Source organism: Gymnodraco acuticeps, unplaced genomic scaffold (genome assembly GCF_902827175.1).
Source record: "Gymnodraco acuticeps unplaced genomic scaffold, fGymAcu1.1, whole genome shotgun sequence".
Classification (NCBI taxonomy): Eukaryota; Metazoa; Chordata; class Actinopteri; order Perciformes; family Bathydraconidae; genus Gymnodraco; species Gymnodraco acuticeps.
In genome coordinates this window covers 68,269-138,857 of record NW_022991837.1, presented here as the reverse complement: position 1 = coordinate 138,857, position 70,589 = coordinate 68,269, and the positions used below count along the sequence as shown (strand labels likewise).

Below are 70,589 nucleotides of genomic sequence, written 5' to 3'. Positions count from 1 at the left end.
ACAGGAGGGTCTGTAATCTAAAGACACTTTAACAGAAGAGAGAATAATGGAGTCTGTAGCCTTTAGGTTATGCTAATGCGTGTTAGCTTAAAACAGGGATTCTGTGATTTGATGATATCTGTAAAACAATAGTCTGCTATCTTGTATTTGTACACCCTGCATCACCAGATGACTCCACGGTTATGGAGATCATGTTGTATTTGATTGGGTACCAAACAGTTCAACAGCTTTTACTTTGTGTGTGTCGTTGGCTCGAGGCACTTGTGTTTTGCCCACCAGAGACTACGTGGTTCCCCTGTGACGTTAGCTTGTTTACTCATAATACACTTACACCATTTAATACAGGCACACAATGAACATGTAACGGTGTAAAGAGTGTTTGTTACCATGGAGGTGTAGGAGTAGGAGGCGAACAGCTCCATGTTCAGCATCCGGTTAACGGCCGCCTCGCAGTCGCGGTGGTAGTTCTGTCTCACCTGGGAATCCATCTCAACTGGCGTTTCTTCGCTGTTTTTTCTTAACAAAACGGTACAAAAATAAAGCTTACGAAGACTCTTCGGTAGTGCAGATTGAAGCAGAGGTTTTTTCCTGTGTGTCCGGAATGGATTTAAGCGCGAATTCAGATCGAGATGAAGGAAAAGTCCCGTTCAAACACTGTTGAAGCAAGAACTGTTTCTTCCCGAGCGTGAAATGGCAGTTGAGTCGCTTCCTGTATTTATACCAGACGGGGGTCGTGGCGTCACTGCGCGTCTCCTCCAATCAGTGAGCTTTGGAGATCACGTGACGGTGAATGAATGAATGAAAACTTTATTACAGACTCAGGGTCCAGATAAAAGACAATACATTACATATAATAAATTACATACACAGCATAAAAAGAATTCATAGTTTAAGAATAATTTAAATCAGTGTCCTACAAAGAGACAACTATACCAATGTCTCCACAGCTGCGATTGGTAGCGTGTATATTAAACCTTATGTTCGATAAGGCCAAGAGGATTTCCATTATCACAGTCATTAAGCCGGCAAATACATTTATACATGAGATTTCTTAAAACAGCTTGTAGAGTATTGACTCCTGCAGCCACAAACATTTCACTTGCACTGACCATCGAGGTCTCTTAGTCTTCAGCAATATTCTCATGGCATCATTATGAGCTACTTGAAGTTTCCGTAAACTTGCTTTTCTGTAGTTTGACCACAAATGTGCCGTTTAGAGCGGTGTGCAATATGCTCTGAACAGAGACATCTTCACTCCATCTGTACATGCACCAAACTTACGTAAGAGAATGTTTGCTTGTGCACATCATGCGGCATTGCCTATAAATATCTTCATCATCTGTCATTTGTTCTGTAATAAAGTGTCCCAAGATATTTTAACTTATTACAGACACTAAGATTAATATCAGACAATTTAAAATCAGGACATTTCAGACATTTATCCTCTTTGGTTCTAAAGATCATGACAGCACTCTTTCTGGCATTGTATTTGATGTCATGTTCCACACCATACACAGAGCAAACAGCAAGAAGCTGCTGGAGACCAGCGCTAGATGGACTCAGCTCAACAAGATCATCTGCATACATAATATGGTTCACTAGACTGCTACCAATCATGCATCCAGTATTACGGGCTTTCAGCCGCTTGGACAGATCATCAATATAGAGGTTAAAAAGAACTGGGGACATAATTCCACCTTGTCTGACACCATTGCTAACCCCAAATGGGGCTGAGACCCTATTGCCCCCATTTGACTTGCATAGTCTGGTGGCCATACCAGTAGACCAGAACTCTCACAATGTATTGGGCACCGCTCTTTGACTCAGCTTAACAAATAACGTCCTATGATTAACACGATCAAAGGCTTTAGAAGCATCAATGAAACACATAAGAACTGATGAGTTATTACCTCTATATTTGTTGACAATTTCCTCTAAAGGCCCGGACACACGATTTCGGCTGTTCTCGTAAGTCGGGAGACGAAGCGTGTCCTGTCGCCCAAACTCAATTTGGTGTGTCCCGCACCGTCGACCGTGACACGCCTTATTTGGACTGCCTGTCCCGATGCATGGCCGATTCAACATGTTGAATCGGCCATGCATCGGGACAGGCAGTCGGACCAAACAATCACTCTGATTGGCTGTTCAGCTAGCGAATCAGTGCATGAGAAGCGAAACGGAAGTGAGGGACGTAAACAAACGATTTAAGAAGGCACACACAGACTGATATTCATTTTCATCTCATCATGGCGATCTGGAATGACGCAAACCAAGACCTGCTCATCACATTGATCCAGGAGAGGCCAGCTCTGTACGACATCACAGAGAAAAGGTACTCGAACCGAGTAGTGAAAACCGGACTCTGGCGAGAGATTGAAACGCAACTTGGTTTCTCGGGTAAGATTATCTTTTTCATCAATTGAGCTCTTTAGCAGATATTGTTGGCTTTTTATTGTTTGCCAGCGTACAGTGGCGTTAACGTGAAATGTAATTTGTTATTTCAACATTGTGTTTTGTTGTTATCTTGTTGCTAGCTGTTGCTAGCTGTGCAGTTTGGCACTGCATATAGATATGAATTGGACATGCTAACTAGCCACAATGGTTACATCATTTATTTGTGTGCTTCAGAGAAAGAGCTGAGGAAGAAGTGGATTCTCTGCGAACCCAGTGCACCCGGTACAGGAGACTTGCCCCTTCGGGTAGTTGTGGACCAAAGACGGGCAGACAGCAGTGAATCCTGACCAGGCTGCAGTTTGCACACGCTATTTGTTGTTGTTTATATCACGCAGTCTGTTCTTCTTCTCTGTCTTCCGGTTGTTGCCTATTTTTAATGACGAATACACACTACCGCCGCCTGCTGGTAAGGAGAGTTATTGCCACTCACGCACTGAAGTCTTTGCGGTGTGTTCCCGTGCGACACATGGCCAAGACGCAGGAGAACACCGCGACGCAACAGCCGACGTCGGCGTCGGCGAGTCCTCTGGTGACTGCTTGGTGAGTCCGGGCCTTTAGGCGTATACACACAAGTCAGTGCCATGTTTAGCCTTAAAGCCACACTGGTTATCTGTTGAGTTAATAAAGTCATCTAATCTGTCCAGCAGAATTCTTTCTAGGACTCTTGACAGTGTGCTGGCTAACGCTATGGGCCTATAGTTGTCTAGGCTTCCCACTTTACCGGCTTTGTCCTTAATAACTGGCACCAACAGAACAGACAACATTGAGTCTGGTCACAAGCCATGACTCATAAAGGCAGCAAAGCAGATAGAAAGAAGAGGAGCTATCTTCACACTGGCATATTTAAGATGTTCAGCAGAAAGATGATCTACACCACTGGCTTTGTTGTCCGACAGCTTGTTTATAGCTTGGCACACCTTGTGTGGCATTATCACCATTGACTCATTGTTATCATCTACCCTATACAGTTCACTTTGGACACAGTTGAATAAGGTGCTATAATGCTGTCGCCATAACTCCACAATGGTGTCTGTTCCGGATGTTCCGTCAACAGTGCATGGTAGAGGTATTTTGCATTGATTAATAGCCCTTACTTCTTTCCAAAAATCCATAACATTGTTACTGAGCAGCTTCTTAGCCATGGAATCGGCCCTCATGGCTTGCTCATTTTTACAGATGAAGCGAATAGCATACTTGTATCTTGCATTAGTAAGCTTCTTGTACTCAAGTACAGACCCTTGTCTGGTTCTGCCTGCCATAGCCCATGATTTAGTGGCTTCACAGGCTTCAGCAGGACACTCAGCTACATACCTATTCCAGCCAGGCCTGATGTTATGAGTCTCATTGTTACTTTTGTAGTAAGGCTTACTGCCTTCATACAGAGCACTTACTATATCACTGTATGCAGCAGATATCACTCCTATGCTTTGCATCCTTACAGTTAACATCACTACACATAATTGCATCTCTAGGTAGATGAATATTAGTTAAGGATGTATCTGTCTGAGCATAATAGGATGTAATGTCTTCCTTTGTGAGGGTTGACCAGTCTAGTTTTTCTGTTTGAGCACTATTTACATTTCTGGTTAGCCCAGGTAGATGTTCGACATGTATTGACATAGCAACAGGTATATGATCTGCCATCCTTTACTCCGAACAAATATTTGTTTCTCCGAATCGAAGGGGAAAAATAAAAAAGCATTGCACACAATTTAAACCAATCAATGTTGTGTAATTAACAAGGATAATCTGGTGTGTTTTAGTCGAGGAGTAGTGCAGATATCACTGTAAACTCAATCGACAGTAAGGGGAATACTTACTTCCGGGTGTAAAATTCTCCGTTATCCAATGAGAATGGACGCTCACATTGCCTTTAAGGGCAGCCGACACAAACGAATGCCGTGCTTCCATGAGCGTCCATAGAAGCATATGGACATCCCGGAAAGCTGAAAATGGACGCTAAGGGCCCCCCTCTTGCGTTGAAAATGGACGCTAAGGCCCCCCCCCTTGCGTTGGAAAAAGCCGACACAGGACTTGACATAACGTCAACATAGGCCGACCTGGGAGCGAGGATGTGTTGGTTGATTCGGACAGACAACTAAGCAGCGGCAGCATATATAAATCGCCAGGGAGGCATACGATCAGCGCAGCTGCTGAACACAGCCAGACGGCTGCTGTGTTGGGCACAAACACACGTACTCTCTATCAGAGCGGTGTATATCCCCGGCGTGTTGAACAGAGGGGCGGACCTAATGTCCAGAGGAGGTCCTTACCAAGGGGATTGGAGCCTCCACCCCGAACTGGTCACCCAGGTATGGAGCAGGTTCGGGAGAGCGGAGGTGGATCTGTTCGCTGCACGCGAGAACGCGCAGTGTGCCCTCTGGTTCTCCATGAGAACGCAGGACCACCCCCCCCCTGGGCGTGGACGCGTTCGCACACAGGCCGTGGCCCAAGGGGTTGTTATACGCTTTCCCACCAGTCCCTCTGATTCCTCGGTTCCTGGACCGAGTGCAGGAGGAGATACTGACAGCAATTTTAATAGCACCGGAACGCACGGGAGCGTCCTGGGTTCCATGCCTACGGCGGATGCTGTCAGGGAGACCGTGGGAAATACCGTGGCGCAGGGACGCTCTCTCCCAGGTGGAGGGAGCGATCAGCAGTCACCCAGTATTGGGCCAACGTTTGTGGGCATGGCCCCTGAACGGGAACATTTAGAGGGGCTGGGCCTCTCTAAAAATGTTATCAGTACCATTCAGGGTTCAAGGGCGGCGTCCACCAGGGCATCCTACACAGTCAAATGGACAGTGTTCCAGCGCTGGTGTGTAGGGAAAAGCCTGGACCCCGTTAGGTGCCCCCTGTCTCACATACTGTCGTTCCTCCAGACTTTACTGGACAGAAAATTGGCTTATAGCACGATAAAAACGTACGCGGCTGCCATATCATCTTGCCACGAAGGGTTTGGTGTCAGCACGGTGTTTAGTCAACCTCTGACAACACGGTTTCTACGGGGAGTACAGAGACTCAGACCGGTGTCACGCACTTTGGCGCCTCAATGGGATTTGGCGTTGGTGTTATGCGCACTAAGTAAAGCTCCATTCGAACCTTTAGATCAGGTTCCCCTAAAGTTTTTGTCAGCCAAAGTGGCTCTGCTCTTGGCGCTGACATCAGCAAAAAGGGTGAGTGAATTGTCTGCTCTATCTGTGGCTCCGTCATGTCTCCGGATCCAAGGAGATGGCAGCTCAGCTGTTTTGCGCCCTAACCCGGCTTTTATGCAAAAGGTGATCACAAGCTCTTTTAGATCGAGAGTGATCACTTTGGATGGTTTCTTCCCTCCTCCTCACACATCGGAGGAAGAAGCCACATCTCATCTCCTATGTCCCGTACGTGCGCTGTCATGCTATATTGCACGCACAGCCACGTTGCGCAGGTCCCAGCGCCTGTTTGTGCATTACAGAGAGCGCTCAATAGGGCAGCCTCTGTCGGCACAGCGCCTGTCACACTGGTTGTGTGAAGCTGTGTCACAGGCGTATGTTTCCTCTGGGTTGGATCCCCCAGAAAACATCAAAGCGCACAGCACCAGAGGGATTTCAACCTCTAGGGCGTTGCACGGAGGAATGACGGTAGAAGACATTTGCAATGCTGCATCGTGGTCTTCCCCCTGTTCTTTTATTCGTTTTTATTTGAGGGATGTCTCCCAATCATCTCTGACACATTCAGTACTGAGTGTTCTGTCAGATTGAGTAAATGTCAGGGAATAAACGGCGTGCCCTCTCTCCTGCCTATTGGCATTTAGAGAGCTGCCCCTTTTCCCCCTCTTTTATCGTTTTAACAAGTGGGATTGTTATCTCTACTTTTTAAACGACGGGTATTCACCTTCATTCCCTTTTAAGAGAATATTCATTTGGAATAATGCTATATTTCCAGGGACTGTGATGCTCCTTTTCTTTTCGCATGGGTTATTAATTGAGTAGAGGTGTTTCTGTGCTTCTGGTAACGGACGGACCAGTGGGGCGTGGACTACATCCTGCTTCGCCCCTAACCCAATAGCGATAGCCTTAGAGGGCGAAGCCTTATACGAAATAGAACCGGGGTTACGTATTGTAACCCAGCTTCTATGAGTATAGGCGCAGCCCTCTAAGGTTCGGGCCCCACTGGCTCCGCGAATAGCTGAGAAAAGCTGTTTGTGTGGGAGCAGTTGGACGGGCCTACTTCCTATTTATACGGAAGGGAGGCCGAAGGTGGGGCCCACGTCATAGGTGGGCGTGGATTAAGTCTGTCAGTGCTGCACACGTTGCAGTGGGATTACCCAATAGCGATAGCCTTAGAGGGCTGCGCCTATACTCATAGAAGCTGGGTTACAATACGTAACCCCAGTCTCTGCAGAGCATATAGGCTAATGGAGATGCAGTTATTTCCAGCATTCTTTATTTACCTTTCATTCAAGTATGTTATGCCTTTTATCTGCTAATGTACAGGAGGAAGAGTGATTCACTCTCTGTCTACTTGGCTTACATAACAGTTAAAGTTTACAGCCTAAAACACATGGAGCATTTTTTATTCATTTTTATGTCAATTTGCACATTTCATGGTGATGCTCAGCCTCTCCCTTTAACTCCTAACAGTCATCATCATGGTGACGCTCAGCCTCTCCCCTTAACTCCTAACAGTCATCATCATGGTGACGCTCAGCCTCTCCCTTTAACTCCTAACAGTCATCATCATGGTGACGCTCAGCCTCTCCCCTTAACTCCTAACAGTCATCATCATGGTGACGCTCAGCCTCTCCCTTTAACTCCTAACAGTCATCATCATGGTGACGCTCAGCCTCTCCCCTTAACTCCTAACAGTCATCATCATGGTGATGCTCAGCCTCTCCCCTTAACTCCTAACAGTCATCATCATGGTGATGCTCAGCCTCTCCCCTTAACTCCTAACAGTCATCATCATGGTGATGCTCAGCCTCCTCCCTTAACTCCTAACAGTCATCATCATGGTGATGCTCAGCCCTCTCCCCTTAACTCCCTAACGTCATCATCATGGTGATTGCTCAGCCTCTCCCCTATACTCCTAACAGTCATCATCATGGTGACGCTCAGCCTCTCCCCTTAACTCCTAACAGTCATCATCATGGTGACGCTCAGCCTCTCCCCTTAACTCCTAACAGTCATCATCATGGTGACGCTCAGCCTCTCTCCTTAACTCCTAACCAGTCATCATCATGGTGACGCTCAGCCTCTCCCCTTACCCTCCTAACAGTCATCATCATGGTGACGCTCAGCCTCTCCCCTTAACTCCTAACAGTCATCATCATGGTGATGCTCAGCCTCTCCCCTTAACTCCTAACAGTCATCATCATGGTGACGCTCAGCTCTCTCCCTTAACTCCTAAACAGTCATCATCATGGTGATGCTCAGCCTCTCCCTTTAACTCCTAACAGTCATCATATGGTGACGCTCAGCCTCTCCCTTTAACTCCTAACAGTCATCATCATGGTGATGCTCAGCCTCTCCCCTTAACTCCTAACAGTCATCATCATGGTGACGCTCAGCCTCTCCCCTTAACTCCTAACAGTCATCATCATGGTGACGCTCAGCCTCTCCCCTTAACTCCTAACAGTCATCGTCATGGTGACGCTCAGCCTCTCCCCTTAACTCCTGCAGTCATCATCATGGTGATGCTCAGCCTCTCCCCTTAACTCCTAACAGTCATCATCATGGTGACGCTCAGCCTCTCCCCTTAACTCCTAACAGTCATCATCATGGTGACGCCTCAGCCTCTCCCCTTAACTCCTGCAGTCATCATCATGGTGATGCTCAGCCTCTCCCCTTAACTCCTAACAGTCATCATCATGGTGACGCTCAGCCTCTCCCCTTAACTCCTGCAGTCATCATCATGGTGATGCTCAGCCTCTCCCCTTAACTCCTAACAGTCATCATCATGGTGACGCTCAGCCTCTCCCCTTAACTCCTAACAGTCATCATCATGGTGATGCTCAGCCTCTCCCCTTAACTCCTAACAGTCATCATCATGGTGATGCTCAGCCTCTCCCCTTAACTCCTAACAGTCATCATCATGGTGACGCTCAGCCTCTCCCCTTACTCCTAACAGTCATCATCATGGTGATGCTCAGCCTCTCCCCTTAACTCCTAACAGTCATCATCATGGTGATGCTCAGCCTCTCCCCTTAACTCCTAACAGTCATCATCATGGTGACGCTCAGCCTCTCCCCTTAACTCCTAACAGTCATCATCATGGTGACGCTCAGCCTCTGCCCTTAACTCCTAACAGTCATCATCATGGTGACGCTCAGCCTCTCCCTTTAACTCCTAACAGTCATCATCATGGTGACGCTCAGCCTCTCCCCTTAACTCCTAACAGTCATCATCATGGTGACGCTCAGCCTCTCTCCTTAACTCCTAACAGTCATCATCATGGTGACGCTCAGCCTCTCCCTTTAACTCCTAACAGTCATCATCATGGTTGACGCTCAGCCTCTCCCCTTAACTCCTAACAGTCATCATCATGGTGACGCTCAGCCTCTCCCCTTAACTCCTAACAGTCATCGTCATGGTGACGCTCAGCCTCTCCCCTTAACTCCTAACAGTCATCATCATGGTGACGCTCAGCCTCTCCCCTTAACTCCTAACAGTCATCATCATGGTGACGCTCAGCCTCTCCCCTTAACTCCTAACAGTCATCATCATGGTGACGCTCAGCCTCTCCCCTTAACTCCTAACAGTCATCATCATGGTGATGCTCAGCCTCTCCCCTTAACTCCTAACAGTCATCATCATGGTGACGCTCAGCCTCTCCCCTTAACTCCTAACCAGTCATCATCATGGTGACGCTCAGCCTCTGCCCTTAACTCCTAACAGTCATCATCATGGTGACGCTCAGCCTCTCCCCTTAACTCCTAACAGTCATCATCATGGTGACGCTCAGCCTCTCTCCTTAACTCCTAACAGTCATCATCATGGTGATGCTCAGCCTCTCCCCTTAACTCCTAACAGTCATCATGGTGACGCTCAGCCTCTCCCCTTAACTCCTAACAGTCATCATCATGGTGACGCTCAGCCTCTCCCCTTAACTCCTAACAGTCATTATCATGGTGACGCTCAGCCTCTCCCCTTAACTCCTAACAGTCATCATCATGGTGACGCTCAGCCTCTCCCTTAACTCCTAACAGTCATCATGGTGACGCTCAGCCTCTCCCCTTAACTCCTAACAGTCATCATCATGGTGACGCTCAGCCTCTCCCCTTAACTCCTAACAGTCATTATCATGGTGACGCTCAGCCTCTCTCCTTAACTCCTAACTGTCATCATCATGGTGACGCTCAGCCTCTCCCCTTAACTCCTAACAGTCATCATCATGGTGACGCTCAGCCTCTCCCCTTAACTCCTAATCAGTCATCATCATGGTGACGCTCAGCCTCTCCCCTTAACTCCTAACAGTCATCATCATGGTGACGCTCAGCCTCTCCCTTAACTCCTAACAGTCATCGTCATGGTGACGCTCAGCCTCTCCCCTTAACTCCTAACAGTCATCATCATGGTGACGCTCAGCCTCTCCCCTTAACTCCCTAACAGTCCTCATCATGGTGACGCTCAGGCCTCTCCCCTAACTACTAACAGTCATCATCATGGTGACGCTCAGCCTCTCCCCTTAACTCCTAACAGTCATCATCATGGTGACGCTCAGCCTCTCTCCCTTAACTCCTAAACAGTCATCATCATGGTGACGCTCAGCCTCTCCCCTAAACTCCTAACAGTCATCATCATGGTGACGCTCAGCCTCTCCCCTTACCCCTAACAGTCATCATCATGGTGACGCTCAGCCTCTCCCCTTAACTCCTAACAGTCATCATCATGGTGACGCTCAGCCTCTCCCCTTAACTCCTAACAGTCATCATCATGGTGATGCTCAGCCTCTCCCCTTAACTCCTAACAGTCATCATCATGGTGACGCTCAGCCTCTCTCCTTAACTCCTAACAGTCATCATCATGGTGACTGTTCAGCCTCTCCCCTTAACTCCTAACAGTCATCATCATGGTGACGCTCAGCCTCTCCCCTTAACTCCTAACAGTCATCATCATGGTGACGCTCAGCCTCTCCCCTTAACTCCTAACAGTCATCATCATGGTGACGCTCAGCCTCTCCCCTTAACTCCTAACAGTCATCATCATGGTGACGCTCAGCCTCTCCCCTTAACTCCTAACAGTCATCATCATGGTGACGCTCAGCCTCTCCCCTTAACTCCTAACAGTCATCATCATGGTGACGCTCAGCCTCTCCCCTTAACTCCTAACAGTCATCATCATGGTGACGCTCAGCCCTCTCTCCTTAACTCCTAACAGTCATCATCATGGTGACGCTCAGCCTCTCCCCTTAACTCCTAACAGTCATCATCATGTGACGCTCAGCCTCTCCCCTAACTCCTAACAGTCATCATCATGGTGACGCTCAGCCTCTCCCCTTAACTCCTAACAGTCATCATCATGGTGACGCTCAGCCTCTCCCCTTAACTCCTAACAGTCATCATCATGGTGACGCTCAGCCTCTCTCCTTAACTCCTAACAGTCATCATCATGGTGACGCTCAGCCTCTCCCCTTAACTCCTAACAGTCATCATCATGGTGACGCTCAGCCTCTCTCCTTAACTCCTAACAGTCATCATCATGGTGACGCTCAGCCTCTCCCCTTAACTCCTAACAGTCATCATCATGGTGACGCTCAGACCTCTCCCCTTAACTCCTAACAGTCATCATCCATGGTGATGCTCAGCCTCTCCCCTTAACTCCTAACAGTCATCCATCATGGTGACGCTCAGCCTCTCCCTTAACTCTAACAGTCATCATCATGGTGATGCTCAGCCTCTCCCCTTAACTCCTAACAGTCATCATCATGGTGACGCTCAGCCTCTCCCCCTTAACTCCTAACAGTCATCGTCATGGTGACGCGTCAGCCTCTGCCCTTAACTCCTAACAGTCATCATCATGGTGACGCTCAGCCTCTCCCTTTAACTCCTAACAGTCATCATCAGGTGACGCTTCAGCCTCTCACCCTTAACTCCTAGCAGTCATCATCATGGTGACGCTCAGCCTCTCCCCTAACTCCTAACATCATCATCATGGTGATGCTCAGCCTCTCCCCATTAACTCCTAACAGTCATCATCATGGTGATGCTCAGCCTCTCCCCTTAACTCCTAACAGTCATCATCATGGTGACGCTCAGCCTCTGCCCCTTAACTCCTAACAGTCATCATATGGTGACGCTCAGCCTCTCCCCTTAACTCCTAACAGTCATCATCATGGTGACGCTCAGCCTCTCCCCTTAACTCCTAACAGTCATCATCATGGTGACGCTCAGCCTCTGCCCATAACTCCTAACAGTCATCATCATGGTGACGCTCAGCCTCTCCCCATAACTCCTAACAGTCATCATCATGGTGACGCTCAGCCTCTCTCTTTAACTCCTAACAGTCATCATCATGGTGACGCTCAGCCTCTCCCCTTAACTCCTAACAGTCATCATCATGGTGACGCTCAGCCTCTCTCCTTAACTCCTAACAGTCATCATCATGGTGACGCTCAGCCTCTCCCCTTAACTCCTAACAGTCATCATCATGGTGACGCTCAGCCTCTCCCCTTAACTCCTAACAGTCATCATCATGGTTACGCTCAGCCTCTCTCCTTAACTCCTAACAGTCATCATCATGGCTGACGCTCAGCCTCTCCCCTTAACTCCTAAACAGTCATCATCATGGTGACGGCTCAGCCTCTCCCCCTTAACTCCTAACAGTCATCATCATGGTGACGCTCAGCCTCTCCCCTTTAACTCCTAACAGTCATCATCATGGTGACGCTCAGCCTCTCCCCTTAACTCCTAACAGTCATCATCATGGTGACGCTCAGCCTCTCCCCCTTAACTCCTAACAGTCATATCATGGTTGACGCTCAGCCTCTCCCCCTTAACCTCCTAACAGTCATCATCATGGTGACCCTCAGCCTCTCCCCTTAACTCCTAACAGTCATCATCATGGTGACGCTCAGCCTCTCCCCTTAACTCCTAACAGTCATCATCATGGTGACGCTCAGCCTCTCCCCTTAACTCCTAACAGTCATCATCATGGTGACGCTCAGCCTCTCCCCTTAACTCCTAACAGTCATCATCATGGTGACGCTCAGCCTCTCCCTCCTTAACTCCTAACAGTCATCATCATGGTGACGCTCAGCCTCTCCCCTTAACTCCTAACAGTCATCATCATGTCAACCACAACACAGAGAAGTACTGATAGCAATGTGTGTGTAGTTGTTGATGCATTGCTGACAGAGGGAACTAGAATACAGATTTAAGAAATATCAGTTTTTGAGCATGTCATAAGCATGTTTTGTCTTGACTATATTACAACTATATTATGATAAAATAATATAGTATTTATATAATTGAATTGATTATTATTAGTAGAAGTAGTTTATTTGCATTAATCATATTGTAATCTTTTTGAGGCTAGTATTTGGCAGGAAATGCAGACGTACCTGTAAACGCATACTGAACGACATACATGCACATTTACCATTTACCTCACTGTATAAAAAAGTAACTGTTGATAATAATAATAATAATAAACAGGAATTATATTTGCAAAGTAGCCTACTTTGTTTCCAAAAAATGTGTTTCACTCCTGTCGGTTGGGGGGGGGGGCCTCATCTCACAATGTCGCTTGGGGCCCCAAGTTGGCCAGGGGCGGCCCTGACCATATATGGAAATGTGCACCATGTCCAGTAACCTGGTTCATGTTCCTCAGAGTTGCAGAAGATGCTGACGCTCTGTTCAGTAATGAAATAGACCTTATTTCAGGCGAGTGCCAGGTAAGAGACACTTTGAAAAGCTCTGCTTCAAAGCAGCTCCGCCTCTTTGTGTTGTCCTTTATCAGCAGGTGGTGTTTGTACGTCTCTCTGTAGTAACTCAGTCCCTTGGTGCTCATTCTGTCTCTTTCTGGTCACGCTTCATTGTGGTCACTTTGAGGGTCTATATTCTTATGAACCATTCAAACCTAAAAGCTTACAAGCTTTAAAGTTACCTACAGATTTAAATCATCAGAAAAAGTCTTGTGACAGAAAACAGAATCCAGCTCAAAACGTAAATAGAGCGGCATGTTTAGAAGAATGCGTTTGGTTGGTTGTAAGAGGGACGAGGCGCGTCAGGTGTTAACGTATGATTGGTGCTTGAGTTGTCTGCCTGAACTAGCTCGCAGGCTTCGCCCCATATGTGTGTGGTAGTGATGGGAATCATTTGGCTCACCAAGAAGAGCCGGCTCTTCCGGTTCCCAAACGGCTCTTCATTTGACCACGTATACCTTTTCAATCGAATGTAGCTCTGTTTTGATGAATTATATGTGTAAACATATTTAACTTTAATATAAATGCTGTGGCCAATTGTGTTCCTTGCATTTACAGACCCTTGTAACTCTCTGATTGTAGAACCACGCTAAACACGTAGGCGGCGTGTGAGGCTCAGGTTGGGAAGGCTAAAGAACTTTTGCTAACACTTATATTAAGGTACACAAATTAACCATCAACTAGTTGTTAACTAACATGCATATTATCAGTATATTAGCTCTTTATTAGCCATTATAAAACACTTATTAATGCCTTATTCTGCATGACCATATTCTCCAAGTAATAAGCCATTAGTTGAGAGTTTTTCCTCAATAACCCTCTAATTAGTGCTGATTTATTGCAAGTAAGGAAGTTGTTGAACATGAGTTTTGGTCTCTGCTCAATATGGGCCTAATAAGGCAGCAGTACCACAAGAATAGTCTCCCACAATAACACTTAACAAATATGATCTATTCTTATGTAACAAGACATGAAACTATAAGTGTTAATTGAGTCTAAATAACAAAACATTTGGTATTTATATCTAAGAACATGTTTTGAATGTTAGACATGGAACATATGGAATCATTCATTTATATACTCGTAATATCATGATGAATGACATGAAACCCATTGAGTTGTTCAGCACTCTTTATTTGTTGTTAATCACCTTTGAAACAGGGAAGAGTAGCCAAAGCTGCTCGATGGCAGTCACCAGAACAACATATTTTGCAAATGTATTTGTTTGTTTCTCAGAGCCAGTGAGAGAGAATCAAAGGCTGCATGTAAAGACTTATGGTCGGATACATCTTTGAAGTGTTACTGACTGAGTTAGACGAAGGAGTAGGTGTAATGAAGGGTGCCACCTTCTTCAAGAACGCATTCATGCTCATGGGTTCCCAGCTTAATTATCCGCCGGCAGACTCCAAGCAGCTCATCGGACCCGAAGTCCTCGTCATAAACCTCAAGCCTCATCACGCCATACTCTCGGGCGTGGAAGTAAGTGAACTCTTCCTCCCACCAGGGGTTTTGGTCGTTGTCGCGAAACTGATGTTTCACCCAGAGGGGTAGATCCGTAGAAAATCTTGACATAGCCATCCGGGGATCCCAGAAAGCTTGAATCAAGTTTGCTGGCCCGCAGGTCAAACACCTTGAGCTGGGCTTCAGCCACTGTCAGAGCGCACAGGACCAGGACCAGGAGCAGGAGCGGAGAACAGGAGGCCATGGCTGCAGGAGCTGTGGAAGATGAACACGTTAGAAACATGTCACTGGTCACCGGCTTGATCTTCAATATCAGGATGTCTTTATTATGCTTGCAAGAATGCTAGTCATCATCACATCAGGTTGCATGGGACAAAGAGTCACTTTAGTGGAGTCCTTGATATGCTACAAGAGAGGGTGTTACAGTCAACAAGACGGAAGAATACTGGTGTTTGTTTGAACTGGGTTTCCATTTACTTTGTATCTCTTAACCTTCAAAACACACATATCGATGGTGTGGAAAGCTCCCACACACTGCAGAAACAGCCCTTCCAAAAACAAGCTACATATTCTTGAATCAAGTCAGATGTTCCTGTATCAAGCAAAACAATCAGCCAATGGGGAGCGCCCACATTAGCTCGGCTAGGATTCCTAAAACTAGGATTAAAATCTAGCGACTGAAAGACCGGAACGGGCCTTGGGACTAGACACACATGCTTATTACAAGCAATGATTCCTGCATTATTTAAGAAAGAAGAACTTCAAGTGAGTGTTCTGGTTGAGTTGACTAAGAATGTACTTCTTAAATTAGATTTATAATTAGCAAAGAAAGCTTACAATAAGAATCATTGGCTTTAATTGGCACAATATATGAGTGACTTTGTCTTAAAGTTGAATGTAAATCTTACATTAAGTTTAAAAATGGTGTACACCACACCACAGCTACATGACATGTTACTTGTTAGACGCTTTTATCCAAAGCGACTAACATACTCAATACAGAGTCTATAGAACATGCTCTCAGCTCACTGTGTGTAGCTGGCATCCAGATGTTTGTATTGCAATTAGCTTGAGCTTTTCCTCACATGTGCAACACGCCATCGCAACACAGTGACAAACATGAGCAACACAGTGACAAACATGAGCAACACATTGAGCAAACATGCCGGTTGTTGAGACCCAAAATAAATGTTTGATCAAATGGGACTGCTAGACCAGGGGTGCCCAACCAGTCGACCGTGAGATGTGTCTAAAAATAGAACAACAATATTCTGTTTTATCGTTAATGTCCTGTAACATAATCTTCCTGTGCCAGAATAATGCACTTGAACGCATCAAAGCTTTGTGATTGGCCGGCGTGACCCCTGTGTCGGGGCGTCGCTGGTGGGCAGTGGGCAGTGCACTAGTTCGCTAACGTTGTCCGTGTCAACAGGAGTGACAGTCCGCACACACACAAGACCGCAATTATGGCAGAAGCAAAACATATATAATTTTCACTCCGAGTGGGAGGATGATTATTTTTGTATCTATTCCAATTCAAAGTCCATCCGTCTCATCTGCAATGCGAGCGTGGCTTTATCGAAGAAGGGTAATTTAGGAGCGGCATTTCAAAACAGTGCACAAACGCTACGAGACGGAATTCCCTCCTGATTCTGCCCTACGCTCCAAAAGGGGAGGGGCCTGAGAGGACAGCTAAATGCACAGCAGTCCATTTTCACCAGGCCCAACAACAAGAGCAAGGCTGCTACCAGAGCATCTTATCGGGTCAGTCACGTTCTTGAGAAACACATGAAGTCTTTCAAAGACGGCGAAGTTGTGAAAGAAGCATTCCTGGAGGCTGCCGACGCGCTTTTTGGGGACAGTAAAAATAACAGAAGCATTTCAACAGGTTTTTGATATAATAAAAACTCAAGTTAGATACCGTTATTAATCAGCTGTAAGCTGTTTGAACTTAGTCATTATAATTATTGTACAAAATGGTATAAGAATGCAAACTTAAATTGATTATAGTCTATCATCAATTCAGGTTCAGAAACTAGTGTTGCTTGCTTCCTATTTTAAAAGGCATTTCTTTTTATAATCTACTAAAATGCAACAAAAAAAGGGTTTGATTCTATTAATGTTGTCTTATTTATTGCACGTTGGCAGCAGATTCCTGTGTAGCTTCAGATCTGAGTCGTCTTATTAGTAAGCCTCATTTATAATTTTGTAGCAACACTATTTTTATATAATGGCAAAGAAAGGGTTCAGAGTCTTTTCTTTTCTTCTTGAGTCATATGTGGCAGCACTGTTCAATGTTTCTTGAAAACATTACCCACTGTAGTGACGTGTGAATAAACTCCAACTCTGTATCAACAACACAGTTGTGTAGCTTCAGTTCAATACTTGTATGTGTGTAGATTAGAAAGAGGTAAGATAAAGGATCTGCAGTATTTTACGGAGTATTAATCCTACGAAGGTCAGTTTTATACAAGTACAAGTGTGTATTTACCTGGTAGGAGGCTGTCAGTAATGCCTCTCTATTTGGACAGGTAGATCTCGGCAGACTGGCAACTTTAAAAGTAGCTCTCGGTTCAAAAAAGGTTGGGCACCCCTGTGCTAGACAAAGAACAGATGCTCCCGGCTCAGGTTACTCTGAAGAACTGAAAAGGTAAAGCACAAACGCTGTTCTGAGCAAAATGACAGGAACATTTGAATATTATTATGATGAACAGAGCAGTATTACCTGTAGTCCTGATGCTGGTCTCTCTGCACACTGTGTGCTCGTCCTTACGTTTTTAAAGGCCAGCAAACCTCTTATCAGCTTCATCCCGCCCTCCCACCACACATCGACCAACCTGCTACACGACCTGCTACTCGACCTGCTACACAACCTGCTACACGACCTGCTACACGACCTGCTACACGACCTGCTACACAACCTGCTACACAACCAGCTACACCACCTGCTACACAACCTGCTACACCACCTGCTACACAACCTGCTACAAGACCTGCTACACAACCTGCTACACAACCTGCTACAAGACCTGCTACACAACCTGCTACACAACCTGCTACACAACCTGCTACACAACCTGCTACACAACCTGCTACACGACCTGCTACACCACCTGCTACACAACCCGCTACACAACCCGCTACACAACCTGCTACACAACCTGCTACTCGACCTGCTACACAACCTGCTACACCACCTGCTACACAACCTGCTACTCGACCTGCTACACAACCTGCTACACCACCTGCTACACAACCTGCTACACAACCTGCTACACAACCTGCTACACCACCTGCTACAAGACCTGCTACACGACCTGCTACACAACCCGCTACACAACCTGCTACACCACCTGCTACACGACCTGCTACACAACCTGCTACACAACCCTGCTACACAACCTGCTACACCACCTGCTACACGACCTGCTACACGACCTGCTACACAACCCGCTACACAACCTGCTACACAACCTGCTACACCACCTGCTACAAGACCTGCTACACAACCTGCTACACCACCTGCTACACAACCTGCTACAAAACCTGCTACACGACCTGCTACACGACCTGCTACACAACCTGCTACACAACCTGCTACAAAACCTGCTACACAACCTGCTACACGACCTGCTACACAACCTGCTACAAAACCTGCTACACAACCTGCTACAAAACCTGCTACACAACCTGCTACACAACCTGCTACACAATCAGCATTTTACCGACAGACTTAGAATGTAAAATGCAGCCAAGTCAATCATGTTCCCCCGTTGGAATAGAAATGCAGCCAAGTCCCTGATCAGCGCAGAAACAATGGTTAGGGACAAACAGCCTCTAAAGAGGTAGAGCGCAGGGCTGCACCATCAGAGTCTGATTTATTACAACAACATGAGAAACACTTCAATGCTACATTTCAAATGTTTACAATCCATCACTAAATTCATGGCATACCAATTTCAACATCAAGGCAAGGCAAGTTTATTTATATAGCACTTTTCAACACAAGGCAATTCAAAGTGCTTTACAAAAAATGAAAGAGATTAAGAAAATGGCATTTAAAATCAGTCATTAAAAAGAAAAGCTAATAAAAATAAACATTAAAAGAAAAAATACATGGATAAAAGTTACAGTGCAGTCTAAGATATGAATAGTTCAATTAAAAGCAGCGACAAAAAGAAAAGTCTTCTTGCTGGATTTGAAAGTAGTCAGAGTTGCAGCGGACCTGCAGGTTTCTGGGAGTTTGTTCCAGATATTTGGAGCATAATAACTGAACGCTGCTTCTCCATGTTTAGTTCTGACTCTGGGGACAGAAAGCTGACCAGTCCCTGAAGACCTGAGAGATCTGGATGCTTCATCATTTAGCAGGAGGTCAGAAATGTATTTTGGGCCTAAACCATTCAGTGCTTTATAAACCAGCAGCAGTATTTAGAAATCTATTCTTTGACACACAGGAAGCCAGTGTAAAGACTTCAGAACAGGAGTGATCCACTTTCTTAGTGTTAGTGAGGACTCGAGCAGCGGCGTTCTGAATCAGCTGCAGCTTCCTAATAGATGTTTTAGTGAGACCTGTGAAGACACCATTGCAGTAGTCGAGTCTACTGAAGATAAAAGCATGGACACGTTTTTCCAGATCCTGCTGTGACATTAGTCTTTTAATCCTAGATATATTCTTTAGGTGATAGTAGGCTGATTTAGTAACTGTTTTAATGTGACTGTTGAAACTCAGGTCAGAGTCCATGACTACATCTAGATTTCTGGCTTTATCTGTTGTTTTGAACATTGCACACTGAAGCTCAGCGCTAACTTTTATACGTTCTGCCTTGGCTCCAAAAACCATTACCTCAGTTTTATCTTTGTTTAATTGGAGAAAGTTCTGACACATCCAGTCATTGATTTGTTCAATGCACTTACTCAGTGTTTGAATTGGAGCATAGTCTCCTGGTGAAATTGTCACGTAAATGTGTGTGTCATCTGCATAGCTATGGTAACTTATTTTGTTGTTCTTCATTATCTGAGCCAGTGGTAGCATGTAGACGTTAAAGAGAAGAGGCCCCAAGATGGAGCCTTGAGGAACCCCACATGTCATATTTGTCAACTCAGATGTGTATTTACCTTTAGAAACAAAGTTGTTTCTGTCCTTTAAGTAGGATTCAAACCAATTCAGAACTGTTTCCGAAAGTCCCACCCAGTTCTCCAGTCGGTCTAGTAATATGCTGTGGTCAACAGTGTCAAACGCAGCACTGAGATCTAATAATACTAACACTGAAGTTCTGCCACTGTCTGTGTTTAAGTGGATGTCATTAAAGACCTTTACAAGAGCAGTCTCAGTGCTGTGGTTTGGACGAAAGCCTGCCTGGAACACATCAAAACAGTCATTTAAATGCAAGAAATTACTCAACTGTTGAAAAACAACTTTTTCAATGATTTTACCTAGAAATGGGAGGTTTGATATGGGCCTGTAATTGTTCATTACTGAAGCATCTAGATTATTCTTTTTAAGAGCGGTTTAATGACTGCAGTTTTCAGGGCCTGTGGAAAAATACCTGAGTGAAGAGATTTGTTTACTATATGAAGTAGATCTGAGGCCATGCAACGAAAAACATCTTTGAAAAATCCTGTTGGAATAATATCAAGGCAGCAGGAGGAGGATTTCAGAAGTTGAATAATGTCCTCTAGGTTTTTATCATTAATCTGATGGAATTGTGTCATGATGTCTGAATTGATGTTAAGTGGAGATAGGGACAACACATTTGCTGTTCCTGATGCAGAGGCACTGACTGCTTGTCTGATTTTCTGAATGTTGTCAGTGAAAAAGGAGGCAAAATCATTGCACACCCTGGTGGATAGAAATTCAGAGGCTACTGACACTGGGGGGTTAGTTAGTCTGTCGACGGTAGCAAACAAGGCACGTGCGTTGTTTTTGTTTTTGGTAATGATGTCAGAGAAGAACGATTGTCGTGCGTTTTTCAATTCCAAATTATAAAGGCCAAGTCTCTCTTTATAGATTTCAAAGTGAACCTGGAGATTTGTTTTTCGCCACCTGCGTTCAGCTTTTCGACATTCTCTTTTTTCTGTTCTCACGGTCATGGCCTTTCTCCATGGAGATATTTTCTTGCCAGACACTTCCTTTACCTTAGTTGGAGCAATGGCATCTATAACATTTTTAATTTTTGAATTAAAATGATCTACTAGCTCAGGGGTGGCCAACCAGTCAGAGGTTAAGAGCCACATTTTTTCTATGTTACTGCAAAGAGCCACATCAAACACACAGTCACTGATACCGCTTGTTTCCGTTTTTTTGTTTTCTGGAGACAAGATTTCAACCACGTCACTGATGCATTTTTGTGGCATTGGGATATATTTTTTTTAAATCCTCTGGAGCAGAGAGAGGAGCTGTGGATTATTGTTATTGATTAATGCATCAGTGTTTCTTAGGGTCAAAAACACTAAATTCACAACTTAAAATGAAAGCGTTTAGTTTATTTAATAAAAGAGCACATGTTCAATGTGAAAAGTGACAGTAGTTATAGATTATTTGCAATTTGGTGCTATATATATTTTTTAAACACCTTGAATTTCAGGGGGGGGCGCGGGGCTCCGTTGGCGGGGCGCAGCGCCCCTCCAAAACAATGGTAGGGGAAACACTGGATATTGTTTAATCAACGATAGGTTTCCCCCCCTCAAAGGTGATTGGTTCACTGCATCGCAGGTATTATTGTGATTGGCTCTTGGGCCACATCAAAATTAGACTTGCTGTCATCCTCTCATACTGACACCTGACACCACACATACACACCGGGAGCTACGAAAGTAACACGGGACGAAAGTAACGGAGCGATTTTATCCGATTCCAAACAACTTTGACCGGCCAAATTACGTTAATACTTAACAGACCTACTAAATATCAGGTTTAACTGTCAGGAGTAGTGTTGTCACGATACCAACATTTTGGTTTTGATACCAAGTCAAGAATTGCGATTCCGATTATTTTTCGATACTTTTCTTAAAAAACAGTCTTAAATGTAATTATTGTGCTTTATTTCACACCAGAACCATAACCATAACACAAACTTTTAAACAATGAGAACAATAAATTAAATAAATGACAAGATTTCCTATTAAATAAAATTAATACATTTCTTACAGACAGGCCTCGTGGTGTCCGCAGTGGCGACTGGTCATTAGGGGCAGGTGGGGCACAGCCCCACCTAGTGTCAGCAGAAAGTATTAAAAGTAATGATTACAAAAAAATGCAAAAAATAAATTAAAAAATATATTTTAAGATCATGTTTAATCATCTGATTCGTCTGTACATTGCTGTTTTAGTCTGTGTTCTTCTAATTAGTGTCTACAGTGTGTGCCTATTGAGCTGTTTTGAGCCATGTGGGACAAAACCCGATCCTGCCCCTCCCTCTCCCTGTTTAAGTCAATGGTGACTGTAAAAACTACACTGCGCATGCTCAGAGTATTATCCTATTTAATGTGTGTGGCAAAAAAATAATGACCATAGGGGCATAGAGCTGCCATCCCCACCATACGTCATCTCACATCATTCAGAGCTGATTGGCTGTAAGTACGTGTGCCGCGAAAAGTGTGGTGTGTGAAGAGCAGGTGAAGAGGAGGAGAGAGATACGTCCTAAAACCCAGAAATAAACTGCGCATGGATCTTACTAAGAGAGAACAATTCAATATTTAAATGATACAATTACATGTGTTGGGTATCCTTTTGTTGAACTGTCTGTTTAAAATTAATTGAAGCATCAGACTAAAGAGGCTTTTGAAAATAATATTATATTTTGATTTAGGTCAAAATATAATATTTGTAAACCTGAAGAGTCAGTGCCTCACCAGCCATGAACCTCACTGCAGAAGCTTATAGACATCTAAGTTTTTTGTGCCCCACCACTTTTGTACATATAAAAACGCCACTGGGTGTCCGTAGGCTTGCCCTCACTGTCAGAGATATCGCTCAAATACTTCCAAATTTCGCTTCTGGCGTCTTTTTTGTCAACAAGCCGAGGCGCAGCGGCAGTTGCACTCCCACTTGCAGCCATGCTTCTCGTTTTCTCACATGCTCTGGCAGCTAGCGCGTGCACGAGAGAGGGGAGGCACTTAGAGCGTGCTTGAGAGGGGCGGGACAGCAGGCACGGCTGCAGTGCAGGGAATGGAAGCAGAGCGCTAAACACACACGGCTCTTATTAAAACGGCGCTTTCTCACCGGAGTACTTTCCCCCGTCATTCTTAAAGTACCGATACTAATGAAACGGAGGAATCGTAACATTTTTAAACGGCAAGGGTATCGCGGTACCTTTTCAAGTATCGGTTACACCTGTGCAACACTAGTCAGGAGTCAGTGTCTCTCCCCCAAACTCACACATATACAATTCGATATGAACTGAAGAGCCGCATGAAACTAGGCAAAGAGCCGCATGCGGCTCGAGAGCCGCGGGTTGGCCACCCCTGTACTAGCTCATTTACTGAGATGTTGGCAGGGGCAAGTGTGGAAGAGAAATTCTGAGTAAACATTTCCCTAGTATTTTCAGTTAAACATCGCTTTGTGGTTATCTCTTTTTGAACATTTTTGTGAACAGAAATAGAGCTCTCAAAGAAAACACAGGAATGGTCAGAGAGTGCAACATCAGTCACCACAACCTTAGAGATATTCAGACCCTTTGAGATAATTAAGTCCAGAGTGTGCCCCTTATTGTGCGTGGGCTCCGTCACATGCTGAGTCAGTCCATAGCTATCAAGAACACAAAACAGTTCTTTAGCCCCTCTGTCCTGGGGGGTTGTCAACATGGATGTTAAAATCACCAACAATGACTAGACGGTCAAAGTCAATACACACTATAGACAGCAGTTCAGTAAAGTCATCAAAAAAGCTTGCACAGTATTTGGGTGGTCTATAGATATTTAGGAACAGAGCTCGAGAGGAGCATTTCAGCCGAAGGGCCACATATTCAAAAGAATCAAAGTTTCCATACGATGTCTTCCTGCATTGAAGGGAATCATTGAACAGAATAGCAACTCCACCCCCTTTCTTATGCATTCTTTCCTGACTCATAAAACTAAAGTTGGGAGGGGTTGATTCGATAAGAACAGCTGCACTGTTATTTTGTTCAATCCAAGTTTCTGTTAAAAACATAAAATCGAGATTGTGCTCAGTGATTAAATCATTGATTAAAAATGTTTTTCCTGCCAAAGACCTGACATTTAATAAAGCTAGTTTAAGTTTGTTAAACACACTATCAGTCATGTGTTTTGTAACAAGCTGTGGCTGACATGGAATCAATGCTAAATTAGATACACTCACACAAACGTTTGAGCGCTTCCTGTTTCTATGATTCACCGCTCTTAATCTATTACCTATCAACACAGATATCGGCAAAGCTACTGGCAGCCAGGGCCCCGACATGTCCTGGAAAGAGTTGAGAGTGCCATACGCCCTTGAGCCTGGACCCATCACATATCAGTAAGAGTTTGTTGTGTTTTGTACACACACATCCTTATCAGGCTTCGGAGACTGCAGAAGCCCCCTCGAAGGGAGGGGAGGTGGTCGACGTAGGCACGGTGATGGAGACGGGCTAGATGGTGCGGGGGTAGAGGACATGCTGCCAGGGGGGGGAGGTGGTTGACGTAGGCGCGGTGATGAGGACGGGGGAGATGGTGCGCGTCTCCGCGGTGATTTTGGTGGGCGTCGTTGAGGAGCGGGGGTAAAGGACATGGTGCCAGCCCTGCGTATCGCCTTCGTTTGGTCTTTGAACTCCAGGAAGGAATCGTGCCAACCCTCTGTATCTCCTTTGTGTGTTCATCGATCTCCAGGAGGGTGGGCGAGGGTGAAAGGTGAACGGAGTATCCTCAAAGGCGTTGACAGGGGGGGGGGGGGGCAGTGGAGACTCCTCCATGTGTCTCATATGTCTCCCATAATCAGAACATTCCTCAGGCGGGTGCAGTGATAATTCTTCAGGGTTTTCTGCGTGATGTGTTGTGTCTTTCTCCTGTTTTGATTCCTCTTGCCACTTGTCCTTGGCAGAGGGAACAGATTGATGACGCAGGCAGTTGAATATGTTAGAGATAAACAATTTCACTCCTGACTTGTTCAGGCAAACTCCATTTGCCTTGAAAAGATGTCTGCGATCCCAGAAAAAGTTAAAGTTGTCAATAAAATGGACAGAATGGTCAGTACAGACCGTTGAAAGCCAGGTGTTCAGTGCAAACAATCTGCTGAATCTCTCCACTCCTCTTCTGACTGGCGGTAGAGGGCCACTGATGAACACATCTGCATTTAGAGAGCTGGCAGTTTTCAACAAACATTTAAAGTCTTCTTTCAGCACTTCTGACTGTTGTTTCACAACATCATTTGTTCCAATGTGCAGTACCACATTCTTCACAGTCGGATGTTCAGCCCCAATATGCAGGATCTTCTCAGCCAAGTCAGAGACCACATCCTTGGGAAAACAGAGTACTTTGGTGTTGTTCTTATTACACAGACCTTTTACATCTCTTACAGCAGAGTCACCCCACAATCAGAGTTTCAGGCCCAGTCGTTAGCTTTCCCTCTAGCCTTTTACTTTTAGAGTAGCTATTGGTCCTTACCCTGCTGCGTGAAGAGGACAGGTTATCCAGGTCATCAGATCTCCGGTTCTCGGTCAGCGGAGCGTATCTGTTCTGGATTGGCACACTTGGTGGTTTAGGAGGATTGTTTGTAATTCTCCCTTTAGCAGCTGTCCACGGCTGTTTCCTAGTATGAATAGGGGTTGAAGAGGCGCTCTTCCTGGGTGATAACAATGCAGGCCAGCCGGTCGCATCACAGATTTCGGAGCTCTGGGCTCTGCCTGTTATCCGTCCTCCCAAATCCCATGGAAGTGATTTACTCTTAGGCTTTGCACCCAGAGAGTTCCAGGGAGGACTACCACTTGTAGATTTATTACCCGGTACACAGCCCTCCTGTTCCTTGGAATCCTTGTAGCTGCTAACTAGCTGTGAGTTAGCATACCCTTCTCCATTACTTTGCAACACTGGTAAAGTCGTGTCATTCCCACGACATAGTCCATTCACTTCCACGTTAACTTCCAACCGTTGCATTTTCATTTCCAACACAGCCATCTTCTGTATAAGTTTCTGGAAGTCATCTGTAGAGAACGGAGGCATTTTGCTACCAACTAGCTTAAGCTAATAGCAGTAGCCTACCAGGCTTTAGCTGTTGCTAGGCCACGCTATTGTAAGACTGACGTCGTCGTAAAAATGTTGAAATATGGCTGAAACCCTCCGTCTATTTACGAAGATGAACTGTCCCAGTGATAAGTTAATGTCCAGGAGCCGCTGCTCGAAGTTTTCAGAGAATAAGAATAGGAAAATCAGCATAAAAAGTAAGCAGAGGCAGGAGCAAGCAGAAAAGCGTCTGCACTGTAAGAAAGATAAGGCAGAAAAACAAGCAAGTCACCAGAGGACTCGCCGACGCCGACGTCGGCTGTTGCGGTCGCCGTGTTCTCCTGCGTCTTGGCCATGTGTCGCACGGGAACACACCGCAAAGACTTCAGTGCGTGAGTGGCAATAACTCTCCTTACCAGCAGGGCGGCGGTAGTGTGTATTCGTCATTAAAAATAGGCAACAACCGGAAGACAGAGAAGAAGAACAGACTGCGTGATATAAACAACAACAAATAGCGTGTGCAAACTGCAGCCTGGTTATGATCCACTGCTGTCTGCCCGTCTTTGGTCCACAGCTACCCGAAGGGGCAAGTCTCCTGTACCGGGTGCACTGGGTTCGCAGAGAATCCACTTCTTCCTCAGCTCTTTCTCTGAAGCACACAAATAAACGATGTAACCATTGTGGCTAGTTAGCATGTCCAATTCATATCTATATGCAGTGCCAAACTGCACAGCTAGCAACAGCTAGCAACAAGATAACAACAAAACACAAGGTTGAAATAACAAATTACATTTCACGTTAACGTCACTGTACGCTGGCAAACAATAAGAAGCCAACAATATCTGCTAAAGAGCTCAATTGATGAAAAAGATAATCTTACCCGAGGAACCAAGTTGCGTTTCAATCTCTCGCCAGAGTCCGGTTTTCACTACTCGGTTCGAGTACCTTTTCTCTGTGATGTCGTACAGAGCTGGCCTCTCCTGGATCAATGTGATGAGCAGGTCTTCGTTTGCGTCATTCCAGATCGCCATGATGAGATGAAAATGAATATCAGTCTGTGTGTGCCTTCTTAAATCGTTTGTTTACGTCCCTCACTTCCGTTTCGCTTCTCATGCACTGATTCGCTAGCTGAACAGCCAATCAGAGTGATTGTTTGGTCCGACTGCCTGTCCCGATGCATGGCCGATTCAACATGTTGAATCGGCCATGCATCGGGACAGGCAGTCCAAATAAGGCATGTCACGGTCGACGGTGCGGGACACACCAAATTGAGTTTGGGCGACAGGACACGCTTCGTCTCCCGACTTACGAGAACAGCCGAAATCGTGTGTCCGGGCCTTTAGAGGAAATTGTCAACAAATATAGAGGTAATAACTCATCAGTTCTTATGTGTTTCATTGATGCTTCTAAAGCCTTTGATCGTGTTAATCATAGGACGTTATTTGTTAAGCTGAGTCAAAGAGGGGTGCCCAAATACATTGTGAGAGTTCTGGTCTACTGGTATGGCCACCAGACTATGCAAGTCAAATGGGGCAATAGGGTCTCAGCCCCATTTGGGGTTAGCAATGGTGTCAGACAAGGTGGAATTATGTCCCCAGTTCTTTTAACCTCTATATTGATGATCTGTCCAAGCGGCTGAAAGCCCGTAATACTGGATGCATGATTGGTAGCACTCTAGTGAACCATATTATGTATGCAGATGATCTTGTTGAGCTGAGTCCATCTAGCGCTGGTCTCCAGCAGCTTCTTGCTGTTTGCTCTGTGTATGGTGTGGAACATGACATCAAATACAACGCCAGAAAGAGTGCTGTCATGATCTTTAGAACCAAAGAGGATAAATGTCTGAAATGTCCTGATTTTAAATTGTCTGATATTAATCTTAGTGTCTGTAATAAGTTAAAAATATCTTGGACACTTTATTACAGAACAAATGACAGATGATGAAGATATTTATAGGCAATGCCGCATGATGTGCACAAGCAAAACATTCTCTTACGTAAGTTTGGTGCATGTACAGATGGAGTGAAGATGTCTCTGTTCAGAGCATATTGCACACCGCTCTAAACGGCACATTTGTGGTCAAACTACAGAAAAGCAAGTTTACGGAAACTTCAAGTAGCTCATAATGATGCCATGAGAATATTGCTGAAGACTAAGAGACCTCGATGGTCAGTGCAAGTGAAATGTTTGTGGCTGCAGGAGTCAATACTCTACAAGCTGTTTTAAGAAATCTCATGTATAAATGTATTTGCCGGCTTAATGACTGTGATAATGAAATCCTCTTGGCCTTATCGAACATAAGGTTTAATATACACGCTACCAATCGCAGCTGTGGAGACATTGGTATAGTTGTCTCTTTGTAGGACACTGATTTAAATTATTCTTAAACTATGAATTCTTTTTATGCTGTGTATGTAATTTATTATATGTAATGTATTGTCTTTTATCTGGACCCTGAGTCTGTAATAAAGTTTTCATTCATTCATTCACCGTCACGTGATCTCCAAAGCTCACTGATTGGAGGAGACGCGCAGTGACGCCACGACCCCCGTCTGGTATAAATACAGGAAGCGACTCAACTGCCATTTCACGCTCGGGAAGAAACAGTTCTTGCTTCAACAGAGTTTGAACGGGACTTTTCCTTCATCTCGATCTGAATTCGCGCTTAAATCCATTCCGGACACACAGGAAAAAACCTCTGCTTCAATCTGCACTACCGAAGAGTCTTCGTAAGCTTTATTTTTGTACCGTTTTGTTAAGAAAAACAGCGAAGAAACGCCAGTTGAGATGGATTCCCAGGTGAGACAGAACTACCACCGCGACTGCGAGGCGGCCGTTAACCGGATGCTGAACATGGAGCTGTTCGCCTCCTACTCCTACACCTCCATGGTAACAAACACTCTTTACACCGTTACATGTTCATTGTGTGCCTGTATTAAATGGTGTAAGTGTATTATGAGTAAACAAGCTAACGTCACAGGGGAACCACGTAGTCTCTGGTGGGCAAAACACAAGTGCCTCGAGCCAACGACACACACAAAGTAAAAGCTGTTGAACTGTTTGGTACCCAATCAAATACAACATGATCTCCATAACCGTGGAGTCATCTGGTGATGCAGGGTGTACAAATACAAGATAGCAGACTATTGTTTTACAGATATCATCAAATCACAGAATCCCTGTTTTAAGCTAACACGCATTAGCATAACCTAAAGGCTACAGACTCCATTATTCTCTCTTCTGTTAAAGTGTCTTTAGATTACAGACCCTCCTCTGTTTCTACCTCAGACTGAACGGGTTTTACTGACTTTATCTAATCAGACACTTTAGTGTTTTAAGATGATAGTACTTCTACTTAAGTTATGGATCTAAATACTGCTTCCATTTGTGACTGTTCTAGTCCCTGTCCACAATTCAGTCCACATAATGCTGTGTCATGCTTACGCTGGTTGTTATCCCCACCCTGAAATCATGACTCATGTTTCTGTCTGCCCTCGGCTCATAACGACCGTTTGTCTCGACCTGTTCTGTGTGTAACGAGCGGTCTGTTCTCTAACCTCTGTCTTCTGTCTGCAGGCCTTTTATTTCTCCCGTGACGACGTGGCCCTGCCCGGCTTCGCTCACTTCTTCAAGGAGACCAGCGAGGAGGAGCGGGAGCACGCCGACAAGCTGCTCACCTTCCAGAACAGTCGAGGAGGACGCATCTTCCTGCAGGACATCAAGGTAAATATCTGCAGGACCTCTACGATACGAGAATCCTTTAATGGTCAGATCAAGTCTGAGATGCTCCTTGCATCACAGCAGCTCCATGTGTAGAGTTTAAATACGTCATTTATTTTACCCTAAATCTCAACATCCTCGTGCCGTTAAAGCCACAGATTTCATTGGCTCTCGGCTCAGGTGACTTGGCAGCGCCGTGAGAAAGCTTAGACTGGTGGGGTTCATTTATCCAACTATATGTACCACAATGCAACAGGGCGTTGACTTTAACGGATGCATTAAAGGCTTGTCTTGGAAAGATACAGAATATTTCCATTTGCACCTCGTCCTGTTCTCAAGCTTTATTGCACAGGACTAATGTTAGTATGTATATTGACATGTCGTCTAATAGATTAAATGTACTTTAAAGGGTTTTTATTCTTGTTACAGCAGCTTGTGAATAAAGCTTTGGGCTCGAGTACAAAATATAATTAAATGCATATAAAAAAAAGTACATAAACAAATATTTTTAAATGTCTTATGTAAACATGAGAAACTAGTGTGCTTAAATGAAGAAGTGATGTAGACTGCAAGTGCATACGGGTTATTCTAAAGGGACACACTAGTGGTGGCTTTCCTAAATCTGTCTTAAATAAACATGTTTCTCACTTATTTCAAACTAAGACTGAGGCTCTTTGCTTTATGTACCCTCCCCCCTCTAACTGGTGGTCCCTCGTTACAGAAGCCAGAGCGAGACGAGTGGGGCTCGGGTCTGGAGGCCATGCAGGCCGCTCTGCAGCTGGAGAAGAACGTGAACCAGGCTCTGCTGGATCTGCACAAACTGGCCTCAGACCACGCCGACCCTCATGTGAGTAAACACCTGCTGAACATGAGGAACTACACACTGATGATCTCTGGGATTCAACGTCTCTGAAGCTTTAGTTGTTAACGTCTGCTCTCTTCTCCTCCTCAGATGTGTGACTTCCTGGAGACTCACTACCTGAACGAGCAGGTCGAGTCCATCAAGAAGCTCGGAGACTTCATCTCTAATCTGAGCAGAATGGACTCCAACACCAACAAGATGGCCGAGTACCTGTTCGACAAGCACACCATGGGGGGGAAGAACTGAAGTCACCTGAGAGATCCCAGCTGATCCTCAGAGTTCACCTGATCTGATCATATGTAGATGATCATGTTTGACTACATTACCCATAATCCTCCTCTCCTGTGAAACTTAACATGGAAGTTTCTGATGACTGAATAAACGTTTTGAGCTGGATTCTGTTTTCTGTCTCGTGACTTTTTCTCATTTTAAAAGGAGAAGGTATCTTTTAAACCTTGTAAGCTTTTAAGTTTGAATGATACATTTAACACTAGAACCGCCAGAGGTCGCTGTATACCTAAAACCACCAACGGGTAAAATGTACCCGCTATTGATTTGCAAGGTACAATGTTATTTTATTTATCATACAGAACAGTGAGTGTTGATCGCACAGGGATGAAACTTATACCAATAGAATCTGTGGACTCTCAGCTTTTCATATGATATAGTTTTTGCAGATAGCATGAAGTATAAAATATCGCTAAGAATGCTGATTTACTGAAAGACCTCATGAAAGAACAACAAAGAAGTGAGGAAGCCCGGGGTCCCCTTCTGGAGCCAGGCCCAGAAGGAGGACTCGTCGGCGAGCGTCTGGTGGCCGGGCTTGCCACGGAGCCCGGCCGGGCCCAGCCCGAAAAGGCAACGTGGGCAACACCTCCGCTTCTCCGTCCCGCGGGCCCACCACCTACGGGAAACATCGATGGGGTCGGGTGCGCTGCCAGAAGGGTGGCAGTGAAAGCGGAGGGTTTCGACGGACCAGACCCGGGCGACAGAAGCTGGCTTTGGGGACGTGGAACGTCACCTCTCTGGGGGGGAAGGAGCCGGAGCTTGTGCGGGAGGTGGAGCGTTACCAGTTGGATCTGGTTGGGCTCACCTCTACGCACAGCGTCGGCTCTGGAACCTTACTTCTGGATAGGGGTTGGACTCTATTCTTCTCCGGAGTTGCTCAAGGTGTGAGGCGCCGGGCGGGTGTGGGGATACTCGCAAGTCCCCGGTTAGGTGCTTCGTTGTTGGAGTTTACCCCAGTGGACGAGAGGGTCGCCTCCCTACGCCTGCGGGTTATGGGGGGGAAAACTCTGACTGTTGTGTGTGCTTGCACCCAACAGCAGTTCAGAGTATACGGCCTTCTTGGAGACCCTGGAAAGAGTCCTGTATGGGGCTCCTGAAGGGGACTCTTTAATCTTGCTGGGAGACTTCAACGCACATGTGGGCAATGATGGAGACACTTGGAGGGGCGTGATTGGGAGGAACGGCCCCCCCTGATCTGAACCGGAGTGGTGGTTTGTTACTGGACTTCTGTGCTAGTCATGGATTGGCCATAACAAACACCATGTTCGAACATAAGGATGCTCATAAGTGTACGTGGTACCAGAGCACCCTAGGCAGAAGGTCCATGATCGATTTCGTTATCGTATCATCGGACCTGAGGCCGTATGTTTTGGACACTCGGGTAAAGAGAGGGGCGGAGTTGTCAACTGATCACCATCTGGTGGTGAGTTGGGTCGAGTGGCGGGGGAAGCCTCTGGATAGACCTGGTAAGCCCAAACGTGTAGTTCGGGTGAACTGGGAACGTCTGGAGGAGGCCCAAGTTCAGGAGGCCTTCAACTCACACCTCCGGCGGAGCTTTTCGGGCATTCCTGTGGAGGTTGGGGACATTGAACCAGAGTGGTCGGTGTTCAAGCCTCTATTGCCGAAGCCGCGGCGGGGAGCTGTGGTCTCAAGGTCCTAGGTGCCTCAAGGGGCGGTAACCCTCGAACCTCCTGGTGGACACCGGTGGTCAGGGAAGCCGTCCGACTGAAGAAGGAGGCCTTCAGGGATTTGTTATCCCGGGGGACTCCGAGGCAGTTGCAAGGTACCGACAGGCCCGAAGGGCAGCAGCCTCATCCGTGGCCGAGGCAAAGCAGCGGGTGTGGGAGAAGTTCGGAGAAGACATGGAGAAGGACTTTCGGGCGGCACCAAAGTTGTTCTGGAAAACTGTCCGACACCTCAGGAGGGGGAAGCAGGGAACCATCCAAGCTGTGTACAGTAAGGATGGGACGTTGTTGACCTCAACTGATGGAGTGTTAGGGCGTTGGAAGGAACACTTTGAGGAACTCCTGAACCCGACAACTCCGCCCTCTATGTTAGAGGCAGAGCTGGAGTATGACGGGGGATCAACACCAATCTCCCGGGGGGAGGTCACTGAGGTCGTCAAACAACTCCACAGTGGCAAAGCCCCGGGGGTGGATGAGATCCGCCCGGAAATGCTGAAGGCTCTGGGTGTTGAGGGACTGTCATGGTTGACACGTCTCATCAACGTTGCGTGGAAGTCGGAAACAGTACCGAAGGAGTGGCAGACCGGGGTGGTGGTCCCCCTTTTTAAAAAGGGGGATCAGAGGGTGTGTGCCAATTACAGAGGCATCACACTACTCAGCCTCCCCGGGAAAGTTTACTCTAAGGTACTCGAAAGGAGGGTCAGGCCGATTGTCGAACCTCAGATTGAGGAGGAACAATGCGGATTCCGTCCTGGTCGTGGAACGACGGATCAGCTTTTTACTCTCGCAAGGATCCTGGAGGGGGCCTGGAAATACGCTTATCCGGTCTACATGTGTTTTGTAGACTTGGAGAAGGCGTATGACCGAGTTCCCAGGGAGTTACTGTGGGAGGTGCTGCGGGAGTATGGGGTGAGGGGGGTCTCTACTCAGGGCCATCCAATCTCTGTACTCCCCAAAGCGAGAGCTGTGTCCGGGTCCTCGGCAGTAAGTCGGACCCATTTCCGGTGAGGGTTGGCCTCCGCCAGGGCTGCGCTTTGTCACCAATCCTGTTTGTAATATACATGGATCGGATTTCGAGGCGTAGTCATGGGGGAGGGGGTCTGCAGTTCGGTGGACTAAGGATTGCACCACTGCTTTTTGCAGATGATGTGGTTCTAATGGCTTCATCGGTCTGCGACCTTCAGCACTCACTGGATCGGTTCGCAACCGAGTGTGAAGCGGCTGGGATGAGAATCAGCACCTCCAAATCTGAGGCCATGGTTCTCAGCAGGAAACCGATGGACTGTCCACTTCAAGTAGGGAATGAGTCCTTACCCCAAGTGAAGGAGTTCAAGTATCTCGGGGTCTTGTTCTCGAGTGAGGGAACAATGGAGCGTGAGATGGGCCGGAGAATCGGAGCAGCGGGAGCGGTACTGCAGTCGCTTTACCGCACCGTTGTGACGAAAAGGGAGCTGAGCCAGAAGGCAAAGCTCTCTGTCTACCGGGCCATTTTCGTTCCTACCCTCACCTATGGTCATGACCGAAAGAACGAGATCGCGGATACAAGCGACCGAGATGGGTTTTCTCCGCAGGGTGGCTGGTGTCTCCCTTAGGGATAAGGTGAGAAGTTCGGTCATCAGGGAGGGACTCGGAGTTGAGCCGCTCCTCCTTCGCGTCGAAAGGAGCCAGTTGAGGTGGTTCGGGCACCTAGTTAGGATGCCACCTGGGCGCCTCCCTAGGGAGGTGTTCCAGGCACGTCCAGCTGGGAAGAGACCAAGGGGTAGACCTAGGACCAGGTGGAGGGATTATATCTCTTTGCTGGCCTGGGAGCGCCTTGGGATCCCCCAGTCAGAGCTGGTTGATGTCGCCAGGGAAAAGAAAGTTTGGGGCTCTCTGCTGGAACTGCTACCCCCCGCGACCCGACCACGGATAAGCGGAAGAAGATGGATGGATGGATGCTGATTTAAACGCTTGGTGTTAGACTTGTGTTTTGTTTAGGTACAACTCTCTCTCTCTATCCATCTATAACTATCTGTAATGTTCTGTTCTATGGACATATAATTGTCTACACAAACAGACGACGCGGACTACTTCTCCATTTTTATTCAACTGGCACGTAACCTGCACACATGCATTACGTCCTCAACGTGAGCTCAGTCATCCAAGATCTTGTATTCTCCAAGATGTTACACTATCTATAACTGTCTGTCTGTCTATCTATCTCTCTATAAGGAACCGCAGTAGACAAAAGGCGTTGCTATAGCAACACGTCATGTTTACGCTGTATTTTCTATGAGGTAAATATTACCCGCTGGCGGATATAGGTATAAATGGCATTTTTTTTTGGCGAGTTTTTCAATCTGACTTCATATTGACAATTGTTAACAACAGAGGGTGCTACATAACACACTTTCAGGAAAAGTCACGGACTGGGAGACTTTAATATGTTATTGAAAAAAAGTTACAAACAGTCAAAGAACAGCTGCGGGTAAAATTTACCCGTTGGCGGTTCTAGTGTTAAGCAATAGCTCACTTCAGGCCGTGGTATATGCTCATTATATCACCGCTAGGGGGCGTGGTTCAACCCCCTTAGGTGTGATGTAATGAGGATATATCACGGCCTGAAGTGAGCTATTGCTTTTATAAAACGGTTACCAAGTGTGGCAATATGAAAGAAAATTACAGACTCTAATTTGTTTCTATTAGTAAATAATGATCAAAATAAAATAGTCCCTCCGCACGAAACATAGTGCGGGGTGGTTGCTATGCAACAACACTAACAGCAAGCGAACATATTAGAAAGAGAGCGTTGATCCATTATTTGGCTATTTATTTACATGAATGTGTTTGTTGTGCAGCCACTGAGAAACTGCCCAGCATCAGTAGCATGGCTTACGAGTTCACTTGTATAGGTTGAGGTTGTTCTAGGCCAGGGGTGCCCAACCTTTTTTGAACCGAGAGCTACTTTTAAAGTTGCCAGTCTGCCGAGATCTACCAATCCAAGCGTCCAGGCGTAGCCATTACTGACAGCCTACTACCAGGTAAATACACACTTCTACTTGTGTAAAACTGAGTAGTGTTGCTACAAAAGTATAAATTAGGCTTACTAATAAGACAACTCAGATCTGAAGCTACACAGGAATCTGCTGCCAAAGTGCAATAAAAAAGACAAAATTAATAGAATCAAACCCTTTTTTTGTTGCATTTAGTAGAGTATAAAAATAAATGCCTTTTAAAATAGGATGCAAGCAACACTAGTTTCTTAACCTGAATTGATAATAGACTATAACCTTTATCTTTATCTTATACCATTTTGTACAATAATTATAATGAATAAGTTCAAACAAACAAAAACTTACAGCTGATTAATAATGGTATCTAACTTGAGTTTTTATTATATCAAAAACCTGTTGAAATGCTACTGTTATTTTTACTGTCCCCAAAAAGCGCGTCGGCAGCCTCCAGGAATGCTTCTTTCACAACTTCGCCGTCTTTGAAAGACTCGGGCCTGGCGCCACGAGGGGGCAAAAGGGGGCATTGCCCCCTAAGTTGTTTTATTTGCCCCCTCACTTTGAGCATCATTCAGCCATCGAAAAGTTAAATAAATGTCACAATTATTAAATAACTTTAAATAATTATTTTCCCCAACACACGTTACTATAATTAGATCAGATATGTGGGCAGGCAGTCAAGCAACGTGTAAACAAGCCTCAACCCCAAGTGAGCTTGTAGTCTTAATTAATGTTAGCATGTGTCCCCATTTTCGGAATGTGCGTTAAAAAACATAGAGCAAGGTGAAATAAAATGTTACATGTCAGTAAAACAGAGTAACAGTGTTGTGCCTGTTTGTAGCGTTAGTGTATTTATTTTTCTAATACTTCTTCTTCTTCTACCTCTACTTCTTCTTCTTCCTCTACTTCTTCTTCTTCTACCTCTACTTCTTCTTCTTCCTCTACTTCTTCTTCTTCTACCTCTACTTCTTCTTCTTCTACCTCTACTTCTTCTTCTTCTTCCTCTACTTCTTCTTCTTCTACCTCTACTTCTTTTTCTTCTACCTCTACTTCTTCTTCTTCTACCTCTACTTCTTCTTCTTCTACCTCTACTTCTTCTACCTCTACTTCTTCTTCTTCTACCCATGGATGTATAATAAGAAGCTTCTAATTCAATGTACCTTCCCGCAAAATATTGGACAAAAGAAAGTCGGCTAGTAGTGTCAACTAAATCCATAGTATTAGAACAAAAGTGATTTAAACGAGGTAAATTACGAATGTATGTTCTCAATCGCCAAGTGTGGGATTGAATATTAAATTAGTTTAGATTAGATTTATTGTCCCCAGGGGGAAATTCATTTCCACAGCTCTGTGAAAACAAGATGAAATCGACAAAAAATAAGACAACTACAGATAGCACCACACATGATGCTTACCTGTTATTATTTAGGGCTGCCTGTATGGATCAGGTTTTTGCCAAAGCGAGCCCTTTTACTATAATAATGTAATAATATGTTATTATATAAACCGTATTGGTACAATGAGCGACATCTAGTGACGGATTTTTAATCTGTGTCTGTCCATTTGGTGTAGTATTTGATCCAATATTACATTTGGTTTATATATTAGTCACTTTCTTATGGAATGCCAGGTTTTAGGTCTTGGTTTGAACATTCAATCCTGAAAATAAAAAAAAACAGATTAATTTGTCTTTAATCCTGACATGACTAGAGTAGATAGTAAGTAAATAAATCTGTATAGGAAGACGAGTTAAGGGATAGAGGAGAAAAGGTTATGGTATAATTACAGAGCCTGTCCATTTATAAATTGAGGAAATCAATGTTAGTCTGTTAACGTGACTAACAAAGTGCAGGCATCTAATAATGTACTATCTATTATTAAAGATCAGAGGAAAAGAACAGAATGAGAGGGGTCAATCCAGAATACAAATAAAGAAGCAAAGAGATTGTAGAGCAGTGAGAATGAAAAAAACTTGGTGTGTCAATTCATTACATTGCCAGTATTTTTCGTTGTTGTGAAAAAAAAGTCGCCCCCTAGGATTTTTGAACAGCCCCCTCAGTCATTTCAGCCTGGAAAGACTTCATGTGTTTCGCAAGAACGTGACTGACACGATAAGATGCTATGGTAGCAGCCTTGCTCTTGTTGTTGGGCCTGGTGAAAATGGACTGCTGTGCATTTAGCTGTCCTTTCAGGTCCCTCACCTTTTGGGAGCGTAGGGCAGAATTAGGAGGGAATTCCGTCGTAAATGCCGCTCCTAAATTACCCTTCTTCGATAAAGCCACGCTCGCATTGCAGATGAGACAGATGGACTTTGAATTGGAATAGATACAAAAATAATCATCCTCCCACTCGGAGTGAAAATTATATATGTTTGGCTTTTTTGCTTCTGCCATAATTGCGGTCTTGTGTGTGTGCGGACTGGCACTCCTGTTGACACGGACAACGTCAGCGAAATAGTGCCCACTGCCCACCAGCCACGCCCCAACACATGGGGTCACGCCGGCCAATCACAAAGCTTTGATGCGTTCAAGTGCATTATTCTGGCACAGGAAGATTATGTTATAGGACATTAACGATAAAACAGAATATTGTTGTTCTATTTTTAGACACATCTCGCGATCGACTGGGAATCTCCCCGCGATCGACTGGTTGGGCACCCCTGTTCTAGGCTGTTGGTCGGCGTGGTGAGAATATTGCTCCACTTTCTCCGGTCCCCGAGATTGGGCTTCCAGCAGCTCTGGAGAGAGCTTTGCACCTGTGGCCACTAACGGTCATCATGTCTCTGCTTTGTTTCAAGACCCCATCAGAAAGCTTTTGAATGGTGCTACTTTTCCAGTTGGTCTGCCTGCTCGTCACGTAGCTCTGCATGTCGTCGTTTAGGGGCTTTCTGGAGATAGGCACTGCTCAATCCACTCCTCCATAGTAAGACCCCCCCGGAGGTCCAAGTTAACCTTAAATGTTTCCATCTTATGCTTTGTAAGTTTGTTTCGTAACGGAAGAAATGTAAATATATTTATAAAACTGACAAGTCAAATCAAGCAATCTGATTGGTCGATAGTGTTTTTGCGGACCTCTTTGATTACAGATTTGAAAACATCGTTGCTTGCTTTAAAAGTAGCACAATTCATGATGTCAAACCTTGGAAAGTATCTAGATATCCCTGCCCTAATGCCAAAGGAACTGCACACTGAATATGTGTCGCCGTCTGATGTCTATGTCTGGACCGCTGCGTGAAAAGGAGGGTTTCTGCCCCGTTGCTTCTCCGCTGCTTTCTTGTTCCAGTTTGAAAAGCAAACTGCAACTCAGACGCGGAGGGATACTGACCTGTTGTGAAAAGTAACTACAATTCTACCCGTGGTATACGCTCAGTATATCACGGCTAAGAACCAATCAGATTGCTTGATTTGACTTGTCCGTTTTATAAATGAATATAGATGCTCAAAGTGACCACAATGAAGCTTAACGTGAACACAAAGAGGCTGAACTACTAACTAATACAAACTAATCAAATCAAATCCATGGGCACAGTGTAAAAACACAGGACAAAAGCACTGCTCTCTGTCAGCTACATTTTGAAGCATATTGCACTTTTGGCCACACCCCAATCAATAATATCTTAGCAACGTTCAGCATGGATAGGTGTTGACAGCAATTACAAAAATGAAATACATGTTGTTGCATTTAAGTAAAAATTACAGTATTGACTTGCATTGGAGTAGAAGTAAAGTGGCTTTTAGAATAGAATAAAACAAAAAGGTAAAATATTTATAAAAACACAAGAAGTAAAAGTTAAATGTGGAATAGAAAGGTTTTTAAAAAGTCACCTAATAGAAAAATATTTATATTAATATTTCAAGTTAAAATGTGCAAAAAAAAAGATGAATACAATGAAATTAATTATAATAAAGAATATGTATATAACATTTTCTGTATATAAACTTGATGTCAAAACGGCTGAGTCATTGTCACCAGTCTGAATAGAGAATGCTTAGTCACCGTCACGTGATCTCCAAAGCTCACTGATTGGAGGAGACGCGCAGTGACGCCACGACCCCCGTCTGGTATAAATACAGGAAGCGACTCAACTGCCATTTCACGCTCGGGAAGAAACAGTTCTTGCTTCAACAGTGTTTGAACGGGACTTTTCCTTCATCTCGATCTGAATTCGCGCTTAAATCCATTCCGGACACACAGGAAAAAACCTCTGCTTCAATCTGCACTACCGAAGAGTCTTCGTAAGCTTTATTTTTGTACCGTTTTGTTAAGAAAAACAGCGAAGAAACGCCAGTTGAGATGGATTCCCAGGTGAGACAGAACTACCACCGCGACTGCGAGGCGGCCGTTAACCGGATGCTGAACATGGAGCTGTTCGCCTCCTACTCCTACACCTCCATGGTAACAAACACTCTTTACACCGTTACATGTTCATTGTGTGCCTGTATTAAATGGTGTAAGTGTATTATGAGTAAACAAGCTAACGTCACAGGGGAACCACGTAGTCTCTGGTGGGCAAAACACAAGTGCCTCGAGCCAACGACACACACAAAGTAAAAGCTGTTGAACTGTTTGGTACCCAATCAAATACAACATGATCTCCATAACCGTGGAGTCATCTGGTGATGCAGGGTGTACAAATACAAGATAGCAGACTATTGTTTTACAGATATCATCAAATCACAGAATCCCTGTTTTAAGCTAACACGCATTAGCATAACCTAAAGGCTACAGACTCCATTATTCTCTCTTCTGTTAAAGTGTCTTTAGATTACAGACCCTCCTGTTTCTACCTCAGACTGAACGGGTTTACTGACTTTATCTAATCAGACACTTTAGTATTTTAAGATGATAGTACTTCTACTTAAGTTATGGATCTAAATACTGCTTCCATTTGTGACTGTTCTAGTCCCTGTCCACAATTCAGTCCACATAATGCTGTGTCATGCTTACGCTGGTTGTTATCCCCACCCTGAAATCATGACTCATGTTTCTGTCTGCCCTCGGCTCATAACGACCGTTTGTCTCGACCTGTTCTGTGTGTAACGAGCGGTCTGTTCTCTAACCTCTGTCTTCTGTCTGCAGGCCTTTTATTTCTCCCGTGACGACGTGGCCCTGCCCGGCTTCGCTCACTTCTTCAAGGAGACCAGCGAGGAGGAGCGGGAGCACGCCGACAAGCTGCTCACCTTCCAGAACAGTCGAGGAGGACGCATCTTCCTGCAGGACATCAAGGTAAATATCTGCAGGACCTCTACGATACGAGAATCCTTTAATGGTCAGATCAAGTCTGAGATGCTCCTTGCATCACAGCAGCTCCATGTGTAGAGTTTAAATACGTGCATTTATTTTACCCTAAATCTCAACATCCTCGTGCCGTTAAAGCCACAGATTTCATTGGCTCTCGGCTCAGGTGACTTGGCAGCGCCGTGAGAAAGCTTATTTAGACTGGTGGGGTTCATTTATCCAACTATATGTACCACAATGCAACAGGGCGTTGACTTTAACGGATGCATTAAAGGCTTGTCTTGGAAAGATACAGAATATTTCCATTTGCACCTCGTCCTGTTCTCAAGCTTTATTGCACAGGACTAATGTTAGTATGTATATTGACATGTCGTCTAATAGATTAAATGTACTTTAAAGGGTTTTTATTCTTGTTACAGCAGCTTGTGAATAAAGCTTTGGGCTCGAGTACAAAATATAATTAAATGCATATAAAAAAAAGTACATAACAAATATTTTTAAATGTCTTATGTAAACATGAGAAACTAGTGTGCTTAAATGAAGAAGTGATGTAGACTGCAAGTGCATACGGGTTATTCTAAAGGGACACACTTAGTGGTGGCTTTCCTAAATCTGTCTTAAATAAACATGTTTCTCACTTATTTCAAACTAAGACTGAGGCTCTTTGCTTTATGTACCCTCCCCCTCTAACTGGTGGTCCCTCGTTACAGAAGCCAGAGCGAGACGAGTGGGGCTCGGGTCTGGAGGCCATGCAGGCCGCTCTGCAGCTGGAGAAGAACGTGAACCAGGCTCTGCTGGATCTGCACAAACTGGCCTCAGACCACGCCGACCCTCATGTGAGTAACACCTGCTGAACATGAGGAACTACACACTGATGATCTCTGGGATTCAACGTCTCTGAAGCTTTAGTTGTTAACGTCTGCTCTCTTCTCCTCCTCAGATGTGTGACTTCCTGGAGACTCACTACCTGAACGAGCAGGTCGAGTCCATCAAGAAGCTCGGAGACTTCATCTCTAATCTGAGCAGAATGGACTCCAACACCAACAAGATGGCCGAGTACCTGTTCGACAAGCACACCATGGGGGGGAAGAACTGAAGTCACCTGAGAGATCCCAGCTGATCCTCAGAGTTCACCTGATCTGATCATATGTAGATGATCATGTTTGACTACATTACCCATAATCCTCCTCTCCTGTGAAACTTAACATGGAAGTTTCTGATGACTGAATAAACGTTTTGAGCTGGATTCTGTTTTCTGTCTCGTGACTTTTTCTCATTTAAATCTGAAGGTAACTTTAAAGCTTGTAAGCTTTTAGGTTTGAATGGTTCATAAGAATATAGACCCTCAAAGTGACCACAATGAAGCGTGAGCAGAAAGACACAGAATGAGCACCAAGGGACTGAGTTACTACAGAGAGACGTACAAACACCACCTGCTGATAAAGGACAACACAAAGAGGCGGAGCTGCTTTGAAGCAGAGCTTTTCAAAGTGTCTCTTACCTGGCACTCGCCTGAAATCAGGTCTATTTCATTACTGAACAGAGCGTCAGCATCTTCTGCAACTCTGAGGAACATGAACCAGGTTACTGGACATGGTGCACATTTCCAATCTCAGCTGATAGAGATCTGTCGTCCATAGTTCACTGATCAGGGCGTCTCCATGTGATGAACCAGGGAGACATTAACGGCCACATTGGAACAAACAAGGGATTACAGAAAACACAAGGAGGCGAAATATCTAGAGTTTCAAAGGTAAAAACTCCAAATATCCAAAAAGAGACATCACATGTGTACAAAGTTTCCCAACATGAATACAAAGAGACAGGAAGTGAGCACAGAAACTCCTTCAGAGCTGGATGGTGTTGCCTCTCCGTGACTTCATGCTGACTTGAAGCTGGAGGGAACACCAGAGAGCTGCTTGGTGCACTGCATTAGTTTACTTAGTGGAATGCTGTGCAGCCATACTTTCAGCTCCAGGAACCATTCAGACATCACAAGATGCAGCCTTTTCAGCCCATGATGGGACACTTTGTACTTTTTCAAAACACTTTCTACTTTTTGAAATATTCAGCTTTTTAAACTCTTTCTTTAACATGTGACTCAATGGGAGGAACCTTCAAATCCTCTTTTAGCTACACCGTGCACCAAAAGCTTCTCCTTCCACATACTTTCAGCTAGAGACTTCATTCCAACTTTAAGATGATCACAAGACATTCAGCTATTAAACATGTTCTTCAGATTTATGATATCTTTTACACTTTTTGTGATATTTCACTTAGTTTGGAGCTTGGTAAAGAGGCCTTCTATACATTTACAGTGGAGGAAACAAGTATTTAACCCCCTTCAGATTTTGTAAGTTTACCAACTTATTTTACAACTAAAAGCTCTTTTCAAAGGAAGAGCAGGTTGTAACCGAGGCTCTGTGGAGGTCAGAGTCTGAGCGCTGCTCCTCCTCCTGGAATGAGTCAGCGTTTGATGAGCCCTCCCTCTTCTTCCTGCTCTCAGACACAGCCAGCTCCACTCTGTGTTTCCTGGCTCCTCCCCTTCAGACCCACACTGAGGAGGAGGGGTGAAACCAACATGTGGGTAAAGTACAGAGCTGATAGGCCACATTCACTGCTCACACACATGCTGTCAGATCAGCTGTCACTAGTTTCAGCTCTCAGGAAGTGAAACTCACACTCGCTGCTACTGAGAGGTGAGATGGCGCAGAAAGGAGTTCAGCTGGAGCGGGAAATGTTATCTTGTCCCATCTGTCTGGATCTACTGAAGGATCCGGTGAGCACTACCTGTGGACACAGCTACTGCATGAAGTGTATTAAAGGCTTCTGGGACGGAGAGGATGAGAAGAAGATCCACAGCTGCCCTCAGTGCAGGCAGAGCTTCACACCGAGGCCTGTCCTGCTGAAGAACACCATGTTAGCAGCTTTAGTGGAGGAGCTGAAGAAGACTGGACCCCCAGCTGCTCCTGCTGATCTCTGCTATGCTGGAGCTGAAGCTGTGGCCTGTGATGTCTGCACTGGGAGGAAGCTGAGAGCCTGTAAGTCCTGCCTCGTGTGTCTGGCCTCTTACTGTGACAAACACCTCCAGCCTCATTATGACGCAGCTCCATTACAGAAACACAAGCTGGTGGAGCCCTCCAAGAAGCTCCAGGAGAACATCTGCTCTCGTCACGACGAGGTGAAGAAGCTGTTCTGCCGCACTGATCAGCAGAGTATCTGTTCTCTCTGCTCTGTGGACGAACACAAAGGCCACGACACAGTGTCAGCTGCAGCAGAGAGGACTGAGAGGCAGAGAGAGCTGGAGGGGAGTCGACTCAACATCCAGCAGAGGATCCAGGACGGAGAGAAGGAGGTGAAGCTGCTTCAGCAGGAGGTGCAGGCCGTCAATGGCTCTGCTGATAAAGCAGTGGAGGACAGTGAGAAGACGTTCACTGAGCTGATCCGTCTCATGGAGAAGAGAAGCTCTGATGTGAAGCAGCAGCTCAGATCCCAGCAGAAGAGAGAAGTGAGTCGAGTCAGAGAGCTCCAGGAGAAGCTGGAGCAGGAGATCTCTGAGCTGAAGAGGAGAGACGCTGAGCTGAAGCTGCTGTCTCACACAGAGGATCACAACCAGTTCCTGCTCAGCTACCCCTCACTGTCAGCCCTCAGTGAAGCTACACACTCCTCCAGCATCAACATCCGTCCTCTGAGCTACTTTGAGGACGTGACGGCGGCCCTGTCAGCAGTCAGAGACAAACTACAGGACGCCCTGAGAGAGGGATGGACAAACGTCTCACCGACTGAAGCTGGGTTCTTCACATATTCACAGGAGATCACTCTGGATCCAAACACAGCATTCACATATCTGTTATTATCTGAGGGGAGCAGAAAAGCAACAGCCGTGGAACAACGTCAGTCTTATTCCAGTCACCCAGACAGATTCACTGGATGGTATCCTCAGGTCCTGAGTCGAGAGAGTCTGACTGGACGTTGTTACTGGGAGGTGGAGTGGAGAGGGGAAGGAGTTCGTGTAGCTGTCGCATACAAGAATATCAGCAGAGCAGGGGGGGAAAGTCTATTTGGAAACAATGACAAATCCTGGGCGTTAGTTTGTGACCAAAACAGTTTTACATTTATTCACAACAGTATCCTCACTCCCGTCTCAGGTCCTCTGTCCTCCAGAGTAGGAGTGTACCTGGATCACAGAGCAGGTGTTCTGTCCTTCTACAGCGTCTCTGAAACCATGACTCTCCTCCACAGAGTGCAGACCACGTTCACTCAGCCGCTACATGCTGGACTTTATGTTTATTTTAATTATGGAGACACTGCTGAGTTTTGTAAACTCTAATAGTCTGAAGTCCTTGGAAGAACTCTTCTACTTCTTGAACTCACCGTGTGTCCATCAGAGCTGATTGTTCATGTCTTCACTGCAGAGATCAGCTGTCACTCAAACATGATGGGCGGGGCTTGAACGTCTTCTCATGAGTTGTTCTGTAGATGTTGGACTTTCTCCCGGCTCCTTCCTGTGTCTGTGTAGCATGGAGGCTGTCACTGCTCAGGAGGATCCTTGCTCACCTGGAAACTTTGCTCTAAAGATTTGCTGGATGTTTCTTTTGATTCATGTTGTTGTTTCTCTTGTAGTGCACGAGTCTTCAGAGACATTTAGAATCACATGTATTACTTTGACAGATTCCATGTTATTGCCCAAATGAACCAACACATTCAACCCAGATGGTTAGAACAATTATTTCATCATAACATGTTTATTCAAAATGATATTACTTCCTGTCTTGATCATAATCAATAAGTCCATCATGTGTTATTCTCCTGTAAATAGCTCAGAGTCTTTGCTTGGGAAATCAATGGTATAATATTACAGGCTAATTGTTGTTGTTGTTGTTGTTGTCCAAATAGAAATGGGGTACTCTGTTTTATAGAACACACATTATCATGATCATAATCAATAAGTACATCATGTATCCTTCTGTTTGAAACAGCTGAGATGAAACACATGGAGTGGATGAAGGGAAAGTGATCATGAAGCCATTGATCAATAGTCATTGAACAGACTTTACTGATGGGATGTGGGATCAAATGAAATGTTTGGATGATGAATAAAGTACAAACTAAAAGGATGTTCTTCTTGTATGATGTCCAAGGTGCCGTACGAAGCTGATGGAGAACATGTTCAGCAGGAAATGCATTTAGTTGAATCCTAACTGCTGTAATAATATATGTTGTCCTGATAGATGAATGCTCAGGGCGTCACCATCTAAAGTCCCTCAAAGAAACATGAACCAGGAAGAGACCCCATGATACAAATACAACTACAGAGACTAGAGATGACGACAGAAAGAGATACAACTACTACAACGTGTCTGTTCTTGTATTGATGTGGTGGTGGGAGCTTTTGCATGGGTCTTCCTGCCCCATGATGAAACATATCAGTGTCATTATCTGGTGAGTGTCCTTCAGAAGGCGTCCTTAAATGCCCGCTAACCTTTAACAGCCTTTACTGTCAGAGTATCAGTGGGATATCAGTCAGAACTCGTCTGTCTGGTTTTCTGTCAGCAGGTACGATAACGATAATGGCCGCTGTGAACGATCTCCTCTCTTCTATCTCTAGAACAAACTACTAGAATCAAAATATACTTAAAGTACCAACAATACACATTTGGAGGAGAGGATGTGAACCTTGATTAGTTTTTAAATCAGGGTTATTCAACTAAATATAGATGTCTGAACTCTTCCGGTGTGGTGGTGTTTTCATTGTAATGCAGGATGGCCCTCTGCTGGAAACACTCAGTACTGCACCCTCCATTCAACATCAATTATTTTGTTACAGAAGAAGCATCATTGTGTTCAGACATAAAATACAAATACTTAAAAAGTTGAATAGAGAAAAAATGAAAAATATGATATTGTAGTGATCACTAATTAACTAGGTTACATAATTCACTCATGGAACTACGGGTTGGGGGTATTGTTTCCGCACGGACATTTGTGTTGCTGACTGTATTTATTGTGTGCCCACGGATTGAGGCTCGGTGCGCCCTCCGCGGAATCGCCAAACACGTCGTTCGCCATTCCCACATCGTTTCGGCACTGGGAGACAGCAAGCCTTCTGACCACATGGAGACGATACACGACCTGCTAGGTACGGAAGAGCCCGACTTCTTTTTCATGGAGCTGTTTCTTCGGGACATGTGGCTGCATGTCCAGGCTGCGCTCGCTAACACGGCTAGTGCGGAGCCCCGCGCTTTAGCCGAAGAAGCTGACCGGTTCTTCCTGGCTGCCCGGCCATTTACCCCTGAGGTGCTGGCCTCTACACGCAGCGGCACCTTCCCTGGTAGGGGCACGCCGCCTAGCAGAGGCTCCGGGGCCGACGACATTGACTAACGGTAAACACAGCACTCTCAGTGGCAACGCATGAGTAACTGCCCTTTAATCTCAGCTCAACCTGCCTTTGAGCTTTCTGCACAGAAAGTTCACAGAATGTCAGTTTCCTGAGTTGGAGTGTGTTTTTTTTAGCTGTGGTGGGAGAGGGTTTAAATGGATGAACACCTGTAATAGGATTAGCTTACTCAGATATTATTTATGATAGTATTTTCTTTGTTGAGTGAACCTGTTAAATAACAATATATTTGTATAAGTATGAAGTTCTTATATTTCCGATAGTTAGTGTTTTATGGTCTTTGAAAGGAAAACATCGCCACCTTGTTAATGTGGATATGTATTCAGTGTTGAGGATACATTTAGTTGATAGAAAGCAATAAGGTCAATCAAAGTTAAGTGTTTTGCTTTTTTAAGTTAAGAAAATGTCATGTATGTCATTCAAAATACAATAGAGCAGGTTCTCAACTGGTCAGGCCTCGGGACCCACTTTTTCCTTTGTCAATAAATGGCGACCCGACATTTTGAACCACTCAAATCTATTCAACAACAAATGGTGCTGTAATGTCAGTCCATCTGCGACCCACTCGAAACGGGTACGCGACCCACCAGTTGAGAACCACTGCAATAGATGTCCTTTATTCAATGTCTTGTTATATGTCTCTAGCTACCATGACATGATCCAATAATAAAACAGCAGGAGTTAATAGCAAAGTATCTTTCCCCTCTGCCTCTACAGGGAGTAAAGGTCAATGGCTGCAGTTAAAGTGTTTCTGTCTTTTCAGGAGAGGATGTGTTTAAGAAGAAGAGTGCGCTTTGGATGTCCGCTCTCTCCAGAGTTCTTTGATAAGGCGCTGCCCCCCAGCACCCCGCTAAAAAAGGGGTCCACCCCAGCCCGAGCCCCCACACCCCGGGGGAGCTTAAACCCGCGCTCGGTGCTGAAGACCCCACAGAGGAATCCCAAACGCCACAAACTCAACGGGACCTCCGCAGCCCCACGGATTTCACAGCCTCGCCGACACTCGCCATACCTCTCAACCGCAGAGTGTTGTCGGTGGGAGAAGACCCCAGCAGAGGGCGCTGCTTGGTGCGCCGTAGCACGAGAACCAAGAGCGGCGTGATAACGGACAGCTCAGCGGGGGGGATGGTCTGGGTCAGCCACACCTCCCCTGGGAGCCCGCTGCCCCCCCTCTCTGAACCTGTTTTTACATTTGATTGAAGTTGTTTTTATTGGAGTGGTGTGCATGTTTTTATATTTTATTCAAGTTGGTTTAGTCAATTTCCTCCTCGCTCAAAATCTGATTTTGTGTTTCGGACATTCACTGGCATGTAATTGAAAAGAGCAACATGGTGAAATAAACACTAAAGCTGTAAGAGATGAAGTCCGGATTGTTTCTTATGTTTATTACATTACACTGAACTTAAAGGGCCTTCTTGTGCTTTGAGGTGTTTTCCCTTTCCTGAAGTGTGTTATTTGTTTGTGTTTGTTTGTGTGCATGTAAATGGCCCGCACAAAACCCCAAAGTTCTCCATGGCGCTCCAACACATTGTACGTGAATGGCTAAGGGGCGGGACACCTACAACAGAGCCAACCAGCTAACCAATCAGAGCAGACTGGGCTTTGGTTTCCAGTGTTGAGCTCGTTACTGAAAACCAGTAACTAGTTACCATTACTAGTTACTTCGTTTCAAAAGTAACTCGGTTACTTTACTGATTACTTCCTCCAACAAGTCACGCGTTACTGTTCACAGTAACGCGTTACTTAAACAAAGGGCTCCCATTAATGCCCTTATAGCCTTCATTTCAGTTCTGTTATTGCATTGGAGAATAATACAATCTGCTGATCAAGACATAGCAACAGTAGAAATAGCCTGCATGTGTTCTACAACATACCGTGCAATGGCTTTATCAACGTCCCAGCATGTTGTCTCTGCAGATGTTTCAACAGATTTGAATGACTGGTTTGGGCAGTAGATAGGATCTTTGACCCGCCAAGACACAACTTACATTTATCTAAAACGTTCTTTTCTTTGTGCTCGACAAAAGTGAAATAGTGAGAATATCTCCAGGTGGAGAAACTCGACTTGAGCTCCGCCGCCGCCATGATAGTCTTGTTAGTAAACACAAACACGCCCACAGCGCGTCTCCGCATGTGGCACAGGAAGTATCTAAGTACATTTACTCAAGTACTTAAGTACAGTTCTCATCTCTGTTCGCCTCGCTGTTGGCGCCGCTCACCAACGTCTGGGAGCCGAGACTATATACAAAAAATAACGGAGTAACGCACCATGTAGTAACGGTAACTGAGCTACTGAATAAAAAAAATCATCATTTTTTCGTTGGAAGCAATGTGTAATTCACAATTTGACCAATACTGTGCCCTGCTGGAAATCTAGTGATGAGGTGGGTTGAATAATGATCAAGGCTCATCTTAGAGAAGCCATGCATTTTCATCCAAGCTATGTTCATTGAGGACAAAGTGCAATTAATGATAAAGTGGTTAGCAGTTTCATTTCAACAGGATATCGTTGGGAAGACAAAAATATACCCTTTTGTCATGGCTCGTTGGTCTAGGGGTAAGATTCTCGCTTAGGGTGCGAGAGGTCCCGGCTTCAAATCCCGGACGAGCCCAAGACATCTTCATAGGTGTGGAACAGGTTTAGTTTAGGTATCATACAATGTTTGTTGGTGTGGATCCTCTCACAATTTCCTTGATGTTGTCTTCATCCGCCGACGACTTCACGACGGCCCGTTCCATGACCCGTCCCCCACCCCCCCGGTGTGGATGCCCTCGCTCTCGTTGGGGCCCCCCTGCCCGCTCCTGCGGCCTCCTTCCGACGGCCCGTTCCATGGCCCGGCCCTCGCCTGCGGCCCCACCCTCCTCGGCCCCTGTGGTGCTTCCTCCCAGACGCGAGGATTGTGTCCATGTTTTAATTCTGGGAGGGGCTTGTGTAGTGATCACTAATGAACTAGGTTACATAATTCACTCATGGAACTACGGGTTGGGGGTATTGTTTCCGCACGGACATTTGTGTTGCTGACTGTATTTATTGTGTGCCCTCCTTGCTTCTTCCTCTTTGCTTCCCGGGCTTCAAGCCATGTGCTTTTCTCTTGCTTAATAAAGCCAACTTTGCACCTTCGATGCCGCGCCTCTGACTCCCTTCTCTCTGCACTACAATATCAAATATCAACAATATAACAATTCTGGATAATTAAAATGTTCTAAAAAAAAGTCAAGAGTACTGCAGTTAGTAACATGAATATATGTTTACACTACAGGAGTATACTGTATATACATAGGATAGTAGAATGTACAGATATACAGAGACTTGCAGATTGATAGCATAAACAGAATAAGTTATAATGCATTAAACAGTACAAACACTTGTTAACAGTTTGGATCATCAGCTTCACTAAAGCCTACCTGTGCACATCATGGACGCACTGCAGCTGCTTGACCCGGTTCATCACTACTGGAATAAAAGCACTCTACTACAAAGCCCTTAATGGGCAGGCGCCATCTTACCTTAAAGAACTCATTATACCCTACTGTCCTACTAGGGCATTGCGTTCCAAGTATGCAGGGTTGGGTCCGATTAACCCAGCTTCCCCAAATCTCTTTCTTCTTGGTGTCTATATACGCCGGGATCCGGAGTCATGGATGATCCTGCGCTCCTCTGTCCTGGATCGCAAGCCCTGGATCTTGAGTCGTGGCTGTGGTCCTGGATCATAGGTCCTGGATGGATATCCTCGTGGATTCATCTTCCTATTATACACACATGCATTTCCAAACATTTGGACTACTGTAGGAGCAAACACAATATCTGTGGCTTAAAGCCCACCTGTGCTCCGCACCGTCCGTTAGATGAGCCTGGTCAGATTGATAAAAGAGGGAGTTCAACACACCGGCATAAAAGTTATAACAATAATCTGATTTTAATACAGTAAAAAACACAATACGAAATACAGAGTGCCCTGAAACAGAACACTCCGGACTCCCCGCTCCACTGCCGTGCGATACAGATATCGGGACCAGCCAGTCAGAAACAGGGGGCATTTTGCATGAAGAAACAACAGTATATATGGACATATTTGGGGCGGAGATGTGTGTCGGCTCTTCCGTCCCATTTTACTCCTAAGCGAATTAGAGTTCTGGGAAAAAGTATCTTTCTTCTGAACAGAGCGTGACAGCATCGGAACTATACAAGGTCAGAATCACTTTGTATCTTATACCGGACCCAACTCCTTTAATTTCCCAGGGAAGATTTCACACCAACTATTCTTTTAAAACAATCAAACATTGTACACAGAAATATTGGTGCTTCGGATTATTCCCAGCAAGGAACCTTGAAAAAAGAACATGTGTGTGTGTTAGTGAGGGAAAGTGTATGTGTGTGTGTGTGCATGCTGATAAGCAGAGGCATATGTGTGTGTGTTGCTGATATCTGGGTTGAGGAGTTTATGTGTGTGTGCTGCATGAAGACAGGAGGGGGTGTATGTGTGTGTGTCAGGGTCTCTGGGTCATGGAGTGTAAGTAAGAAGGTTTAGATATATAGGATTACTTTAAACAGTCCCAACTAATACATGTTCACTTCAATACAGTTCAAGATAATACCTGTTTACTTTAATACAGTTTAGAACAATATCTGGGTGCTTTACTACCTATGTTGCAAATGTATTATCTTTTCAATTTACACACGGCATCTATTGCACGTCTGTCCGTCCTGGGAGAGGGATCCCTCCTCTGTTGCTCTCCCTGAGGTTTCTGCCATGTTCCCTTTAAACTGTGGGTTTTCTCTGGAAGTTTTTCCTTGTACGATGTGAGGGTCTAAGGACAGAGGGTCTAAGGACAGAGGGTCTAAGGATAGAGGGTCTGAGGACTAGGGCTGCACGGTATTGAAAAAAACTGACATCACGGTTTTTTCCCCCCCCTGCGGTATATATCGCGTTTTTTTTAACCTGTTAAACCCCAAAGTCCCGGCGGGTACTTTACTTTTTTTTTTCACGACAGTGTCTCAGGGGATCGTAATATTTAAGAACCTATTAATGTGTTATACCAGATTAACGGAAATAATCTCAGCTAACTGACGATACAAACTATTTTATACCAAAACAAAACACAAGTTTCATAAGAAGCATCTAAATGACCCCTGAGCGAAAAATGCTAACGCACTTTGGCACAGAACTCAAGATAAAAGTACCCTTATTACTTATCGTAGCTGCACATACAAGATATCCGATTAAAGCTGAGGTTCCACAGATTATTTAGGTATATAGTATCATCACTGAGTGATCTGAACTCGGACAGGGGAAGCAAACACAGACATCACAACACTTACCTTTACGTAGCTTCGAGGGGAGATGTCTCACCGTAGCTGTCAATCTGATCAAAAGACGTGTTCAATGGCATTAAAACGAGAAAGAAAAAACGCGGCTGAATCGGTTAATCCATAGGTTTTTAACGTCTCTGTATAAAAAAATGATTTAATTTATAATCCATAATTCCATTTTTATGTAAATATCGCAGAGCAAAAGTTAGCTGCTAATGGTAGCCACCAGAGTGGCTGCTGCTTCCGGTCTTGGCCATGCGGAAGTCTCTCACACACACATTACCAAATAAGGACTGTGTGATTTCCCCTCGATTCCATTGGCTGACGGTCAGAAAGAGATGTCACATGTCAAAATCCAGCAAGGTGGGCCAGAGATATGGAAAATCCACCCAAATGGCCCCAAAAGAGGGGTTTTTGTGCTAAATCTGTCTAAAAAGGTCAAATATCAGGGGAAGTTCTACACACACCAACACATGAACAAATAAGGAGTGAGAGTGACGACGCGTAGCCAAAACCGGAAGCTGCATACCACCAAGGTGGCTACCATTAGCAGCTAACTTTTGTGATCCGATTTTTACATAAAAATGGAGTTATGGATTATAAACAATTGCTTCAAAGCCACAGATACATTATCAACCTATGGATCAACCGATTCAGCCGCGTTTTTTCCTTCTCGTTTTAATGCCATTGAACACGTCTTTTGATCAGATTGACAGCTACGGCGAGACGATCTCCCGTAAAAGCTCCGTAAAAGGTACGTGTTGTGATGTCTGTGTTTGCTTCCCCTGTTGCGAGATCGGATCGCTTATACTATACTTAAATAATCTGTGGAGTCTCAGCTTTAATCGGATATATTGTATGTGCAGCTACGATAAGTAATAAGGGTATCTTTATTTTGAATTCTGTGCTAAAGTGCGTTAGCATTTTTTTTTAAAATGAATAAAACCGCACGTCCCTGCGGTGTGAATACCGCGCATGCGCATACCGCGGTTATCGCCATGACACGGTATATCGTTCAGCCCTACTAAGGACAGAGGGTCTAAGGACAGAGGGTCTAAGGACAGAGGGTGTCGTATACTGATATTCTGTACAAACTGTGAAGTACAGTGAGACAAATGTAACATTTGTGATATTGGGCTATAAATAAACATTGATTGATGTTCGTGTTATTCAGAAAACAAGTCATAATCCAGACAACATATATATGTTACATGATGTATAAATGGAGTTTTACCAAAGAACGGCATCATCATCTGGGCCTTCGGTCAGTTCGTTGTAGTAGTTCTTCAGCATCTCAAGCTCAGCACTTACATCTAAAAAACAAACCAAAACATATTGTTTCAAATAAGTGGATTCATTGAATCGACGAATGGAAATGTATTTTAAATGACCATCAAATGTACAGCATTGTTTGTGATGTTGTTGTGTCTCCTTCACCTGGGATGGAGACACCAATCGGTTTGAGTGACAGCTGGATTGATTCCTGCATCGTGCTCTCCACTTTCTCCGGGATCTCCCACTCAATCAGCTTTGAAATATTGATCACTTAACACTGACATGTGTGGACATGTCTGTTTGTGTTGCAGTGCTCCTAGTTTCATTTGACTGCAGGAGGAAATGTGACAAAGCATCAGGTCTCTCAGCTGTTCCATCATGGCGTCTTCAGCCTTAGCAAACATGGCGTCTTTTGAACCTTGAAGGTGCATTTCAATGGTTCCCCTCGTGTTTCTCAGCGTGCCTTCTCCTTTCATTGCTTTTGCTCCTTCATCAAACAGAAACATGTTGACATCAAAATGTGTAGAGGTGTATTTCTATGTCTGTAGTGATCTTCTGTCTTCCTGTCAGAGCATTCCTTCATGGCCTCCTCCATGTTGCTGTCAGGCTGCTGGAGATCCTTCTCTTACGCTCACGGAGGACTTTCTTCAGGTTTGTTTTCACCTTTTCTTCCTTAGAGAGAGAACGTGAAGCAAATATCAACATCTTTGAAAAAGAATACAAACTATGCTCATCTGTCCCTTTATTCTTTGCTCCAGATTGTTCCTGGAAAAGCAGAAGATGACTCAAAGTGATAGCACGTGTTCACCAGCAGGGGGAGCACTTTGCCCAATACCAGAACATTCTATTGTCATCTTGAGAGTTCCTCATGAATTGGGACAGGGTCCGCTTTACAGCTGCAGGTCATTCTTCAAAGCCATCTCCAGCTCATATTGAGTTATTCCAGTGCGATGTATATGAATATGCTGACTGATCAATATGTATTCTATTGATCACCTTCCACTACAGTCTCCCTGGCCTGGACACACATGTTTGATCATGGACTAATGAATAGGGTCTTTGACCTCTTGAGAAATGCCAGCTGCAGTTTGACATGTCCGCACTCCTTGTTCCTGATCTCCTCCTCTGTGCCAAGTGGACATGTATTGATGACCCCGTTGAATGGTTCGAGTAGCAGGTCGAGTAGCAGGTCGAGTAGCAGGTCGAGTAGCAGGTCGTGTTGCAGGTCGAGTTGCAGGTCGAGTAGCAGGTCGAGTAGCAGGTCGAGTAGCAGGTCGAGTAGCAGGTCGTGTAGCAGGTCGAGTAGCAGTTGTGTAGCAGGTCGTGTAGCAGGTCGTGTAGCAGGTCGTATAGCAGGTCGTGTAGCAGGTCGTGTAGCAGGTCGTGTAGCAGGTCGAGTAGCAGGTCGTGTAGCAGGTTGGTCGATGTGTGGTGGGAGGGCGGGATGAAGCTGATAAGAGGTTTGCTGGCCTTTAAAAACGTAAGGACGAGCACACAGTGTGCAGAGAGACCAGCATCAGGACTACAGGTAATACTGCTCTGTTCATCATAATAATATTCAAATGTTCCTGTCATTTTGCTCAGAACAGCGTTTGTGCTTTACCTTTTCAGTTCTTCAGAGTAACCTGAGCCGGGAGCATCTGTTCTTTGTCTAGCACAGGGGTGCCCAACCTTTTTTGAACCGAGAGCTACTTTTAAAGTTGCCAGTCTGCCGAGATCTACCTGTCCAAATAGAGAGGCATTACTGACAGCCTCCTACCAGGTAAATACACACTTCTACTTGTATAAAACTGACCTTCGTAGGATTAATACTCCGTAAAATACTGCAGATCCTTTATCTTACCTCTTTCTAATCTACACACATACAAGTATTGAACTGAAGTTACACAACAGTGTTGTTGATACAGAGTTGGAGTTTATTCACACGTCACTACAGTGAGTAATGTTTTCAAGAAGCATTGAACCGTGCTGCCACATATGACTCAGGAAGAAAAGAAAAGACTCTGAACCCTTTCTTTGCCATTATATACAAATAGTGTTGCTACAAAAGTATAAATGAGGCTTACTAATAAGACGACTCAGATCTGAAGCTACACAGGAATCTGCTGCAACAGTGCAATAAAAAAGACAACATTAATAGAATCAAACCCTTTTTTTGTTGCATTTTAGTAGATTATAAAAAGAAATGCCTTTAAAATAGGAAGCAAGCAACACTAGTTTCTGAACCTGAATTGATGATAGACTATAATCAATTTAAGTTTGCATTCTTATACCATTTTGTACAATAATTATAATGACTAAGTTCAAACAGCTTACAGCTGATTAATAACGGTATCTAACTTGAGTTTTTATTATATCAAAAACCTGTTGAAATGCTTCTGTTATTTTTACTGTCCCCAAAAAGCGCGTCGCAGCCTCCAGGAATGCTTCTTTCACAACTTCGCCGTCTTTGAAAGACTTCATGTGTTTCTCAAGAACGTGACTGACACGATAAGATGCTCTGGTAGCAGCCTTGCTCTTGTTGTTGGGCCTGGTGGAAATGGACTGCTGTGCATTTAGCTGTCCTCTCAGGCCCCTCCCCTTTTGGAGCGTAGGGCAGAATCAGGAGGGAGTTCCGTCTCGTAGCGTTTGTGCACTGTTTTGAAATGCCGCTCCTAAATTACCCTTCTTCGATAAAGCCACGCTCGCATTGCAGATGAGACAGATGGACTTTGAATTGGAATAGATACAAAAATAATCATCCTCCCACTCGGAGTGAAAATTATATATGTTTTGCTTCTGCCATAATTGCGGTCTTGTGTGTGTGCGGACTGTCACTCCTGTTGACACGGACAACGTTAGCGAACTAGTGCACTGCCCACTGCCCACCAGCGACGCCCCGACACAGGGGTCACGCCGGCCAATCACAAAGCTTTGATGCGTTCAAGTGCATTATTCTGGCACAGGAAGATTATGTTACAGGACATTAACGATAAAACAGAATATTGTTGTTCTATTTTTAGACACATCTCGCGATCGACTGGGAATCTCCCCGCGATCGGTCGACTGGTTGGGCACCCCTGGTCTAGCAGCAGTATTCCCATTTGATCAAACATTTATTTTGGGTCTCAACAACCGGCATGTTTGCTCAATGTGTTGCTCATGTTTGTCACTGTGTTGCGATGGCGTGTTGCACATGTGAGGAAAAGCTCAAGCTAATTGCAATGCAAACATCTGGATGCCAGCTACACACAGTGAGCTGAGAGCATGTTCTATAGACTCTGTATTGAGTATGTTAGTCGCTTTGGATAAAAGCGTCTAACAAGTAACATGTCATGAAGCTGTGGTGTGGTGTACACCATTTTTAAACTTAATGTAAGATTTACATTCAACTTTAAGACAAAGTCACGAATATATTGTGCCAATTAAAGCGAATGATTCTTATTGTAAGCTTTCTTTGCTAATTATAAATCTAATTTAAGAAGTACATTCTTAGTCAACTCAACCAGAACACTCACTTGAAGTTCTTCTTTCTTAAATAATGCAGGAATCATTGCTTGTAATAAGCATGTGTGTCTAGTCCCAAGGCCCGATCCGGTCTTTCAGTCGCTAGATTTTAATCCTAGTTTTAGGAATCCTAGCCGAGCTAATGTGGCGCTCCCCATTGGCTGATTGTTTTGCTTGATACAGGAACATCTGACTTGATTCAAGAATATGTAGCTTGTTTTTGGAAGGGCTGTTTCTGCAGTGTGTGGGAGCTTTCCACACCATCGATATGTGTGTTTTGAAGGTTAAGAGATACAAAGTAAATGGAAACCCAGTTCAAACAAACACCAATATTCGTCCGTCTTGTTGACTGTAACACCCTCTCCTGTAGCATATCAAGGACTCCACTAAAGTGACTCTTTGTCCCATGCAACCTGATGTGATGATGACTAGCATTCTTGCAAGCATAATAAAGACATCCTGATATTGAAGATCAAGCCGGTGACCAGTGACATGTTTCTAACATGTTCATCTTCCACAGCTCCTGCAGCCATGGCCTCCTGTTCTCCGCTCCTGCTCCTGCTCCTGTGCGCTCTGACAGTGGCTGAAGCCCAGCTCAAGGTGTTTGACCTGCGGGCCAGCAATCTTGATTCAGGCTTTCTGGGATCTCCGGATGGCTATGTCAAGATTTTCTACGGATCTACCCCTCTGGGTGAAACATCAGTTCGCGACAACAACCAAAACCCCTGGTGGAAGGAAGAGTTCACTCACGTCCACGCCCGAGAGTATGGTGTGATGAGGCTTGAGGTTTATGACGAGGACATCGGATCCGATGAGCTGCTTGGAGTCTGCCGGCGGATAATTAGGCTGGGAACCCATGAGCATGCATGCGTTCTTGAAGAAGGTGGCACCCTTCATTACACCTACTCCTTCGTCTCACTCAGTCAGTAACACTTCAAAGATGTATCCGACCATAAGTCTTTACATGCAGCCTTTGATTCTCTCACACTGGCTCTGAGAAACAAACAAATACATTTGCAAAATATGTTGTTCTGGTGACTGCCATCGAGCAGCTTTGGCTACTCTTCCCTGTTTCAAAGGTGATTAACAACAAATAAAGAGTGCTGAACAACTCAATGGGTTTCATGTCATTCATCATGATATTACGAGTATATAAATGAATGATTCCATATGTTCCATGTCTAATATTCAAAACATGTTCTTAGATATAAATACCAAATGTTTTGTTATTTAGACTCAATTAACACTTATAGTTTCATGTCTTGTTACATAAGAATAGATCATATTTGTTAAGTGTTATTGTGGGAGACTATTCTTGTGGTACTGCTGCCTTATTAGGCCCATATTGAGCAGAGACCAAAACTCATGTTCAACAACTTAGAGGGTTATTGAGGAAAAACTCTCAACTAATGGCTTATTACTTGGAGAATATGGTCATGCAGAATAAGGCATTACTAAGTGTTTTATAATGGCTAATAAAGAGCTAATATACTGATAATATGCATGTTAGTTAACAACTAGTTGATGGTTAATTTGTGTACCTTAATATAAAGTGTTAGCAAAAGTTCTTTAGCCTTCCCAAACCTGAGCCTCACACGCCGCCTACGTGTTTAGCGTGGTTCTACAATCAGAGAGTTACAAGGGTCTGTAAATGCAAGGAACACAATTGGCCACAGCATTTATATTAAAGTTAAATATGTTTACACATATAAATCATCAAAACAGAGCTACATTCGATTGAAAAGGTATACGTGGTCAAATGAAGAGCCGTTTGGGAGCCGGAAGAGCCGGCTCTTCTTGGTGAGCCAAATGATTCCCATCACTACCACACAGCGACGTGCAGTCAGGGGAGACAGGGGAGGCAGAGCCTCACCTGTCATACTCCAATGAAACGGAAAAACAACTAAAGAAAAACTAAATAGTAATAATAATAAAATGTCTCCACTGATCTGTGTTGTAAATGTGATTTCTGTTTGATTCCAATCGCTTTTTATAGTCAAAATCAACAAATGTGCCGAGCTCCGCTACAACTACATGGGAGCGATGAAGAGTGAGGCAGGGACGAGCTCTGCCTCACGTAAGCCCACAGTAACTGGCTGGAGCGCGGGCACTAATTTAACGCGGGCACTTATTTTGTGAGCGCGCTCAAGCAAGTTACTGTGTGGTGAGGTGAGGCACAGATGAGCTCTGCCTCACCTCAGAATGCGTCACCCCACAGAAACTGGCTGGAAAGCGAGCACTAAGCGCATGCCTGCACCATCTCACTGTAGGTCACCAATGTAATGTTTGTAGATCCCTTTATTACATTTATCCTCGCCATCCATAGTCTCTAAATAACTTATTTCACGTATATATGATATTTAGGCTCGCTGGTCTCATCATACAACGGCAATGAAAAAAGCACCAGGGGAGGCAGCCATAACCTCTGCCGCACTGAAGGGGGCGCACGTGAGCCCACGGGTTCTTGTTGCTACTGTTATTCTACGCAGAGACGGTAGATGCAAACAACAAGCTAGACTTTTGAAACGAGAGGAAGATAAGGAGGACTTTTACAAAAAAGTAATAGAGATTGTTGTCCAGAAGGAGAGCATGGACTTCATCTTCAAATCAAGGTGAGACCACCATTGTAATGAACATGGGATCTTACTAAGAAAGAACAATCCAATATTTAGATGTTGGTTATCCTTTTGTTGAACGGTCTGTTTAAAATGAATTGAAGCATCAGACTAAAAAAGCTTTTGAAAATAACCGAGTATTTCAATTAAGGTCAAAATATAATATTTGTAAATCTGACTCTGAAAGAGTCAGTGCCTCACCAGCCATGAACCTCACCGCACGTCACTGATATACAGTATACTCCTGTAGTGTAAACATATATTCATGTTACTAACTGCAGTACTCTTGACTTTTTTTTAGAACATTTTAATTATCCAGAATTTTTATATTGTTGATATTTGATATTGTAGTGCCGAGAGAAGGGAGTCAGAGGCGCGGCATCGAAGGTGCAAAGTTGGCTTTATTAAGCAAGAGAAAAGCACATGGCTTGAAGCCCGGGAAGCAAAGAGGAAGAAGCAAGGAGGGCACACAATAAATACAGTCAGCAACACAAATGTCCGTGCGGAAACAATACCCCCAACCTGTAGTTCCATGAGTGAATTATGTAACCTAGTTAATTAGTGATCACTACAATATCATATTTTTCATTTTTTTTCTCTATTCAACTTTTTAAGTATTTGTATTTTATGTCTGAACACAATGATGCTTCTTCTGTAACAAAATAATTGATGTTGAATGGAGGGTGCAGTACTGAGTGTTTCCAGCAGAGGGCCATCCTGCATTACAATGAAAACACCACCACACCGGAAGAGTTCAGACATCTATATTTAGTTGAATAACCCTGATTTAAAAACTAATCAAGGTTCACATCCTCTCCTCCAAATGTGTATTGTTGGTACTTTAAGTATATTTTGATTCTAGTAGTTTGTTCTAGAGATAGAAGAGAGGAGATCGTTCACAGCGGCCATTATCGTTATCGTACCTGCTGACAGAAAACCAGACAGACGAGTTCTGACTGATATCCCACTGATACTCTGACAGTAAAGGCTGTTAAAGGTTAGCGGGCATTTAAGGACGCCTTCTGAAGGATGCTCACCAGATAATGACACTGATATGTTTCATCATGGGGCAGGAAGACCCATGCAAAAGCTCCCACCACCCAACCCAGTCTCACGGCATTTCGTGTTCACCAACACGATTTTTAATCTATTGATTCGTGTTCCCCAACACGATTTGCCCCTTTTTTTCTTGTTGCACAGCACGATTTTAAAAGCAATGTATTTCTACTGCCTGCAGCACGTCTTTTTCTCCGGTCGGGTCGAGGAAGACCGGAAGCTGTGTGGTTCATAAAAACATGTTCTTACTCAATATCAAGCCACAGTTATTGCTTTTATTTTAAATCGTATAATTTCGGACTTTTGTTTCCGTCTGTGAGGAAAATAAATGGCTCAGAGCCTCAGAATACGGAAATCTGTATTTTTAAATATTTTTTTCCTTCTAATTCGATATTCTTTTCAAAATAACACACTGTTATTTACTCACCAATAACACACAATTATCCTTGCTTTTATTTATTGGTTTAATTCCATAATCTCGGGCTTTTTTGACGTCCGTCAGAGACTGAATTTCAAAAAAAAAAAAAAAAAAACGGAAACAGACGTAGGCCTATAAGGGACATTTCGAGCATCATTGCGATCGTCAACATTTCTGAGTTTAGGATGGCCGAAGACACTACACTACCCATAATCCCCAGCTATCGTTTAGGACTACAGTCCCCGTAAGGTTACGCAGAGCGTCAAACAGCTGTGTGAAATGGAACGAAACCACGCCAGACTATCCAAAACTGGAATCGAACGCCCCCCCCAGAACTACACATGCTGGCTATTGTGTTTCGCAATATGTTCTATGGGACGTCTCTACTGAACGTTTTCGTTTTCCCCACAATTAGAAGTTGCCAGTATTAAACACATTGGTGTTATCAAATGTAAAACATATCATTAATAAATGGGTGAAAATCGCTTGTGTCCATAATGCGCAGCATTAATACCCACATGACAGCTCATTGTTACTTTGTAATTCTACTCCACTACAATTCAGAGGTTAACCTGGTATTTTTACTCCACTGCATTTATTTGAGTTACTTTGCAGATTCTGATTAATGATGTGAAATATAAACAACCCTTAAATCAGACTTTAGTTACACCTGAGTAAAATTCAGGTAAGGTGATTGTCAAGTGCCAACAATCAGGAGAGATATTTGATAGTTGGTGCTTGAGAAGACGAAACATGTATCTGCAATTGACATGAATGGAAACGAGTAATAAAGTATATTCATTACTCGTTATTCTCTACTAATAGTTAATTAAAGACTGTATATTATGGCTATTTTGCACATCCCTTTCAAGATTTTCAAAGGTGTATTGACATATCATATACACAACTACGGTGTAGTTATGCAATGAATGAAACACTTGGGTCACAGGTTCCTCAACAGTGCATTACAAGACATCTATCAATATGTGTGTACCTCCACCATCAAACTGTCATATTCTGCACATTTCTTATTCTATCTACATAAGAGTATAATTCATATGTATAATATCAGTTAAAATAAGTGCTTCAACATAGTTAACATTGCAGGAAAGCAATATATTCAGGGCTCGACATTAAGGACTGCCCGATGGCCCGGGGCCATCTAGTATTTAGCTCGGGCAATGAAGCCTCACCTGCTGGTTGCCCGATCGGGCAATCTATTGTGCCAGTATCATGCAGCTTGCGGATCCAGTAATGAGTGACCCGACAGTAAAACTAAACATATCTATAACTAGTTTAGGTAGTTTGAGAGGTAATTAAAATAGCTACGTGTGTGTTTTGTCCGCTCACCGCTGCATGTGATCATGCAGAGCTGCGTGTCCACTCGTCAGCCTGCTCAGCTGATCTCTCTCTCCCGTCAGATTAGACTTCACTCGCGTTTATGTCCATATCGATCAGATTCAGCTAGTTCTAGCTAATGATATGACTACCTGTTTATTAAAAGACACCTAAACAATAAGTGTCGCTATGCAACTGGGTGAGGCCACAAAGTATAGCGCAGCATTATGTATGTTTACATGCCCACCGGAACCCCAAGGCATTACCAACAAATCAACGCACAATCAACCCACACAGGACATCTCTTTCTCCACATTACGTGTTAGACATTAGAATCGACTATTCTCGTCTGTCACATACTCTTTTGTCTGTCACATAAGTGGCGCAACTGAAGCGGTATTGCGCTAAAGGGAAATTATTTTGACCGGACATTTAGATTTGCCGGCTAATGGGAACTATGACCTCGCCATTTTGTGTGCTTCGCGGATGCGCTCGGCTCCTCTCGACTGCTGCTCGGGTCTGCTCGGTCAGCTTCCGGATGAGGAGGCATTCGTTCGACCAACTTACAGTAGATAACATTACAAACATTTTTAACAGGGTTCATACCAGTGTAAATAATGTTTGTTTTGGCATTAATAACTGAATGTAATGTTTTCTACTTTTTTACATCTGGGAAGGCATTTGCCTTCATCAGATGGAAAGTGTCTTGACCAACAACTTAAGTGTTTCTTATAGCTATCCAGGGCGTGCAAGCGAGCAAACACAAACAAGAACAAACAAACAAGTGAAATGAAGAATAAAATTGAAATTGTACAATACAATATTGTGGTGGTTCATCTTATAATTCAGTCTAGAGAATGCACCAGACAGCATCTAAGACCTGCAAAAATCTAAATTGTCTAGGGGGACGGAGGCCCCCCAAACCCTTCGTGCCATTTCGTCCGCGCGCATTTTTCAGGGCAATCTCTATTGGGCTCAGGGCCATCTGTAAATTAGCTTAGATGGCCCACAGGGCCATCTCCCAAAATCCTTAATGTCATGCACTGATATTAGACGTTAAGTACTTTGTCAGGCTTAATATTTATCTGTAGATAGATACCCCCAACGTTTTTTTCTTATTTAAAAGAAGACCTTAATCTGTTATTTAATGTTTAAATAAAGGTTAATTAGTTGTTCTGTTTTGCACCTCCTCCTATTAATATCTTTGTACATTCTGCACTAAACTGTTTTATTGTAGAGATCACTTATAGTATCTTCTTGATTTTTTATATTCTATATTTATTCTTTCCCCCTATGAAAGTATGTACTCTTAATATTTTTTTAATCAAATAAAATGCAATAATTCAATAACGTGCTTTAACCACTAGGCGGTGCACACAAGGTACACACAGCCATAATAACTTTGTATTATTAGTGTAGGACACTTTTGTTTTCGTACAACATCTGAAGATGTGTAATTTTATGCATGCTTTCACATCATTTTACAGCATATTGCTATACTATTTCAGACTCAGTATTTACATTCTTACATTCAAAGAAAATCAGTAATATCTTTAAAAACTACAGTCCTTTTATATCAGCTGTGCACCGTTATGGTTTAAATATAACCTATCTGTGAATTAGATCAAATGTAAAAGTCAGCCGAATTAGTGTTGATACTGCAAGGAGACGTATTGTGTGAAGAGAAATTGAAGATGTTGTTTAATTTTTGAATATATTTATGATCCACGTCAAGTATTCAGTTTCGGCGGCATTTTCTCAGTTTTTCCAAAGGTCTTCTCATCAGGGCTCTATAAATACAGAACTACGGCAGATCTGTAATATGCAGCCGAACCGTGTATTACAATGCCGTTATGTGATGACTTCCAAAGAGAAAAGCAAGAGCGCTCGGAATTAAGTATTCTTTTATTCTTTTAAAATGTTTTCCGGATTTCATATCATATAAACACCAAATCCCAGCATGCATTGCCATCTGGGTTGAATGTGTTGGTTCATTTGGGCAGCAATAACATGGAATCTGTCAAAGTAATACATGTGATTCTAAATGTCTCTGAAGACTCGTGCACTACAAGAGAAACAACAACATGAATCAAAAGAAACATCCAGCAAATCTTTAGAGCAAAGTTTCCAGGTGAGCAAGGATCCTCCTGAGCAGTGACAGCCTCCATGCTACACAGACACAGGAAGGAGCCGGGAGAAAGTCCAACATCTACAGAACAACTCATGAGAAGACGTTCAAGCCCCGCCCATCATGTTTGAGTGACAGCTGATCTCTGCAGTGAAGACATGAATAATCAGCTCTGATGGACACACGGTGAGTTCAAGAAGTAGAAGAGTTCTTCCAAGGACTTCAGACTATTAGAGTTTACAAAACTCAGCAGTGTCTCCATAATTAAAATAAACATAAAGTTCAGCATGTAGCGGCTGAGTGAACGTGGTCTGCACTCTGTGGAGGAGAGTCATGGTTTCAGAGACGCTGTAGAAGGACAGAACACCTGCTCTGTGATCCAGGTACACTCCTACTCTGGAGGACAGAGGACCTGAGACGGGAGTGAGGATACTGTTGTGAATAAATGTAAAACTGTTTTGGTCACAAACTAAGGACCAGGATTTGTCATTGTTTCCAAATAGACTTTCCCCCCCTGCTCTGCTGATATTCTTGTATGCGACAGCTACACGAACTCCTTCCCCTCTCCACTCCACCTCCCAGTAACAACGTCCAGTCAGACTCTCTCGACTCAGGACCTGAGGATACCATCCAGTGAATCTGTCTGGGTGACTGGAATAAGACTGACGTTGTTCCACGGCTGTTGCTTTTCTGCTCCCCTCAGATAATAACAGATATGTGAATGCTGTGTTTGGATCCAGAGTGATCTCCTGTGAATATGTGAAGAACCCAGCTTCAGTCGGTGAGACGTTTGTCCATCCCTCTCTCAGGACGTCCTGTAGTTTGTCTCTGACTGCTGACAGGGCCGCCGTCACGTCCTCAAAGTAGCTCAGAGGACGGATGTTGATGCTGGAGGAGTGTGTAGCTTCACTGAGGGCTGGCAGTGAGGGGTAGCTGAGCAGGAACTGGTTGTGATCCTCTGTGTGAGACAGCAGCTTCAGCTCAGCGTCTCTCCTCTTCAGCTCAGAGATCTCCTGCTCCAGCTTCTCCTGGAGCTCTCTGACTCGACTCACTTCTCTCTCCTGCTGGGATCTGAGCCATTGACGGCCTCCACCTCCTGCTGAAGCAGCTTCACCTCCTTCTCTCCGTCCTGGATCCTCTGCTGGATGTTGAGTCGACTCCCCTCCAGCTCTCTCTGCTGCAGCTGACACCGTGTCGTGGCCTTTGTGTTCGTCCACAGAGCAGAGAGAACAGATACTCTGCTGATCAGTGCGGCAGAACAGCTTCTTCACCTCGTCGTGACGAGAGCAGATGTTCTCCTGGAGCTTCTTGGAGGGCTCCACCAGCTTGTGTTTCTGTAATGGAGCTGCGTCATAATGAGGCTGGAGGTGTTGGTCACAGTAAGAGGCCAGACACACGAGGCAGGACTTACAGGCTCTCAGCTTCCTCCCAGTGCAGACATCACAGGCCACATCTCCAGCTCCAGCATAGCAGAGATCAGCAGGAGCAGCTGGGGGTCCAGTCTTCTTCAGCTCCTCCACTAAAGCTGCTAACATGGTGTTCTTCAGCAGGACAGGCCTCGGTGTGAAGCTCTGCCTGCACTGAGGGCAGCTGTGGATCTTCTTCTCACCCTCTCCGTCCCAGAAGCCTTTAATACACTTCATGCAGTAGCTGTGTCCACAGGAAGTGCTCACCGGATCCTTCAGTAGATCCAGACAGATGGGACAAGATAACATTTCCCGCTCCAGCTGAACTCCTTTCTGCGCCATCTCACCTCTCAGTAGCAGCGAGTGTGAGTTTCACTTCCTGAGAGCGGAAACTAGTGACAGCTGATCTGACAGCATGTGTGTGAACAGTGAATGTGGCCTATCAGCTCTGTACTTTACCCACATGTTGGTTTCACCCCTCCTCCTCAGTGTGGGTCTGAAGGGGAGGAGCCAGGAAACACAGAGTGGAGCTGGCTGTGTCTGAGAGCAGGAAGAAGAGGGAGGGCTCATCAAACGCTGACTCATTCCAGGAGGAGGAGCAGTGCTCAGACTCTGACCTCCACAGAGCCTCGGTTACAACCTGCTCTTCCTTTGAAAAGAGCTTTTAGTTGTAAAATAAGTGGGTAAACTTACAAAATCTGAAGGGGGTTAAATACTTGTTTCCTCCACTGTAAATGTATAGAAGGCCTCTTTACCAAGCTCCAAACTAAGTGAAATATCTCAAAAAGTGTAAAAGATATCATAAATCTGAAGAACATGTTTAATAGCTGAATGTCTTGTGATCATTTTAAAGTTGGAATGAAGTCTCTAGCTGAAAGTATGTGGAAGGAGAAGCTTTTGGTGCACGGTGTAGCTAAAAGAGGATTTGAAGGTTCCTCCCATTGAGTTACATAAAGAGTTTAAAAAGCTGAATATTTCAAAAAGTAGAAAGTGTTTTGAAAAAGTACAAAGTGTCCCATCATGGGCTGAAAAGGCTGCATCTTGTGATGTCTGAATGGTTCCTGGAGCTGAAAGTATGGCTGCACAGCATTCCACTAAGTAAACTAATGCAGTGCACCAAGCAGCTCTCTGGTGTTCCCTCCAGCTTCAAGTCAGCATGAAGTCACGGAGAGGCAACACCATCCAGCTCTGAAGGAGTTTCTGTGCTCACTTCCTGTCTCTTTGTATTCATGTTGGGAAACTTTGTACACATGTGATGTCTCTTTTTGGATATTTGGAGTTTTTACCTTTGAAACTCTAGATATTTCGCCTCCTTGTGTTTTCTGTAATCCCTTGTTTGTTCCAATGTGGCCGTTAATGTCTCCCTGGTTCATCACATGGAGACGCCCTGATCAGTGAACTATGGACGACAGATCTCTATCAGCTGAGATTGGAAATGTGCACCATGTCCAGTAACCTGGTTCATGTTCCTCAGAGTTGCAGAAGATGCTGACGCTCTGTTCAGTAATGAAATAGACCTTATTTCAGGCGAGTGCCAGGTAAGAGACACTTTGAAAAGCTCTGCTTCAAAGCAGCTCCGCCTCTTTGTGTTGTCCTTTATCAGCAGGTGGTGTTTGTACGTCTCTCTGTAGTAACTCAGTCCCTTGGTGCTCATTCTGTGTCTTTCTGCTCACGCTTCATTGTGGTCACTTTGAGGGTCTATATTCTTATGAACCATTCAAACCTAAAAGCTTACAAGCTTTAAAGTTACCTTCAGATTTAAATGAGAAAAAGTCACGAGACAGAAAACTGAATCCAGCTCAAAACGTTTATTCAGTCATCAGAAACTTCCATGTTAAGTTTCACAGGAGAGGAGGATTATGGGTAATGTAGTCAAACATGATCAGCTACATATGATCAGGTGAACTCTGAGGATCAGCTGGGATCTCTCAGGTGACTTCAGTTCTTCCCCCCCATGGTGTGCTTGTCGAACAGGTACTCGGCCATCTTGTTGGTGTTGGAGTCCATTCTGCTCAGATTAGAGATGAAGTCTCCGAGCTTCTTGATGGACTCGACCTGCTCGTTCAGGTAGTGAGTCTCCAGGAAGTCACACATCTGAGGAGGAGAAGAGAGCAGACGTTAACAACTAAAGCTTCAGAGACGTTGAATCCCAGAGATCATCAGTGTGTAGTTCCTCATGTTCAGCAGGTGTTACTCACATGAGGGTCGGCGTGGTCTGAGGCCAGTTTGTGCAGATCCAGCAGAGCCTGGTTCACGTTCTTCTCCAGCTGCAGAGCGGCCTGCATGGCCTCCAGACCCGAGCCCCACTCGTCTCGCTCTGGCTTCTGTAACGAGGGAACACCAGTTAGAGGGGGAGGGTACATAAAGCAAAGAGCCTCAGTCTTAGTTTGAAATAAGTGAGAAACATGTTTATTTAAGACAGATTTAGGAAAGCCACCACTAAGTGTGTCCCTTTAGAATAACCCGTATGCACTTGCAGTCTACATCACTTCTTCATTTAAGCACACTAGTTTCTCATGTTTACATAAGACATTTAAAAATATTTGTTTATGTATTTTTTTTTATATGCATTTAATTATATTTTGTACTCGAGCCCAAAGCTTTATTCACAAGCTGCTGTAACAAGAATAAAAACCCTTTAAAGTACATTTAATCTATTAGACGACATGTCAATATACATACTAACATTAGTCCTGTGCAATAAAGCTTGAGAACAGGACGAGGTGCAAATGGAAATATTCTGTATCTTTCCAAGACAAGCCTTTAATGCATCCGTTAAAGTCAACGCCCTGTTGCATTGTGGTACATATAGTTGGATAAATGAACCCCACCAGTCTAAATAAGCTTTCTCACGGCACTGCCAAGTCACCTGAGCCGAGAGCCAATGAAATCTGTGGCTTTAACGGCACGAGGATGTTGAGATTTAGGGTAAAATAAATCACGTATTTAAACTCTACACATGGAGCTGCTGTGATGCAAGGAGCATCTCAGACTTGATCTGACCATTAAAGGATTCTCGTATCGTAGAGGTCCTGCAGATATTTACCTTGATGTCCTGCAGGAAGATGCGTCCTCCTCGACTGTTCTGGAAGGTGAGCAGCTTGTCGGCGTGCTCCCGCTCCTCCTCGCTGGTCTCCTTGAAGAAGTGAGCGAAGCCGGGCAGGGCCACGTCGTCACGGGAGAAATAAAAGGCCTGCAGACAGAAGACAGAGGTTAGAGAACAGACCGCTCGTTACACACAGAACAGGTCGAGACAAACGGTCGTTATGAGCCGAGGGCAGACAGAAACATGAGTCATGATTTCAGGGTGGGGATAACAACCAGCGTAAGCATGACACAGCATTATGTGGACTGAATTGTGGACAGGGACTAGAACAGTCACAAATGGAAGCAGTATTTAGATCCATAACTTAAGTAGAAGTACTATCATCTTAAAATACTAAAGTGTCTGATTAGATAAAGTCAGTAAACCCGTTCAGTCTGAGGTAGAAACAGAGGAGGGTCTGTAATCTAAAGACACTTTAACAGAAGAGAGAATAATGGAGTCTGTAGCCTTTAGGTTATGCTAATGCGTGTTAGCTTAAAACAGGGATTCTGTGATTTGATGATATCTGTAAAACAATAGTCTGCTATCTTGTATTTGTACACCCTGCATCACCAGATGACTCCACGGTTATGGAGATCATGTTGTATTTGATTGGGTACCAAACAGTTCAACAGCTTTTACTTTGTGTGTGTCGTTGGCTCGAGGCACTTGTGTTTTGCCCACCAGAGACTACGTGGTTCCCCTGTGACGTTAGCTTGTTTACTCATAATACACTTACACCATTTAATACAGGCACACAATGAACATGTAACGGTGTAAAGAGTGTTTGTTACCATGGAGGTGTAGGAGTAGGAGGCGAACAGCTCCATGTTCAGCATCCGGTTAACGGCCGCCTCGCAGTCGCGGTGGTAGTTCTGTCTCACCTGGGAATCCATCTCAACTGGCGTTTCTTCGCTGTTTTTCTTAACAAAACGGTACAAAAATAAAGCTTACGAAGACTCTTCGGTAGTGCAAATTGAAGCAGAGGTTTTTTCCTGTGTGTCCGGAATGGATTTAAGCGCGAATTCAGATCGAGATGAAGGAAAAATCCCGTTCAAACACTGTTGAAGCAAGAACTGTTTCTTCCCGAGCGTGAAATGGCAGTTGAGTCGCTTCCTGTATTTATACCAGACGGGGGTCGTGGCGTCACTGTCTCCTCCAATCAGTGAGCTTTGGAGATCACGTGACGGTGAATGAATGAATGAAAACTTTATTACAGACTCAGGGTCCAGATAAAAGACAATACATTACATATAATAAATTACATACACAGCATAAAAAGAATTCATAGTTTAAGAATAATTTAAATCAGTGTCCTACAAA

General features: G+C 44.5%; 6 protein-coding genes, 1 long non-coding RNA gene and 1 other non-coding gene across 8 annotated transcripts in view; 4 read left to right on the top strand and 4 right to left on the bottom strand.

The window, feature by feature from the left end:
• The window catches only part of LOC117535377 (ferritin, middle subunit-like), a 2,399-nt gene extending 1,700 nt beyond the window's left edge, over window positions 1-699 (bottom strand). The window contains exon 1 of the mRNA XM_034199823.1: window positions 387-699. Coding sequence (XP_034055714.1) covers window positions 387-488 — 102 coding nt within the window. The 5' untranslated portion in view covers window positions 489-699. The remainder of the gene's footprint in view (window positions 1-386) is intronic.
• Window positions 700-14,469: 13,770 nt separating this feature from the next.
• LOC117535379 lies at window positions 14,470-17,649 on the bottom strand. Its single transcript, XR_004567403.1, has 3 exons — window positions 17,543-17,649; window positions 17,309-17,459; window positions 14,470-15,072 (listed from the first exon to the last, which is right to left on the bottom strand). It is a non-coding gene; the product is annotated as an uncharacterized LOC117535379 (long non-coding RNA).
• Window positions 17,650-28,550: 10,901 nt separating this feature from the next.
• On the top strand, window positions 28,551-30,949 carry LOC117535376 (ferritin, middle subunit-like). Its single transcript, XM_034199822.1, has 4 exons — window positions 28,551-28,860; window positions 29,548-29,694; window positions 30,413-30,538; window positions 30,644-30,949. The coding sequence occupies exons 1-4, from the start codon at window positions 28,759-28,761 to the stop codon at window positions 30,797-30,799; spliced, it is 531 nt and encodes a 176-aa protein (XP_034055713.1). The 5' UTR covers window positions 28,551-28,758; the 3' UTR covers window positions 30,800-30,949.
• An 8,652-nt stretch (window positions 30,950-39,601) lies between these two features.
• LOC117535365 (ferritin, middle subunit-like) lies at window positions 39,602-42,000 on the top strand. The gene is made up of 4 exons (XM_034199813.1): window positions 39,602-39,911; window positions 40,596-40,742; window positions 41,465-41,590; window positions 41,695-42,000. Exons 1-4 carry the CDS (start codon window positions 39,810-39,812, stop codon window positions 41,848-41,850), a joined length of 531 nt encoding a protein of 176 aa, XP_034055704.1. The 5' UTR covers window positions 39,602-39,809; the 3' UTR covers window positions 41,851-42,000.
• A 287-nt stretch (window positions 42,001-42,287) lies between these two features.
• LOC117535364 (tripartite motif-containing protein 16-like) lies at window positions 42,288-45,871 on the top strand. The gene has a single exon (XM_034199812.1). The coding sequence runs from the start codon at window positions 43,459-43,461 to the stop codon at window positions 45,082-45,084; it is 1,626 nt and encodes a 541-aa protein (XP_034055703.1). The 5' UTR covers window positions 42,288-43,458; the 3' UTR covers window positions 45,085-45,871.
• A 3,817-nt stretch (window positions 45,872-49,688) lies between these two features.
• On the top strand, window positions 49,689-49,760 carry trnap-agg. The gene has a single exon. It is a non-coding gene; the product is annotated as a tRNA-Pro (tRNA).
• A 15,245-nt stretch (window positions 49,761-65,005) lies between these two features.
• On the bottom strand, window positions 65,006-67,704 carry LOC117535368 (tripartite motif-containing protein 16-like). Its single transcript, XM_034199815.1, has one exon. It carries the CDS (start codon window positions 66,521-66,523, stop codon window positions 65,006-65,008), a length of 1,518 nt encoding a protein of 505 aa, XP_034055706.1. The 5' UTR covers window positions 66,524-67,704.
• A 270-nt stretch (window positions 67,705-67,974) lies between these two features.
• LOC117535371 (ferritin, middle subunit-like) lies at window positions 67,975-70,371 on the bottom strand. The gene is made up of 4 exons (XM_034199817.1): window positions 70,061-70,371; window positions 69,228-69,374; window positions 68,380-68,505; window positions 67,975-68,275 (listed from the first exon to the last, which is right to left on the bottom strand). Exons 1-4 carry the CDS (start codon window positions 70,160-70,162, stop codon window positions 68,120-68,122), a joined length of 531 nt encoding a protein of 176 aa, XP_034055708.1. The 5' UTR covers window positions 70,163-70,371; the 3' UTR covers window positions 67,975-68,119.
• Window positions 70,372-70,589: the final 218 nt, after the last annotated feature.

Excerpts from the sequence above, each read along its gene's own strand:
- LOC117535376 (XM_034199822.1), top strand. The coding sequence starts at position 28,759 with ATGGATTCCCAGGTGAGACAGAACTACCACCGCGACTGCGAGGCGGCC. Across the intron at positions 28,861-29,547 it reads CCTACTCCTACACCTCCATG|GCCTTTTATTTCTCCCGTGA; the intron begins GTAACAAACACT and ends TTCTGTCTGCAG. Across the intron at positions 30,539-30,643 it reads CAGACCACGCCGACCCTCAT|ATGTGTGACTTCCTGGAGAC; the intron begins GTGAGTAAACAC and ends TCTCCTCCTCAG.
- LOC117535365 (XM_034199813.1), top strand. The coding sequence starts at position 39,810 with ATGGATTCCCAGGTGAGACAGAACTACCACCGCGACTGCGAGGCGGCC. Across the intron at positions 39,912-40,595 it reads CCTACTCCTACACCTCCATG|GCCTTTTATTTCTCCCGTGA; the intron begins GTAACAAACACT and ends TTCTGTCTGCAG. Across the intron at positions 41,591-41,694 it reads CAGACCACGCCGACCCTCAT|ATGTGTGACTTCCTGGAGAC; the intron begins GTGAGTAACACC and ends TCTCCTCCTCAG.
- LOC117535364 (XM_034199812.1), top strand. The coding sequence starts at position 43,459 with ATGGCGCAGAAAGGAGTTCAGCTGGAGCGGGAAATGTTATCTTGTCCC.
- LOC117535368 (XM_034199815.1), bottom strand. The coding sequence starts at position 66,523 with ATGGCGCAGAAAGGAGTTCAGCTGGAGCGGGAAATGTTATCTTGTCCC.
- LOC117535371 (XM_034199817.1), bottom strand. The coding sequence starts at position 70,162 with ATGGATTCCCAGGTGAGACAGAACTACCACCGCGACTGCGAGGCGGCC. Across the intron at positions 68,506-69,227 it reads TCTTCCTGCAGGACATCAAG|AAGCCAGAGCGAGACGAGTG; the intron begins GTAAATATCTGC and ends CCCTCGTTACAG. Across the intron at positions 68,276-68,379 it reads CAGACCACGCCGACCCTCAT|ATGTGTGACTTCCTGGAGAC; the intron begins GTGAGTAACACC and ends TCTCCTCCTCAG.